The sequence below is a fragment of the Pipra filicauda genome, unplaced genomic scaffold (assembly GCF_003945595.2).
Source record: "Pipra filicauda isolate LSUMZ 115617 unplaced genomic scaffold, ASM394559v2 scaffold368_size711631_pilon, whole genome shotgun sequence".
Classification (NCBI taxonomy): domain Eukaryota; kingdom Metazoa; phylum Chordata; class Aves; order Passeriformes; family Pipridae; genus Pipra; species Pipra filicauda.
The window spans coordinates 335,296-406,681 of record NW_024104496.1 but is presented as its reverse complement, the minus strand read 5'-3'; the positions used below and the strand labels follow the sequence as shown (position 1 = coordinate 406,681).

The following is a 71,386-nucleotide window of genomic DNA, read 5'->3' as shown; positions in this document are numbered from 1 at the left end:
GCTCTTTAGCAGACATGCAAGTGTCAATACATTTTCCTTTTTCCACTTCTCAGCTTTGAGGACTGGTCAGAAAAAGGTACAGAAGTTCTGAGTTCAAATTAAGGCCAGAAAACAAGGGGAAGCAGCACCACGTTTTTAACTTAGATGGCACAGACCAGGCACACTCCTCAGAATGCAATGCTTCACTGAACTGCCTGCAATCACCAAGGACTCCAGTCATTCTCCCCACAGTTCATTCATTTTCACCACCATCCATCAGGTAACATTTACTGAGGGTTTGGGAATAGAGGGACTGGAGCTGGGATCTTTCTTTCCAGGCAGCTCATTCTCTCACTTAACTCCCAAGATTTAAGGTGATTTAAGCACTCAAGAATTAAAGGTGTTTTAACAGCTTATATAGATTTAAGCAATTAAAGTGGCTTAAATGCTTATGTTCCTTTCAAGCCTTTAAAGCAGCTTAACTGTCCACGGCACTTGACGAATTTACGGGTGCTCAAAAGCCTATGCTCCCTTTAAAATAATAAAAATACACCTTAATATATATAAAAAATATACCTTAAAACATCACTGCATTTTAGGAATGCCGTCCTCCTTGGTTCCTGAAAGATCGGACCAGGTCGCCCAGGCCTTTATCAGGGAGGGCGGCCAAACCGTCCTCCCATCCGCCTTTCCTGGGAGGTGGATCTCAGCGCCCTTACCTGCCGGCACCGCGCCTACGCTGAAAGGGCCGGGGCCCCACCCGCTGAGTTAAACTCTCCGGGGTGAAGAGGGGTGGAACCAGCTCGTTAGTTTCGTTCCCAATTAAGCGTGAGATAGTGGATGTTTATTGGCCCGAGCGCGTGCTGCAGGACAACCGCGCGGGCATCCGCGGGAGCGCTCCCGGGTCGTGGTGTGCACATCCCACTCCCCGGCCCGGACGTGTGCCCCGGCAGCCGAGGAGGGCAACAGCGCCCGGGACAGAGCGAAATACACCCCCGGCCCCCGCGGGCGGCCCGGCCCCGCCGCCCAGCACCAGCCCCACCCTCCCAACCCGCGCTGCAGGCGGAGCGGGGCCGGGCCAGCAGGGCGAGCATCATCCGGACCCTGGGAAGGGGGCAGGTTTTCTGGCCTCGGGAACCGGTCCCTGCAGCGGGCCCTGCGATGGCGAACGGGCCCTGCTGACCTGCAGCGACCGCGAACAGCACTGGGGTCCGCGGGCTGGGAACGCTGTGCCCGAGCTGGCAGCCTTGCGCTCCGGCGCTTTTACCTGCAAGGGATCAGAGCCAGAGAAGTAATGATTGCTCGGGTCTGTAGGCTTCGGCTGGTTTTGTTTACATGATCTCGGATCATTTCAAGTTTATAGTAAATGAGTTCACCAGGAGTGATTAAAAATGGAAATAGTAAGGTCTCAATAAAACCTCATTTAAAATCAAAGCTTAATCCAGAGGGAAAAAAGTGTGGTTTTTCTGCTTATTTCCTGTGGGCTGGAAACAAACAAGTTCTGGTGAAAAAAATGAGCAAGTTTCTGTCGGAAATGTGTCATCCTCCACCACAGAGAATGGTTATTATCTCTAGTCTAAACAGTCTGCTCAGATTTAGGTTTTTGCTTCCACATAGCCTAGCTGGCTGGATCTGTGGAAAGTAGCATATAGGGAATTTATGGAGCAGGCAAATTGTTTTCTGATCATGCTGAGATCCACCTGAAGGGATATCAATGACTCCAAAAAATTACAAGCAGTGAAAAAAGGAGAGAGAAAAACAAACTACAAACTTGTCCATTTTACAAAGACCTGGTGAACAGCCTGGCCATTCAAGGTAAGAGCAAACCTATTGGTAGATTTCATTCCACTGAAGAGAAGATTGCGGACAGAGGCTGGTGGAACCAACACTGGGAGCTGGAAGGGACATTTCCAGCAAGTAGCAAAGGCTACAGCCTCTGGCAATCCTTAGGACTTGGCAAAACAGGGGTAAAATGGTCACTGTGTCATCAGCGGGGCTGAGTACCATGGAAGGCAACTGAGGCGAAGAGATTACATATGTACTGATTACTTACATACATATGTATGACCTGAACATAGATAATAAATGGCAAGAATATGTGACTCTGTAAGAAATAGAGTACTTCTAAGCCCTTCCACAAGTGATACTAGACATTCAGGACATTTATTTTCCAGGTATCAAACAACTTTAAGAGAAAAACTGGCCTACAGGGAGATTACATTCATCACATTGGCCCACTGGAAAGGAACTTGGAATCTCTTCTGAAAGTCCTGGCACTGGCTTCAGCATGTGACAACAGCCTGCTTGGGGCAGCACTGCAGCCACTCCAGCATGGCAGCCCTGTGCCTTCCTGGTGGGAATGCTGCAGGTCTCATCTCTTTCCTATACCACAAGCAGTGACTCACATCTCTGGGAAGCCCAATCTGGAAAATGGACGCACAGGGATCCTGCAATTTACAGAAGTCATCGTGGCTAAGGCTAGCTTCCCATAAAACATCTCTATAAGAAGAAGTATTCAGTAGCTGATTAATGAATGTGGTTTACCACAAAATGATACTACACAGGCCTACTCTTTTCAATAATAATCCCATAAATAATATTACTAAAAATCCAAGAATTATCCAAAGCACACTGAAGCTGCATTGTGATCCCAGTGCCTTGCCTGTTGTCTTCCCCTTGGTGGTAAATCAACACTAACACAATTCTTTATGGGAGTTTCTAGGTGAAGACAGGAGTGAAGCAAAAGTGATGTGCCTATGCTGTGCAGAGCCAGGCCCACGCTTTTAGCTCCAGAAAAACGTGCCAGGTGACAGTATTTCGAAACGACTTGGATGCTCCCACCCAGGGAAAACTCCCATTGGCAGTCGGGGCCATCCAGGGGCTGTACCGCTGGGGTCCGCTGCAGGCCCCAGCTCCTCGCAGGGGAGAGCCAGAGGCAGGACGGGCTGGAGGGGGGCAGAAGGGCTCCGCTGGGCAGCCCCCGGGGCTAGGCGCTGTCGAGCCGGAGGGGGGTCGGGAGCGCCGGCAGTTCCCGGTTGATGCATGCGGCTCCAGCGCCGGGCCGAGACCTGCCAGCATCGCAGGGAGGGGGCGGAGGTGCCAGACACCCCCCTGGGGCTGAGGGAGCAGCCAGCCTCGCCCCCTGCCTGGAAACCGGCCCGGCCCCATCGCCCGTCCGCTGGCAGCGAGAGCACCAAACGTGGGCAGGGGGGGCATGGCAGAGCGGGGGTCCCGCCGCTCCGCAGTAGCTGGGCCAGCGCCAAAGCTCACCTCCAGCAACCCGCGGCCTGGGGGCGGCCCCGCGCCCCCTGCCCGGCCCAGAAGCTCCTCGGGCTTCTTTGTTCGCCGGGATCTTTCCCTCCTTCCCCGTGCTCGCACGGTAACGTTCCTTGCAAGGATTTCCTGCCAAAAGACAATCCCCCTGAGCAAAAGCAGACCGAGAAAGTAGTGACCAATCCTTTCTGGATGGCTGTCACCAGGCTCCTCCCAGCTCCCGCTCCCCCTGCTATTTGCATACAAAAAAATCCAGAAAACTCCCGTTTGCCCCAGCACCTCGCTCAGACCCTTCGTCCCCGCCTGGCAGCAGGAGCCCGGGCTGGGGGACGCTGCCTGCGGCTGAGGGCAGCGCCGCGCCGCCCGCCCCGCCACTCCGGCCCCCGAGCCTTTCGCCAGCCCCCCTGCCACCTTCTCCGCGCCCCAAAATGCAGCGCCGCCTCTGCGCCCTACTCCTGCTGGCGTCCCACTGCATGGGCTCGGCCGCCGGGATCTTCCCCTTCGGGGAGCCCGACTTCTCCTACAAGCGCTCCAACTGCAAGCCCATCCCTGCCCCGATGCTGCTGTGCCGGGGCATCGAGTACCAGAGCATGCGGCTACCCAACCTCCTGGGGCATGAGACGGTGCAGGAGGTGCTGGAGCAGGCCTCCACCTGGATCCCGCTGGTGCAGAAGCAGTGCCACCCCGACACCAGGAAGTTCCTCTGCTCCCTCTTTGCCCCCGTCTGCATCGACGACCTGGACGAGATCATTCAGCCCTGCCACTCGCTTTGCGAGGAAGTGAAGGAGAGCTGCGCCCCAGTGATGTCCGCCTTCGGCTTCCCCTGGCCCGACATGCTGGACTGCAGCCGCTTCCCCAAGGACAACGATCTCTGCATCCCGCTGGCCAGCAGCGACCACATCCTCCCCGTCACCAGGGAAGGTAAGAGGAAGCCGCCGGGCCTCCCCCGGCTCGGCAGCATCTGTCCCCGATGAGCTGCCCCGACAGCGGGGTCCCTCCACGGCTTTCCGTAGGGGAACGAAGGCGTTTTATTTGCATTACAGCACACCCCGGTGCTCCGGGACGGGGGGACTGGGGAGGTGGACGCCGGACAGGCTCAGGGAGGTTTTCTCGAGGGGACCGGGCAAAGCGCAGGTACCGTCGGGGAAATGGCACCGGCCCGCACCCGTCTCCATCCCCAAAGAAAAGGTCTGGGACGCAGAAATGGAGCCGCGCGGCTCCCAGAGGGTCGATCTCCTTGTGCAGGGATCGTCGCTGAAGCGGGAAGCTGGGGTGCTTCTGTGTCGTGTGCTCCCCTCCCCCGTCCACCCCCCTCTCTTACTCCTTTCCCCGTTAAAACAAAAACTTCTGTTTGAGGTGTGACCTTAAAAACAGACCGAGACCCCGGTAGCGGGTCTGCAGCAAGGTAAAGGCGCCTCGAAGTACGCGGGAGCTCCGGAGCTGGGGGGAGAAGGGGTAGGATCTGGGGTGAAGGGATGGAAAACCGACATTTCCCAAAGGGTTCCCAACGCCACCTGCTGTTCCTTTCTCCCCGAGCCTGACGGGGACTGTTGCTTGCATTTCCAGCACCCAAGGTCTGTGATGCCTGCAAAAACAAAAATGAAGATGATAATGACATCGTGGAAAACCTCTGCAAAAACGACTTTGGTAAGTGGAAGCAGAGCTCCTCTCGGTTGAAACTTGAGAGTCGAGGATCAGGTACAACTCCCAGTGGAGTCAGTGAGAGATGTGCCTGAATAAAGGCAGGGTTTTGACCGTTGGGTCACGAAACACAAAATTCCACCTTGGAATAAAAGGTAGCCCTTTTTATCGTTCTTTTCTGTTTACTGTTTTGAAGTGGTGCTCTTTTATGTGGATGTGGATGTTGCTGGCAAGCCCAATAGAAAGTAAAATGAAAAAAAAAAAAGAATCTTTCATGCAGACTATTGCCTAGGGAGAAGTAGAGCAAAGCTTCATTTAGACGTTTGAGACAGAGCTGCATGACCAATCTCAGTGTGTCGTAAGAAAGACTCTCTACGCAGATTAAGAATGAAGCTCTATATATCATTTGACAGAGAAGGTAATGTAATGCACAGACAATTGGGGATATAAACTTAATGGGAAGATCTGGGGTTAGAAGAGGACAAGAAAGCTCCTTGGACACAGACAACTGAAGGACACATTATCCACACATTAGCATTTCAAGAGTGAGAAGGAATAAGGAGGGGAATCCTTTTACAATAGGTCAATGTTTATACCTGGAAACAGATTCATAGTATAAGTATCTACAGCAATTCAAAAGCCTTTCTTAAAAAAAAAAAAGCCAAACAAACCAAAAAACACAACCACCCAAACCCCGAAACCATGACTGTGGGACATAATTGCTAAAACAACCAATAGCTTTGGCCTGGCAAATTGCACTCAGATAAATCCTCCTAAAGCTAAACATGCCCCACAGAGTCTTACAGAGCCCTGCATCCCCCTCCTAGTTATTTTACCAAATCGAATGCAGCTGTTGGACCAATTTGCCCTCTATGGGATCTATTCTTTCAAAAAAACAATGCATGTGAAATATCATTTCCTTACAGGTTTTCCTAAAATCCTCTCCAGCCTAATAAATTAAGTGTAGAAGTTTTGAGCTGCAGCAGAGATCAGGTTTCTTGGTCTAGGTACTTGCCTCTCCACCTCCCCTTCAAATGCTACTTTCAGAAAGGCTGTCCTCTCCTAGAAAAAAAATAGTGCTCTGCTTAATGTAGCAAACCTGCTCTCTCCCTGTTGCAAACAGGAGAAAAGCTGGAGAAAATATTAATTTAGAAAGGAAGGGAAAAGAGGGGGAGGGGAAAGAGGAGAAAAGAAATCCAAAAACCCTCAGCCCTAAGGTTGATTCAAACTGAAATGACTTGCATGCCCTTTGTGGCTTTAGAAATGGAGCCACCTGCTGCCTCTTCTGTCAGCCCTGACAGTTTAATTAGCAATAGAGCACCTCCCTCCCCAGGTCCTCTTTATGTGCACTAATGGGAAAAAACCCTCTCAATCTCTCTCTCTCTCCCCACTTCCCCCTCCCCTCGCTCTATTAGCCTTGAAGATAAAAGTGAAGGAGATTGCCTACATCAATGGGGATACCAAGATCACCCCCGAAACAAAGAGCAAAACCATCTACAAGCTGAATGGGCTGACAGAAAGGGATCTGAGGAAGATAGTGCTCTGGCTCAAAGGTGGCCTCCAGTGTACCTGCGATGAGATGAACGACATCAACGTCCCCTACTTGGTGATGGGGCAGAAGCAAGCTGGGGAACTAGTGATCACCTCGCTGAAGCGGTGGCAGAAAGGGCAGCGGGCTTTCAAGCGGTTCTCCCGCAGCATCCGCAAACTACAGTGTTAGTGGCTTAACCTCTGGCTGTCTCCAGCAGCTGTCTCTGTCCCAAGCTCTCTGGGCCCCCCGCACCTTCCTGCTTTGGCTCCTCTGAGCCTCGAGATGCCATTGGGCACAAGGCACAGTGACCGCTCTCCGAGAGAGGAGGAACCCCTCCGTTTTTGTACATAAGTTAAAATGTAATAATAATAAAAATAATTAAAAAAAAAGACTATTTTTGGGAAGTATTACAGTCTCTTGCTTAAAGCTTGGGGTTTTTATGGTTGTTCTGAGGTTTTTCTCTCTTCATTTTGGTAATGCTGGTTCATTTATATTGCAGCTTCTCTGTATATGTGCATGTTTGTTTTGCAAAAGTAGGAGATGCAGAGAAAGACAGCCACGTGTGTGACTGGCCTGTCACGGTGGGTGCGACTCTTTCACTGAGGTGAAATCGCTTGCCGTCTATATTAACACTATAAAGGTCACATTACGACTCTTGCATGCAATACATAGGCACCTGTAAGAGTATATTAACCATTCTCACATTTTATTTTCCACAAGTCTGAGCCCTTCTTTCTCAGAAAAAAAAAGTTTTGGAGCTGGTGGATCTGAATGCAACTTTTTTATTGTTATTATTATTTTGCAAATTAAACCATCTGTAGCCTGACTGTAATATACCTAGTGGTTAACCCGAAAGAGTTGTAAAATATTGCTTTAATTAACCTTGTAAATACTCCAGATGAATGTTATATTCTTGTATATAAACTTTACATCACAGTTTACGCATTGTCTCTGTCTGTATTCACTTCAGTCCATTTCTGGAGAACTGGGAGAAAGCTGTCCAACTGGACTTTGACATAGCAAAGCAGAATTTGGCATTCCACCCGCAGTAATTGGTAGAAAAGCACAAGGAAGCCTCTAGCGCTGCAATCAGAATAAACATAGTGGACCTCATTTCCCTGAAGATGAATCATGAGACACAGGACTGAGGTTCAGTCCGCTCCTTTTAATATGTGTCTGTTGAGCTCTTTGAGAAGAGGCTTCTTTTCTGTGGCTCCTTTGTTCGACCACCTGCATTTTCATCTCATCTTCTCAGAGGACTCTGCTGATGTGGAATTGCAACAAGACCACTTTCTTAAAAATCAAATCCGTTTTTCCATTTCTTAAAAAAGACATTTTAAGGAGTGTAAAAGCAGACAGAAAAATGTTGTTTGCAACTTGCAATTCAGAATAATGGTAGAGCAAGGCTTTTTTTTTGTGTGTATGTACACTCACTATTCTTACTGAGAAAGAAAATAAAACCTACCTAATAATGGAACTAAACAAATGTTCATCAGCATTTTTCTTAAAAATATTTTCTGATGAAGAGTATTACCTGAATTTTATTGTACTTATCCTGAAAAATAATCTCGCTTCCCAGTGCTGTTACACATAGAATATTCTTCGAACTTCACTGACAGGATGAGCAGTCTCATATTCCCAAGGACAATATTTTATGTTAACTGTTCACAGACAGAATACAAAGCCAACGCTAGATTTTTGTTTAAAGTAAAAAAAATCACATTATTTTCATAAATTTAGTGTTATTTTTTTACCATCAGGATAAAAAGATAAAATTAATTGTTTGCCCTCTCACACAGTCTTTGTGCACTCACTACACCTGATACAAACAGTATAGTGGTAAGATGCTGACCAAACAAGAAAAGAACAATCCTCACAAATGTCCTCAAAAGTATAAGAATTTAAAAAAAAACAAACCATAACAAACCACCAAACAGCCCCATTTCAAACTGGCTCTTAACTACTTTGTGGAGCAGTATCTGTATTTGAAGGCCAATACCTTGCAGAAATGTCATTAAAACTTTTCTTCTGAATGAACCTGACTTACCAGGAAACTGATATGAGTCTTTTCATGCTGTGGTGTAATTACATTAATACGAGCACTATATCCATCACCTTACAGAGCCATTAGCATTCAGAAGTCTTATTGCTCCCACACATTCCGCTTATCGTATAATGCAATACCTGTACCTGGACAGCCTTGGTTTTAGAGGGAACAAGCTTGAAATGAAGAGAAGCTGGCTGAAAATGAACCCAGAGAAAAAAGTGTGTGTGCCTAGTGCAGGAAAGCACTTTGAAGAGGCAGTTGTTGCAATGCAGTCTCTGGGGACCAAAACTGAACAGCCAGGACTGCTTCACACAGCCTGCCTTACAGATACTAAGTCATCCTACAGCAACATAAAATTATCTTAATTGGGCTGTCCTAGAAGGCAGCAGTACTGATGCTGATGAGGACAGACAGGTCACAAGTTACTGACTCTGGGGTCATGTTAAGGCCAAGACTACATAACAGATTTTTACCAAATTACTTAAATGTATGAAGACATATTACCTATGACCAACATTGCCCTTTCTTAAAAACCCCCACAACTAAAGCAAAAAAAACCCCACCAAACAAACCACATTCCCCTTCCTCTATCACAAAATAAACACTGTTACACCAGTAAAATCCCGTTCCTGTCAGGACAAATTCAGGAAAAGAAGAACAAATTAGACTGGCAAACATTTAATTTTACTAATATAATCAGCATCCTGGATTAAGAGCATCCTGCCATACAGCACACCCCTGCTGATAAAACTTTCTGCATGTGGCCCTTGGCTGAATCACTGGGACTATCCACCCTCAGGGTGAATTGGCAGAGAGAGGATTACCTTCCAGATAAGCAGGATTTAGGCAAATGTGAAGAGTAACCTTTACCCAAAGTTCCATTACCTTGCTCTAACAGTATTGTATTAAAAGATGGGTCATATCCACCTCACCAAGAAGAGGAGTGTCAGTGTTTGTTATACTGTTTCTAACGGTGTAAAAGTCAGACATTGCAAACTATTCAACTGAAAATTAGGATTTTAAAGTCACAGCCTGACGAGACTTCATCTCTCAGATATTGGCAAAGAAGTAAACACATACATTTTTACTCTTATTGTTACTTGCTCAAAAAAAAAGGAAAAACTTTGACTGTGCCAGGAAAATACTGAGTCAAATGTAACAAAAATTATCAGAGACTGTTACTTCTCATAATTTTGTCACATGTACTTCAGAGTAACTTTATTACCTGGTATGGTATGGCTCACTCCTAACAAAATTTTTTGCAATTGATGAAAAAAGGCAACACACTGTTGCATTTTTCAGACACTTTTTGTCTTTTTCTAATTAAAACAACATTGTTAGGCAGCCAATTATGTAGCTCCCATTGTATTTGCTTTAATAAAAACTATAAAAGCAGCTGACTACAATGGATTAGTTTAAGAACAATAATAATGACACTTGACATTTATACAGAAGTTTCCATTTAGTTTCTCAGACTGCCTTTACAAAAATAGGCATTAATATCCTTCTTTTGCAGATCAGGAAAATGAGGCACAGTGAAGTGAAATAACTCATTCAAAACCACCCAGCAAGTTCTTTACGGTCAAGAAAAACAGTGCATTTTTTGTCTCCAAGTTTTATGCTCTAATCACTAGCCCACAGCAATCAGAATGATGTATAATTATAGCAGCACTTAGATTATAATTTGAAAGCATAACAGCAACCAAGACTCCCTCCAACTTCTTCCCACCAAGTGTGAAAAAAAAATTACTGCCCAAATTCAACTTTAAAACCCATCAGCAATAGCAGTATTCCTCACAGTCTTTTCCTTTCTTTCTTATTTTACCCTTTAGTTATTTCTTAATCCTTTGTTTTTTCCCCCACTTCTCATTCACTTCAGACACCCACAGAGAAGCCACTCTTCCTCTCTCTTGCCCCTCTCATATCGACACTTTTGCCCTCAGTATGGTGTATTAAAGAACTCATGCAGTACAACTACACACAAGCCACAAAAATCCTAATGACCAGATTAAGACATAAAAAGATCCATATAGGAAATTCAGCAAGAGACACTTAAATTTAATTAATGACTTTCTGTGAGGACAGAAGGGTGGTTAGATGCCACATGGAGCGTCACAGACACGTGCTGGTCACCTCAGGCCACTATTGCTATTCTGCAGCGGAATATAAAGATATTTAAGGAATATGTGAGCAAGAATGAAGAACGCACAGATAAAGTACACCTTCCTTTGCATGGCCAGGTCTCCCATGCATCTCAGTCCCGTTGCTACAACCCTGTCTCCAATCTGGGGCCGTCGTGCACCTCTCTCAACCCTCTTTCTGATGTCTGACCTCTCTTCAGCAAATCAAGGGCATCAACCAAGAGCAGAGCAAACAAAACTCAAGAATGGACCACCTCATTGTCTCCCAGGTGCCTGCTGAGGCATGAGTAAGCCCCATGCAGCCAGCAGGGCAGCTCCTTTTTGGTTGCTTTGGTGGCCCACTGCCATCCTCACCAAACCTGCCAGCTCTGTGAGCTTTTGCCATGTGGCCACAGTTGGCCATGCCAGAGGAAGGGCTATGGATTGAGTGCTACAAGAGCAGTGGGCAACCTTCCTTAGGTCGGGCAGCCCAAGCTTTTGTTATTTGAGCCAGAAGTTCTTATTTCTGGGCTTCAGAGACCTGCCTATGTGATTTATGTAGAAGTTACTTTCTTATCAGCAGATGCAGTTTCAGTACAGCCTGACTGTCTGGTGAAACAACCGCAGGAATGGATCTTGTTTGCCTCTGTAGAAAGAGGAGAGTGCAAGATATTCACATCACAGGAATCTGAGACCCCAAGCTGTCTTACAAACATAAATTAGCCCATACTATATCCCTTTGGGGTGAGTTTAATAGAGTAACATTTTCCAAATGCATCAACCGCTTTTAGGGTGAGCCATGGGCTCCTAAATCACCTAGATGCCTTGGAAAATATTAGCCGCTATCGCCCACTGGAGTTAAAGCCAGTTGGCCGAGGTCAACCAGCAAGCCTGTCACCCAGCCAGGAGGAACACCTCAGCAATCAGCCAGCCAGCCCATCGCTCTCACGACTGATCAAAATAACCAACCAACACAGAAAGCTGCACTATGAAGCAGCTGATGGAGCAAACTTCAAAGCCAATTACTTCACATGCTGAGAAGCTGTCCAGCCAGAAAGACCAGTTGGGAGGTATGCTCAGTGTCTTACAGGACAGACACATGAAAGAGCATATATACCTTCTAAGACCCATGATAAGGCAGTACTATTAATGCAGCTCTTTCAAAACCCAAATGCTGCAGATCATCCTTTTGGAGTCATTTTCAGGCCACAAAAGTGGTGATAAAATCATGGAGAATTTTCTGTTTGGACACAATAGGTTGCCATTAGAGGCACAGCCAAAACTAGCAGAAACTGGCAGATTTAGGACTGACCTGAAAAGGTAGTAGAAATGCTAATTTAAGAACACTTTCAGGTTTCCAGATCTTGGTTTTCAGGGCTTAACCCTGACAGCCTTCATTACACATAAAACTTCCCGTATGGAGCCACTATGGAAGGACAATTTAAGAGTTTTCCATTGATACCTACTTTATCAGGCAAAAGATAACTAATCCTTCCCTGGCAATTTCCCTGCATTGTTAGTTAATTTCAAATCCCTAACATTGTCTAATTGCCTTTTTTGTTATGTGAATCTCTACCCATGCACTATAGGGAACCCTGGCTGTTTAGACATTGAGACAGGTGCTTTAGTGGCTGCAGGGCTCACATCATTAGGCACACACAGAGCTATTAATTATTTCAGTTTACTCTGAGGCACAAACCTGAATAAAGTCAGGCCACTTTCCCAAGCAAAACAATAGCTTAATTGTAACAGGTAAGGCAAAAGTGTTTTGAGAGGTAAAGTTTCAGGAACTAGATTAAATCCCCCCAAAAAAGAATCAGGCAAGGCAAGAAAATACACTGTAATTTAAGAATTATGAGTTTTAATAATTTGTTTTCAACAAGGGAAGAAAATTAATTTGAAGATAATCTATTAGCCTCACACAGCCTGTTTCCTTCAGATGCTGAATCCTTCAATATGGCAAAAGTTCTCATTTACATTCTGTGATCTGTAGAACTGCAATCACCCCAGCGATATGAAAAGGCAGGTTGTTTGGGGGTTTTTTTCACACAGTGGGGATTTTAAATAGAGCATGGATTTTCAAAAGCATCTACAAAACTAAAGCACAAGTTCAAAGATTTCAAAAGTATTCTTAGATTTTGATTTTTCAAATGACTTACACAACAGAAGGAGAAAAAAATTGTTGGAAACAATGTAAGAAGATATATTTAAAGTCCTGTTAGATACTTACAAATGCTTATCATATATTTAAAAATCTGGCTGCAAGAGATATCATTAGAGAGTTTAATATACTTGGCAGACAGAGATTTTGGAAACAGGACCTAGACTGTTGAAAATATAAGCAAGTATAGTATCATAATCTATCTCACACATGTGAAATGATAAATTTGTCTTTACTCTTTTGTTTCATCATTTGACTAGAATATGAGACTTACTGGAAGAACTGAAATAAGACATCTTGGCTCCCTCACAGAAACAGACTTTGTAAATTCATAAGGTACCTCTGAAATTCTAAAGCTAGCTCTGCCTTCACAAGAAACCACTGCGTGGAAATCAGTCCCTCAATCCAGAACTAAGCTTTAGAAAGCTTACTAGGAAGATTAGCATCCTTCTAACGTTGTGCTGCTACATTAAGTACACGAACAAGAAAAGATTTGTATGAATTAATTCTTTCTACGACACAACACAGCTGGAAACTACATTGACTGATAAGACTTTTCTTTCAACTGCTGCAACTAACTAGTACATAGCAAGGAGTAATATAAAAGTCAGTGATATAGCCATAGTTCACAGAATCACAGAATATTCTGAGTTGGAAGGAACGCACAAGGATCATCAAGTCAACCTTGGCCCATACAAGGATGAAACCAGCAAACTTGGCATTATTAGCACCATGCTCTAACCCACCGAGCTAATCTCAAAACAGATGGGAGAGATAGTGCATTTTTTCACATATGAAACTATAAAGAATTACTGGAGACATCTAGAACATGGATTACAATATAGCACATCTATGCTAGTGGAGTGCCACAACCCAGTGGCAATTCACCCAGCAATAACTACACTTATTGTTTGTATATTGTATCTAAATGTGAGCTGCTCCATAGGGGCTCCATTTTCCACATCCCACTGCCAGCTGTGTGCTCCCACCATCTTCCCCAATCACACATGGCAGACAGTATGTCAGCTTAGCTCTTTTACTCAACCCTAAATGAGCCCTGAATGAAAACAACTAGATATAATAAGTGTTTTGTGTTGAGCTTGGCAGCTCAGCAGAAGATTTACCTGTTTCTATGGCTTCATCATCTCCCTATCTGCATGGGGACAAGATGATACAGGCAGGTCACATAAAGTGCATCCTAAAAACAGACCCCCAGCCCATACATTTGCAAAGAAACAAGTATGTTACAGCAGACTCAGTCTCAATTTGCTGCTATGACTTGCCCAGCACCAAGGTAAGTTGGTGAGGGCAATTAAAGAGTTTGTAGTATCAACTTCATCTTGGTATAGTCTGTCTCTGTAACAAATGAATGGGTCCCCCAGGGACCTACCCTTCATAGCAAGGATCAGGGGCTGGGGTGCTGTTCCAGCCCTTGAGTTCCCACAAGGCAGAAGAGCAGCGGGCTGTATCCCTTCAAGTGGCAGTCCAATGACCATCTGCAGGGCAGGGCTAAGCACACTTGAATCTCAGACACGAAAAATACACCTTTTCAGTCTCATGATAATCTTGATGAGACTGAGCACCCCAAGGCCCAGGCTTGCCTCATTGCCAGCTGGGTTTTCATCCTGCTTGTCTGTCTCCCACACTCATTCTGTCTTTGATCCTTTCGAGGAGAAAAAGGATCTTGAAGAGCTTGTGAAAAACTTTACACACAGCAGTACTCAAAAAAGAGATAAGAAGGAGGTGCTGGTGAATACTGCAATGGCATAATCTGCTTCAGTGGGAGATTCTCATCTGGCTGATGTATTTCATTTCTGACACATTACTGAAGGACAATGCAGAAACAGAGGTTAAAAAAAAAAAAAAAAGAGGGCAAAATTTGCCAGGGAATTTGGTACCAACACATATTCTAGGTAAACTTAATGAAGTGTGAAATGATGGCCTAGGGCTGGTCCCAGGGAAATAAGCAGTAAAATTCCATACCCATGAATAGAAGCAGAGGTAATCCAGTATTGACTACTTTTTGAAGAGTGTGACTATTCAACAGCAAGAGTATTTATCTTCTAATTGTCATGCTATATATAAATCAAGGACACCAAGGATTCAGAAGAGCCATTACTGCTCAAACTCCAATTAGAAGAGAAACATTTTGAGTAGATTTAGTGGAGCCCTTCTGAAGCCACTGCTCTAAAATAGCTGATAGCTAAAATACAATAAGTGACCAAGTCTGAATAAAACACGTACTTGTATATAAATGCAATAGCAAGAGTTATCTGGAAGAAAAAAAACCCCACCCTCATTGTCACTGTGTTAACATATAAAGAGGTGGACAAGTGACTATGTTCAGGACAAAGTCATTCTCATGCTATAGCATGAGGCAACTGCCTAAGTGCAAAGGTGCCTGAGGTTCAGTGAAGTCAGCCTGGTGACATGTGAAGCAGATGCTGAAAGCCTGACAGCTGGAAATATTGGAAGCACTTGTCATCAGGAGGTGGCAGGAAGCTTATGTCAGCTGGAAAAGAGCCTGGATGCTTGTTGCTAGGGCAGCAGAGAGGGGTTTGACAGGTAAAAGTGTTAGTGAGCAACAGCTAGAGATAAGAGTGCAGATCCCTGGGAAGGCAGAGGAGGGCTGGTTCTTCAAATTTATCTTTACTGATAGGGATACAAAAGGTCACAGCAAACCCCCAATTTGGGGCAAGGGCTTGCATAGTCCTCAAATCATCTGCCACTAGATTAACCCTAGAAGGGAATTGTTAGTTTGATTTGTGGTATAAATGCCACAGCTAGCAGAGGGGCTACGAATGGGGAAGAAAGCAAGGTGTGTGGGGAAGAAAATACTCATCTTTGGGAAGACTTAGATTTGTTAGACTTGACCTTGAGAACCTGAATGACCAAAGTTTGCATACACTCTAGGTCTGTTCCTGGCAAAGCACCTTCTTTTTGCATTTTACTTTCATCTGGATGCATTCAGAGTAAAGCAACAAAGACATAGCAGACATGTCCTCAAGTAAATCTTATTTGGTTCTGTAAAAATTAGAGGGGAAAAAAGACCCAAAGGATCTTTATTGGGATAGCTGAATTCTTAGTATGTTAAAGAAGGGGAAGAAAACCTGAGAACTATGAAAAAATTCAGTCTTCAGAAAGACTGAAAAATAAGACCTTGTTAATTGCTGAGTTTAGTCCAGATCCAGTAAAAAAACCTAGAAAATAACAAAAAATAGAAAGCCTTTTGCAATTTTTTTTAAACAAGCTTCCCCAAATGTACAACATTGCTCAAAGAATTTCCAGAGAAAAAAATCTCCTCAAAAAACATTATAAAAGTTACAGTATTGATGGCAGTTTCAGATAAATGGAAAACCAAAGTCTTTGTCAATTTTCACACCATGAGAAGTTCCTTTAATCAAATACAGCTGGCTGAATTTTTTTTTCATTGTATGGTTTACTGGTTTGGATGACTCAAATTATAGAAATTCACCTAGTGCTGTTTCTCTTTCATTTCCAAGGCTGACAGTGGGCCTTCCTGAAATTAAATACTCCAGTTTTGGTAACAGACTTGCACAGTCACTGTCATTAGCTGTACTCACTCTCAAATAGATATATGAGACAAGATGGCAAACACTTGTCTAGGCTGTGGGAGATCCAGGTGTAAATCTATCCTCTCCTCTCCTATGTGTTCCATGTCTTGGCTTAACCAGTAACCAAAGATTTTGATAACTACACACTTAAATGGAGAGTATGGTCCAAATTATATAAAATTACAGACTAAATCAGAGAATAAGCTTATGGCTTGATGACTATGTTACTCACTTTGCACAGCAGTGGGAGAACAGGAAATAGAAGAGTCAGAGCCCATGTCTGATCCTCAGCCTCTCTCTTGCCCCTGTAGACATGTGCCCTCATCTTATGTCAGACTCACAAACAGAGAAGATTCGGCACAAGAAACCTGACCCACGAGTTCTGATTTTGCTTGCTTGATCCACTGGGATTATTTTTTAAATCTAGACATCCTAAGAAAGAAACAGAGCTCCACCTCAGAACACTTTATTTTCAGCATTAAGACTTTCATCTGAGTGTTAGGCGAACCTTACTAAAAGCTTAAAGCAGTTTGGAGTCTTGAATTTAAGTTGTTAACATCCTAGGTAAATTGCCTTACTCACTCACCCAGCAGATAAAATGGGAGAGTTGGGACTACTTCCCTCTCATGTTTATGATCCAATCCTTTTCTTTTATTAAATGTACCTGGAAACCAAATGAAACAGTTTGCCAGGTGTTAAAAAATGTTTCTATAACCTCAAATCAATCCTTGTGCTATGCTAACAATTCTAAAGAAATGAAGTTTCCATTCAGTCCATAACATTTTTTTCAGTTCAGCTGCCAAAATACTTTAAACCCAGCAACTATTTGCACAGCCCTATAAATTAGGTTTACTAAAGGAAACAATTAACAAGCCTGTAGCTTACAGGAATTTCAATTGGTGCTGCTGCACTGCATTGTTTAAGTAATTAGAAAATTATTCCAACTATTGTAAGGATTTGCAACACAAATGTGGTGCAGATAGATGCTGTCCTATTAATAATGGGAGCTATAAAAAGATTGAAAAGCTAGTCTGCAGAGGAGGTCACATGCTTATTAGTCTAATAAGTATATGCTTTTCATTGTCACTGAATAGCAATATTAAAATAAAACAGGACCATACAGGGAAATGTGCTCCTGCACTGGTAAATTTGTGAAAAATCTTAAGGTATAGATGTGTGTCACTTACTCCATTCAAACTTAAACAGATGAGCACGTGAATATAATAATTATTGAACTTAAGGTATACCACTGGACTAGAATTCTGTATGAAATACTTAGCAGAGCTGTAAAATCGGCAAGATGTCATGAAACCAAAATGTGTTTCCAAATGAGTGTCTATTTCCAAATGGAAATAGCGTCTATCACAAATATTGATCTTGTGAAAACCAATTTAATAGCAAAACTCAGTAGTGATGCTCAAACCACAATTTAATACACTCGGCAATCTTGAAATGCAATTAATCTGCTTATGACAGTAATACTTCCAAGTAACGATTAGCAGCCTTAAAAAGTTCTGCACCTCAGATTTAGCTATTAAGCTTTAGAGATGGGCTAGCAGCCAGATGTTTATAAACTCTTTTCAGGTTACGATTTAGTTACGGTTACAGGGTTAGACAATGTACTCTCATTTAGCCCTTCAACTGACTAGCTTAACCATTATCTGCCACTACACTGGGCATATGCACCCTGCTGGCTGCGACTGTCCAATGCCAAGTCATCCATTTCCCTGCTACTGCTAGCCTGAGGCTGGTCCATTCATCCCCTAGACAGCCTCCTTTCAGGGGAGCATTACAGGCTCAACAGACCTCTTTGTTGGAGTTCTATTTACACCACCATTTTTTGTTACTCAGATAGTGAAAGGAAACAACAGGAGATGGAGAGGAGACGGACTGCTAACACAGTGGACCAGAAGTCATCAACCTCAGTTCTTTGAAGCGATATGCACAGTAAATACGGAAACTATACCAATATGTGAAATAACCTGGTGGTCTAAGTGCAGTTACCAATAGACATGTGGATCTATATCTACAAAAAGTCAGCATCATAATCAACAATAACAGGCAACCTTCCCCACTATTTAGAAAGAACTGCAGTGTAATTATTCACCCGGCTCCCATTGATTATAATGGGATTTAGCCGGATAAATCCCCATGTAACTCTTTGAAAATTTGGGTCTTTGCAGCAGTTGCTGGTCAGAGGTGTAAAACCTAAAACACATTTGGATGAAATGTGCTCCCTTCTGAACACAGCTAAAATGCAGCAGTAAGTAGTATGAGCCTTTGACTTGATTGCTGCTGTTTCAAAACCATTGTGAGATAGAAATGCACCTCCCTGCAGCAGAACAGCACAATGAAAGTGCGTCTCCCAGGCAAAGGGGTGCTGGAGCACATGCCAAACTTTGAAGACGTGTTTAATTCCCTTTGACTTCAACAAGACTAAAGCATGCACACGACTGCTTCATGGCATGGATTTCAGCATGTGACCCAGGATGTAAGGCATACAGCAGTGGTCCAGAGGCCTCACAGCAGCTTCAGTTGTCATGTTTTATCTGGGGGAGCTGCTTTGCATACGCACTAGGCTGCTCAGCAGCTGCCTCCCCAGTACACCATGGGCTGGCGTGCTCCTTGCCCATACTACAAAGGCTTTTGCAGCCACCTTGCTTCAGTCTGTTGACTTCAGCAGGAGCAACACTAAATTTCAGCAAGTGATGGCAGGACCAAGGCTTTACATGCTGACGTGACAGACACAGTATGTTGAACCACAAACTGAGCAGGCATAAAGAACTTGGATTCGGTGAACTCGGTGACATTCAGATAGATTTCCTACACCAGACAGCAGCTCCAGCATGGGTACATGTGTATTGCTCATTTCTTTGCTGCATTCTGACTGAAATACACCTGTTATCTCCCAGCCCTTCATTATTTAGTGCAGCACCCTATTGCCCAGCTTCACCTTTCTCCCTCCTACTCCTTTCTGAGCTTCCCTGAAAGGCAGCTCTGTACCACTTCAGTTGCCAGATTTTAAGTTTGCAGTTTCCTGGTCCAACTGGCCGTGCTGTCCATTGGCCTTTCCAGCACTCTCCCACTACCATCTCCCAAACCACTGATTCCTTAGACAACATAAACACCACCAGAGGCAAAGGTAATGTTGCTTCTCTATGACAATTATCTCTCATTGCTATAGTGATACAGATGCCAAATAGTACTGTCGTGGAAGATAAGTCCACATGTGCTGCCTTTAGCATGGTCAGCCACCAGTCTTTCAAAACATTTTATTGGTGTCCAAATTCTGGGGTTCTGGGATTCATTTTATAAAATGCACATTTTTAGACTTCCTTTTTCAAACAAACAAAGAAAAAAATTGAAAAAGATAAGCCCAATAGCTAAAAAATTAAAAATTACTAAGAGAGATTGTATTGTGATTTCAGAAAATTTTCTCTTCTTTAGCCAGTCACGTCACTGGGGGAACAAGGGGATTGGTTCTTGAATTTTCATTGTTTGTAGTTAAGAGATTTGTTTCACTAACTTTTGCAGATATGAGGAGAAAACACATTTTCATGTCCCACTTTATGGCAGATTAACTTACTATTTCTCCCTTGTCTGGTGTGTTTTGCTGCTTTTTAAGAGCACATGCACAAAATAAATGTTGTTTTATCTGACAATATCCAGAAGCTGGACATAAAATAGACAATGTACAGAGCACCACGTCTGCATGCATGTTTCAGTGCATAGAAATTTGCACTTCTAATTTTGGCAAATGACAACTAAAAGCAATAGCCTTTCAACTTTTGCAAGAAGAGGTCCCATTTTTTGCAGTTTATGGGATAGTTAGAAAAACAAAATTTTATTGCCAGTATAGGGGAACAATTTTCAGTAATTTGAGCTAATAGTGAAACAAGCTGATGTCCATCTTGCTTTTTCTGTACTGCTTTATTCTTTGATCATAAATGTATCCCATTAATATTTTTATGTTATTTTATATTCTTGGTAAATTGTATGCATCATGAGATAAAAAGTATACTAGTTACTGGTTTTTTTCCCAATGGGTTTTCCTTTCCAGTACAGTATTGTATTGTAGTTATCACGTCGAGAATTTGCCAAAATTATCTGACAGACCCACTGCAGAGCTTCAGCAGTTCTGACGTTCCCACAAAAGTTTCAAGAAGGAAAAAAATCCATTTTTTTTTACCTTCTAGAGTCCCAGAATCCACCCTAGTCAGACAAAAAGAGCTGTTGTCTTGTAAGGCCAAAGCAAGCCTTTGAAGCATAGCAAGTTTGTGAAAACAGAGACAAATTCAGAAAAGTGTTCTTTAGTGAAAAGCTCAAAGAATAAAATTTCAAGTGTTTGTCGTGTTCTGTCGATTGGTGGATTAAAGCTAATAACTGACAGGGCTCCTGGTCATCAAGAGATTGGGATGGAAAAACGGGGCCCCTGATGTGAATTGCACATAATTTAAATTGCTGTGATTTGGCTTATGCTATCTTACACAGCTCTTTCCTTTTGATTAGATTTCTGCCAAGTGCTCTGAACCTCTTGTTTGTTAAGTGTTACAAAGGCACCATATGCATGTACTGAACATGGGTGCTGTTCATTTATGCAGAAACATTCCTCTATCACCCAGTCTCATTTTGGCTGCTTAGTCCTATTTCTTGAAATACTAAAGAAAGAAAGGGAAAAAGTAGTTTAACAACATATATAAATTTTCCCTTGGAATTTTCTGCTTTGTCAGAGGTAAATGCTCTTTAGACTTCCAACTTTTTTTTTTTTAAGAGATTCTACTATTGCATTTTAAAGAGCAGTAAGAAATATAAACCAAAGACATTTTCAACAGAAAAACATTTAGTGATTTAAGCTTATTGTGAAGGTTTTGATGCATATTCTAGGTTAAATGCCTGATATGGAAGCTATATAATGAAATTGCATTACATCATGACATGCAACCTACTATATTAAAACATCTACATATTTTAAGAATGTATGTACTTGTAGGGAAATAATTAGAAAAGGTTCACCCCTTCACAGCAATTTGGGACTTGCATGGGTGGCCATCTCTTCAGGATCCTCAGTAACAGACTCAGAAAGGGCCAGGAGACCATGGGCCTCCTCCATTTTGGTGTCCCATGCATCATACAACAAAACTAAGTCATTGTCTGGTAACAATGAACAATAATAAAGTTCAATTTGCTGCTGCCTTGGGAGACTGAGCAACCTGCTCAAGCGATTGCTCACAGGCAGCTTCCCCACAGTCGCTCATCGGGCACATGAAGCAAACCCAGCAGGGAGAATAATAAAGACACATATGTCCTCTCTCATCTTTCGAACAGGTAGTAGATGTGGGAGAATCCAACAGTGGTGGTCTGGGCTGCACATGCAAGCATTTGGGTAGATGGAACAGGGTGCAGCCTTGTCTGTTCTCGACACCAGCTGGCCAGTGCTGCCACTGAGAGGCTGTGGGCTTGGGTGGACCCCCAACAGTGACACCTTCCTTCCTACCTACTGCTGGGGGTATGACTACTGCCGTGGCTCTGGCGTGGTCCTGGAGGCACAGCAACAGGGCTGGAGGGAAGAGGAGGGCAGAGGGTGGCTGGAGAGAGGTTGGCGATGGCAGGATGAGTGGGCTGGCTGTGGTGGCATTGTCTAGTTGCAGCTGTGTGTGTATATGTGTGCAGACAGAGAGGGTGTGTGCATGTACAGGGGCATGTAAGAGTTGGTGTTGGCCGTGTGATGAGGAGCCATATTTTCAGTGTTATTGTCCTGCAGGCTATGAGAGAGCACAGATCTTAGGGGAGGCCAGGTGCTTCCCAGCCATCCACAAGAAGAGGCAAGGACCTGCACCTCTAAACCAAAAGCCAATGCTCCTGCCCCAAAAGAGGTACTCGCATTTCTCAGCCCACCAGCTTGGCATCACCCATCTTTCCTGGCCAGCCCAGAAGGGCTGGGCACTCCTCTATGAGCCTACTCCTGCAGAGCAAGACTGTTAGGCCCTCCTCTGCCTCTATGCATTTTTCCTTCCTTCTTAGAAAATGAAACCATCAAGAGACTTTCAACCATTTCCTGACCTAATACAGCTTTCACAGAATTTTCAACAGCTGGCAAGGGCAAGACGGTAGCTCTCTGTGCAACCCTGTGCATTAATCATGATCACTCTTCATTAGGACTGTAGTAGTATCAAAAAGCCCAGGCACAATTTTTGGATGTTTAGTGGTTAAAGCATACATAAGAACATATGGGCCTTCCCTAATAACTCTGCAATCTACTTTCAAACAAGACACAACAAATACTGGAAAATTAGTACCACACTGCAAAAAATACAAGATCAGTGATAATGAGCAATGCAGGTGTGTTTGGAGAAATTAGTTTTTTTCAGATTAAAAAGCTCAAAACTCTCAGTCATCCAACTGAGAAACTTGAAGTGCACATCAGGGCATCTGCTTGTCTGTTCTGAAGTTTTCATTTCACCCCAGTGTAAATAAACAGGACTGTGTTTATTTGTCACATGGATTGTGACAAGAAAATATTCTTCCACTCATATAAAAGCCATTCTGCCCATTCTTTGAGGCAGTATTCTTTTCTTGTCCTGTTCAGTCAAGTTTTAGGTAGATAATGTCGATTTACACCTTATTAGCAAGTACTTTTTACCTGGCAGCCAGAAAAAAGGTGTTGACTGTGCAAATGGTATCTTGTTTTTATCTGTGTCTGCTGCTGACAGACACTGTGTTTAGATGAGATTTCAGCATTTTTAGCAAATACTTTTTTGCCAGGTCAGTTTGCCACTACTGAGGGGACACTGATGACGGCAAGTCATGTACATGGCCATATGTTCACTTGTCATCCATTACAACTGATGTTACAGTCTCTAACCTGGTCCAAATCCCTCAAGTGTTCTTTTCCTGGAGGCTAAATAAAATTTTCAGGTCTGTCTACTCATTAAAACAGGGGTTTGCTGTCCTCTCCCCATTGCCAGCACCCACAATATTCTCCCTTGCTCCTCTGTCACACAGCAGCCCTCAGTGTTTGCCCTTATGTACCCAGCCTTTACAACCAGGGTTCCTCAGGGTTACTGCACCCACTTCTGCACACACAGCACCATGTTGCTGTGTGGTATTTGCCTCTACACATTGTATTTCTCTGTGGCCACCATACTTCCCTGTACACACTACTTTTGTTCTTCCTTCTCTCAAACCTTGCATCATGGGCTGCAGCACCCACGTAGCAGCATCTTACAGTACTTTCCTTAACTGTAAGTTGAAAAGGAGTATACTAATACCATATGATGAAAGAATGGCAAATGATCTGCTGTCTTTGAAATAAAACTAATTTTATTCTTCTCAGTAGCCTTCCTCTTAGCTTCCTCTTAGACTAGTGGTCCCTAGCTTGCTACAGAGTCGAAATATTATTGTGTACAATGCTGGGAAAAGCAGGATCTAAACTATCCCAAGCAGTTTCCAGTTTCATTGCATAGTAACAAGAGAAATCAGATTCGATTAGCAAGATATGAATGCATTTCCAGAATCCACAAGTTTTCTATTAGTTGCCAGCTGGTAAACAAATAAATAATGTAGTGTGAATTGAAACACATCTCTGCTTTGACCTATATAATGTAATTGTTGTGATTTAATTCAGCTCTAATGAGATTATCTCATTACAGAGGTGTGATGGGTATTGTTGTAAAGTACATTACCACACATTTGAACTACAAAAGAAAGTCTCTGTTTTACCGTATTTGCTGACTTAGACTGTCAATATTTTTACTTGACGCTCCAAAAATTTAGTGAAGTGTTTTCTTTTCCCTTGTTCTCTCAATTTGATCCTTGTGACGCTCAAAGATATGAGGATCAGGAGCTACTTGTCTCATACTTTTTCTGACAGAAACAGCGAAGGGAGCTGAGGAAGTAAAATTGCAGCTGGATATCTAGATGGCTTTGAAGTTTCTGCTAGGTATAGCTGTATGTTTTGTACTAAATCCTTCAAAAAGTGTACATCTTTCCCCAAGGGAATGATGACTTGCATTCCCTGTTTCTCCCTTAGATGAATACAAAGTGCCATACACTTCTTTAAGGCAGATGGTAAAACTGTAACATATCCCTTAGTATTCAGGAGCAAAATGCAAGGGCACATCACTCATAGGGCTAAGGTGTACATGGCAAAAGCCAGTATACACCTCAAGTTGTGTTAACCATAACAACCACAATCACATGTGGACATTTAAACTGAAAAAAAAAAAAAAGCTAACATTTGTAAAAATGAGAAAGAAATTATCGCCTTGAGTTTTTGAATTTTTATGAAAAATTTAAAGACATTTACAGAATTGGAAGATTTTGGAGGAAAAACAAGACAAGTCAGTTTGGAATCAGAAATACTCCCTTCAGACTGTGAGCATTCAAAGTCCACTTTTCAGCCTTTTTGTGTGAGTTATACCACAGAGTTTATGGTATACCTGTATAGCTGCCCATTTAGAGTAGCTGAAAGATCAGACCTAGACCTTTTTGATTAAAGCTAGAAGACATTTTGTTTAAGCCACAGTTTGCTAATTTTGTTGCAGTGATTTTGTGCCCATATATTGAAGAAAAAGAGATTTTTTTGCCATAAGAGGCCCAGAGAGGCGGTGAAATACTCATCTATGAAGATATTAATAATTCAGCTGGACTCAGCCCTGAGCAACCTGATGTCCTTCGCTCTGTTTTGCACTGGAGGTTTGTCCAGATAATGACAAGGTCCCTTTTGGCTGAAGTTATCCTATAACTGTAAGACTCTAGAATACACCATCATCCTTGTTGGTCAGTCACCCTGAAGGAATTCATTAACTGCACCCCATTATATATCACTGCTGTCGAAATTGCATGACCGCTATTCTTGGTGTACCTGCAAGCTTCTAAGCAGTTTCCAGGCAAGAAGGGCAGAGGGAATTTAGCAACACATCTAGCAACTCACAGGACAGAAGGGATGGTGAGGGTGAAGAGAAGAAAACTCATTTGGCTGTTGTTCAACGTGAAGTTATAATATTTTGTTTGAATTTGTTTCAGGAAAATGATTTATTATCACCAGAGGAACAATGGAAATTAGTTAATTTATGTATTGCTTGCAAACGTTTTGTTAAATGAATTGTATGTTTATAGCAACACCAGAAGCATATAACATTTTGTTCACAGAAGTGTAGTTACTAAATTATTTTTTTTCTTGAAAAACTTTACTGCAATTTTTATCATGGCAGTTTAATCGGCTCCTCAGAAAAACAAAAATGGGGAACAGCTTTACAGTGATGATTACCGAGATTGCTGTTGTAGTACAATGTTTTCCTTTAGGTACGATAAATATAACTCTTCCTGTCCTTGCAAGTCTAACATAAAGAAACGGCCTTTAACCACCATTTTAATGCCTCCATCGCCGGGGGGCGGGTGGGGGAGGGCCAGGAGGAAAAGCTTGTTATCTCTCTGCTGCTGCCTTACCTTTTCCCAGTTGCTTAATTACCTATTATCTTAATCGCGCTATCTCCAAGTGTTGGGCTTGCCGCGCCAGCACGCCCGGTGCACTCCCCGTAAGGGGGCACCCTTGATTGCGACAAGAGGGACACCGACGGGCTGCTCCGAGATGCTTAACTCAAGCACTCTGTCGGCAGAGGTGTGGTACTCTGTGGTACCTGCATAGAGCTGGGAAAAGAGATGTTCAGCACTGGTATCGCTACGCACTTCAGCGTTGCATCTATGTTCAGCATCCATCATCTGGCCATTTCTTTCTAAATGGAAAAAAAGCGTGGCTACTGTTGCGCATTTGCTCTTCAAGAAAAAATTGGAAAGAGCCACTTGTTTAAAACCTGTATCCAGATTTCTGCAAAGTCAGAAGTTTTAAAAAGATTCAAAGTTTGGCTAACATGGGATAGCAACTAACGGCAGCAAAGAGTGGCTTCAGGCTTTTGCATAGTGCCTTGCTCAGATCTAGGTCCCAGCTGTTTAACACTGGCTGCATCTGAACAAAGTAGCTACTGCCCATCAGCCACCATGGCACAGGGTCTTGATCTGCAAATCATCCGGGGCAGGCATCGAACAGAACATCTTGCAGATCCCTTCCAGCTATGGTGTTTCTCCCCACATGGACCAGAGCATGGAAGAGGAAGGGAGACAGTGCATGTTTGCCTCTTTAGCTTCGTTTCAGGGTGCCGTTGGGGTGCACTCGGTGCATACACACATGTGTAAGCCAGGAGGTGCTGTTGAGTCCTGAAATGTAGGCCCAGAAACCTCCAGGTAAGAGGAAAATTAATATCCAGGGTGATTTGAGCCAAGCTCAGATGAAGAACAAGATTCTTACTGCAAGGAGATGTGCCTCTGATCGAACACAGAAGCTCACTCAGCTTTAGATATGATGGAGACTGATTTATAGCTCTAGGACAATCCCCTCCTTACTTAGGGGCTCAAGGAAAGTTTTATTAATTATAGAAGGAAGACAAATACCAGCTACAATTCTCATTTTCTAGGGAAGGAATCAGAAACAGGGGTTTAAGCCATCTTCTGAGTTTGCATTTACTTTGGACTAAAAGATTGTGCTGGACTCATATCTGTGATTATAAAATGTCTGCTTGAAATTCACAGGCTCTGTGTATCTGTGGCTGTATTTATGTTCAGGACTCAGTTACTAGAAAAAGGAAAAAAAAAGAAAAAAAGAAAAGGAGACAGCTCTCTTCCCATTACTTTACTCCACATTTTATTTTTCTGGATAATAGTTACAGTTATAAAGACTAAGTAGTCTCAATTAATTTCTTACCTTAAATCTTCATATATAACAACACTGACCTATTTCCTCTTAAAGTATCTTATACGTAAGGTTACTGTCACCTCGAGGTATAACAAATCATTCTAGACCTTTTTTTTTTCTTTTTTTTTGATAGTATGGGTATTTTCATTTCAGATTGCAACATTGGAAAATGCATGCAAAGCACCATGGCTGTGAAGTGATGCATATGGAAATGGTTTTTGATCTCATTGCAGCCTGGGCTGTTGCCCAGATTGTGCTTGTTCAGTGGCAGCAAAACCACTGTTGGTCCTACAATGTGAATAGCTCGTTACAAAGAGCAGTTTTGGAGTTGTAGTCATTAAGACAAGATTTGTCACAAGTTGCAGTTGGGAGTCACGACATAGTCTTCAGGGTTTACATCTAGCAAGACAACTGAGCCTCTGTGGAAAGCCACAAGCCATGACTTTTGGTCAGGTGGAAAATAGCTTTTATATATGAAGTGAAAAAAACTTGTATTTCATTTTCTGGGTATGCATAGTGATGCTGTTGTCAGCCTTCAGTAGGTTAAAGCTTTTAAGGAAAAGACTTGTAGTTTTAAAAAACTGTCTAATAATGGACTAGGTAAGAGAACAAAGGCACTACCCTTATCTAGATGAAGTATTGCTACAGAGGGCTTACTGAAAGAATTGAAGGCCCCTATCCATCAAGTTACTCAGGTACATGCCCAATTAGAGAAAAAGCTTGTTTTGTGGTTAAGGTGCTAAAACTGGGGCTTGTGGTGCTTCAGCTCACTTCCTTCTTTCTGCCACAGACTTATCTGCAAGCCTGAGAAAACTAGTGTAGTCTGTTTTCCACTGCTGACTTCCCTATTCAATAGTTTAAAAAAAAAAAAGTAGGACATCTCAGAAAGGATGTCCTTAAAAAGCAACTTTTTGGTGAATTTAAAGGAAATGTTAAACAAGTAATGGAGATTACATAGGTGTTACAAACTCACAGAATTTTAAGCACACAAGTAGCTTCTTTGTTCTTCCACTTTCATCAGCTCATGAGAGTCCTAAGCCATCTGTAGATTGAAATGCAGTTTTTGGTAACTGAACTTCCTAAAAACAGTGACATCAGTAAATTTCATCATCAATACTTTGTCTTTTGGTAGTTGCTGTTCAGATTGTGAAGCATCATACTCCCTGATTTGACAGGTCTGCTAAACTCTAAAGCATGAAACCTTGATACAATTTACAGAAACCTTTTTAGTACAGGATATAAAACTAGCCTGATCTATGACAGCTTTACTGTCAGAGGATTTTCACAGTGACATGAAATTGCAGTGCAGAGATTGTGAAACAGGCTCTTCAGCTATACTTCACAGAGTTAGGAATAGGGACGAAGCCATTAATCATGGCAACATATATACCAGTGAAATATCTAATGAAGTCACAGACAGTGCAGCTCATTGAAGATTTTAGCTTCAAATCGCTAACTGTCATTACAAACACACACTGCTAAACCTGAGAACACATTGTATAATCATACACAATGCTACTTTAGCATTATGTTCTCTTCCAGACCTGTCTGCTATGTGTTTTAATCATTTTATGTTCATGTTAGCATCTCTGTTAGGAGTTTTTCAAGTATTTTTTTCCTATCAGTTTTTGCCTTGCTGATTTTGACAGACATTTAGAATAAAGAATGCAACACTGAAGTGACTGAAGTCACTCAGGCTGTCCATATCTTTGTTTTCCATTGAAAGTATTTTGCAAAAAACTGGTATCATATCAGTGCTGGAACACATTCAACAAACAAGCAACTCACTGTCTGCCTGGGAAAGCCTATGGGATTCTAAAAAGCATGCACGCTGTGTTGCCTTGGCATTATCCTCCTTAGCAGTACTTAAAGTTAGTTAGTTTGTACCTCAGAGAATTAACCACTGTCAAAAGAAAAAAAAAGCCTCTAGCTTGTAATTCTTATAGTCCTGTTACTTGTGTAACTCAGTCTTCATCAGCTGAAGCTTCATTCCCAACAATTAGTTTACAGGAGCCAGTCAGATCAAAGAGGTGATCTAGGCAATATGGAAAAAATATACTTTTAAATGTCTTTAGTATCATTTAGGGAGGATCCAATAAAACTATAACCATCACAACACTTTAATAAGACTTTGTGATGGTTTTGGTGTTTTTGTAGTGCATTTTAAAATAAAATATCTGCACCAGAAACATGTTGGAGCCTCAGTTTTCAGTGCATAGCTGCGTGACAGCAGCAAAGGCTCCTTCTCCAACAAAAGAGGAACCAAAGCAGAACCTCTGTCAGTAAAAACAGTAGCACCAAAAGTGGAAGTTCACTTTGCACTGAGTTTTGGTGGTTCTGCTTCACGGTCTATTCAGCTGGGGGAGTAATGTCTCCTCACACTTTCTGTCTTTCTATATGTGAAGTTACTTTACAAAAGCAAACATTGCTCACAGTGTAACTATGGCAGTAGTTGGTTTATTGCAGTAGATTGTTTATTGCATTTATTCCATGTTAGTTAACTTAGGAGTGTTTGTCACCAAAACAACTTCCAAGTTTGTGTGTTAAGTAGTTACTGCTCTCGTGTTCCATATCCAGATACTCTTGTATAGTTTTCTAACACGCTGTTGACCCCCTTGCATGAGCTCGCTTTCTTCAACAGCATGCCATATAGCAATGCTAAGGTTACAAATTTCAACCAGTATAATAATTGCCAAAATCTGATCCACTGTATTTCAAAGACTAGCAAATAGGACAAGCATTAAGAAACAAAGTTGAATGATTAATGAGATAAATGAAAAACAACTAGTGTACATTTTTGCATCAGATAAGGAAACCTTCTGATTCAGGAGCAGAAAATGTAAAGATGGTTGCATTTAGGACTTAAACAACTTAGTTAATGCATACGGGAAATTGTCCATTTGAGATGAAAACAAGCAGAAAAAAAATAAAAATATACTACTCCCCTAAGTACAGGCAGGTCTAGACTTCTGCATTACAGTTCTTCCAGGTGGCAGTTATTATGCTTGCATTCATGTGCATATAATTTTTGTTTGATTTGGTAGGAAACATTTAAATAAGTCAAAATTTGAAAAACAACCACATACTCACTAAAGACAAAACAGCCTTCTACTTCTGCTTGCTTACACATGTTTTTTACTTGCCATCCAGCTTTTGACTACTTATTTTATGCCAGTATAGTTCACATACAGGTTACACACAACAGTGTCTAATACCGAAAGAGAAGAAACCAAATGCTTTCTCCTGCCTTTAACAACATCCTTGCATCATTAGGAGCAGAAGAGAAGGGAAATCAGATGAAGAGGTAGAACACACTAGTTTCGATGGGAGGAGTAAAGCTAAGGCTCCTTTTCTCTGACCAAAAACTGCTTTCTTTTTTATTTTCTGTCCCAAGAGCTCAACAAAGCAAGTAACCAGCCCTCCATATCATGGCTTGGAGGGCAGCAACTGCTGGCAAACCTTTCTGTATGATTCTTTGAGGTCATGGTGGGTCTCTGCCTGTATACACACCCCTGCTCTGGGTAGTCATGCTATTCTCAGACATAGTAAGAACCCAGAGAGAATTGCACAGTCCTGTTAGTAGAAGTAAAGCAAAGGATCTGCAATGATTGACTCCCACCCTCCCCTTCAAAGTGCTTTGCAAACATGTAAAAAAAGAATAGCTTGGTTTCTTTTTGAAAGAAAAAGGAAATGAAGGTCAAAGGGAGCATAAAATCAGCCCTAAATGGAAAGGGCATTCATTAGCTTTCTCAAAAAGAACAAAAAATAAAAAGCAGCAACTACTTACTAGATGCAAGAGAAACAGCAACAGCCTGTACCTTCCAAAAGAGCCTTATCCAGGCTTATCGAGAATGTAAAACATCTCCTGAAAAAAAAGGCATGCTGGGGAAGGCTCCTATTTCAAAGAGGCCAGAGCAAAAAAAGTTGCAGCAAAGCAACTAAGGCTCAGCTGTGGATAATTTTGGCAAGAGGGAAGGGATTGCCCTTCACCAGATGGCCACATATAAAGTAACATGGATGTGAGCCTAGCACAGAGGAGGGGGTAGAAAAAGGGGGGGGTGAGTGAGGAGGTAGCCATTCTGACAGTTTGAGCTTAACTTCCGTATGATGAGGAAGCAGATTAGAGAAAAGGATTTTTCCTCAGTTGTTATTTGAGATTATAAAAAATAAACATGGAGTCTGTGTTCTGCTAATTTGCTTTGTAAAAATCTGATTTTCAAAAGGTTTGCATCTGTGTTCAAAAAATGCTCTCATTTCTCCATTTGGGTCATAAATATTGCAGTTATTGAGGTGCAGGCAATTATATGCTTGCAACTGTATTATGTACTCTGGGATGTGGGATGGCAACAAAGAATAGTAGTCAGAGAATTACTATCCTTGAAAAAACGTTCTATCCTGTCCTAGGCTATGCTATCCATTTTTCTCAACATAAAGGCAGGAGTCTAGCATATCAAATGGTGAAGGAAGGAAAAAGCTTATTAGTATTCTGACTCTGTATTTTCCCAGAGGAAATTCTGACTGTCAGGTACTCAGCTGATTCTTATAATGCAATTTTCTAGCCATTGGAAGCTGTCCACTGGTGAAAATTAAATATGATTTATGGGAACAAAGTTGTTCTACTCTAGCTTAATAGACATCTTAAATATTTAAGATAGAAAGTTAGATCAAAAACAAAAGCCTTACTTCTGGTACCATAGATGGTTGCACATTTTACTGATTATATAACTTGTATCATGTGGCAGTCATGGAATAAGAACTTACTTGGGAATATAGTTGAAAAATGAAGTAGCATAGTTATGACAGCATTGATTTCTGTATCTAAGTAATGAGGGAAATCTTGCAAATAATGTTGGTTAATATACTTAAATTAGAAATTCCTGCCAATTTTCAATGTACTGTCAAATATAAGCTTATTAATTAAACCTTTAAAAAAACCAAACAGCCTGATTTTTTGTTTCTTCAATGCATATATTTTGGGGTGTTTGAATATGCCTACATCAGAAGAAACTAGATTTTCAGGGAGCCAGTTAGCTTGTGTTGCCAAGTTAATAAATTCTGGTATGGTCAATCTCTTACAACAAATCTAATTGTTACACAGATATTTTCTTTATGTATACAGTTTTCACTATGTGCTAAAAGATGGAAAGGATAGTGAGATAATGCTCTTCTGTTGAATTTGCTGGCGATAGGCATTCTTACTTCTTCAAACTGCAGGGAGTGTTGTGAGGGAAGCAGAGGACAGATGGATGTTTTCCAGTTGGTGCTTGTATGACCTACTTAATCTGCATAATTAAAAAATGGGAAAGCTATCTATGACGCTGATGCTGACTTCACTTCTCGATCTTTTTGAGCTCATTTGATGTAGGTAATGAGAAAAACATTTTACCTTTGGGCAGCAATCTAATTTGTCAGGAAATTCCTCTTGCTATGATGGGTGGATGAGGAAAATTCGGAATAATATGATCCAGATGTTAAAGCTCCCACTTAGCAGCAATGCAGATGTATTATTTTATGGAATTGTCTCGATGGTGATCTTCCAGTATTAATAGTAAATCAATACTGGGGTTTGCATCTGTATGACTTGATTCCTATCTTTGTTCTCATTTACATGACAAAATACTTGTGCATTTCATGTGGAGGCTAATAGTATTAAAATTAACAATCTGGAAGACATAAAAATCAATAAGGAAAGTTGAAACAACTACTGCAAATAACATATACCGACTGATCTGATAACAGCATCATACAAGAGAGGGTTGTGCTACCATTTTAAAATTAATTATCTCTTCATTTTGCAGCTAACATGGTAACAAAGTTCTGTTAAGGATATGTATTAGAAAGTGTCCATGTTACTGAATATGTGTGCCCATTCGATTTTGGCTTTCCCACTCAAATTCAGACTTTACTTTCAGTCTACTGAAAAAAAGCAACCCATAGTGCATAGGCACAGTGGAGAGGGATCATGTTGGACAGTAGGTCAAGGTGAAGTCAGGAGCCATCAGGCTCCTCGTTTAGGGATGTGTAGAGACCACTGACCTGTGCATGCCAGAAGGGCTGCATGGCATAGAAGGAGCTCTGTCACTTTTATGGTCACAGACAGCCCTAAAGTCAGGGCTGCAGGGTGGAGAAATGCACAACATTGATCTAATGATGCTGTGTCATTATCTTCTGTAGGTTAATCTTTTGTTAATTTATTTAAACTTATATTGCAAAATACCAGTTTGTTCAATAGTTGCACGCTTTCTGGGGTTTGGGGGAATTTTTTTTAAGGGTTTCTCTTTTTCTCTTAAGAGAAGAAGAACTGAGTCCTCCTTCAGCTGAAATCTGTAGCAAAACTGTGTCAAGTTTCACAGGGAGTAATGCACATTCTTCAGAATTCTACTTTTTGGATTAAGGAAAGAGATTAATCTTTCACAGAAACAGCCTTTTACTCTAGGTGAATTGTGCGTTTTGTTTGCTTTTAAAAAACCCCCCCCTGCACCAAACCAAACATAAATTTTAAAGCCATGTCCCATCACAGTTTTTTTTTATTATTATTTTTAGTAACTTTTCTGTAAAGATGTAGGAGTTAACTCTACAAATACATGCTAAGGGCAGTCTTGCATTATCTTTGTCATCATCAGGCTTCCACAATCCCAAATCCATGGTTTATGAATGTGATCACAGAGAGAACTCACATTACAGAGGTTTTGACCCTTCAGTGGGTGTCAAATATTTGTCTATTGGAAAAAAAGTAGAATCTTTAATCACTGTTGGCAACTCAAGCAAATATATGTATTGAGTTTGATATAATTTCATCTAGAAAAAAAGGGTTTAAAGGTTTAAGCTACAGTATTTTGTGCTGAAGAAAGAGTTGTTAAGAAAATCCTTTAGTAGTGTGGTTATGTACTCAAGTGGCATCCCAAAGCAGTGCAGCCAAATGTACCTTTCTGAAAGTTCATAAGAGCAGCTCTAAGGCTTAAAGAGCAAACTACCTCCACCAGTTTCAGAAAACTTGCTCCCAAAGCTTTAGCCGTGTGGTCACCACATGTAATTTGAGTCTCAAAACAAACTTTAATATTTTTTTTGGTAGCATTAATTCTATCAGTAGACAATTTAATTTTCTAAGGATAGGATGTGAGGGGTGTGATGAGTTGTATCTTGGTGTTATAACCGTTTACTACATTTGGTTTACTGATTATTTAGAGGGTGCAAGACGGACTAACATTCTAGAGTCACAGGCTCTCCTGTGTCAGATGCTGTAAAAGTAACATTTTATGTCTGAGTTTTACAGTTTGACAATCTGTTATTCAAACCTAAGCACGCAAAATGGAACCATAGGATGTTATTACTTTGAAATAACTGTCTCAGTTTTGCCAACAGTTAGTCACACTGCTGCAGGTGTGGGTTGTTTCTCTTTATCTCACCATCAACGTTTGCTGGTGGAGATCCCTGTCCCTGGGAGAAATGTTCTCAATTCTTACAATTACATCACTTTCAGAGTAGTCCACAAGCCTCTCTTGGGAAGAACACCATAGTATGCCCTTTTCTCTATTGTTTTTGCCTTGTATTAGGTTTTTTTTTTAGTTTTGTTTCCTAAAGGGAAGAAGAAGAGCAAATAAGAATTTCCCTGAAACAAATTACAAGAAAGCTGTTGAATTTGAAGAGATCTTCCAACTACAGTATGAATAAGTTCCTCTAAATATGTGTTTATTAAATATGGCATGCAAAAGGTTCCTCCTGATCTATAAACTGACTTATGCAACTGGAATTGGGGGTTATCTAGCCATAATGTTTATTATTTAATTTATTCTTTAGGTAGGTAACTTCAGGTAAAATGGGAATTGGCAACTGTTAGGATTTTCTATTTGATAGATTTTACTCTGTATGTAGCAGGCTGATCTCTTCACCACCTACCTCTACATATGAAAACCTTTTACATTGTGTAGCTGTAGGTCCTCTTACTTGTTTTTTTTTTTTATTGCTGATCTGAATTTTGATATTTAGCCATTTTACAACTTTTATTTGTGATGTGAAAAGAGAAGAGGAAAACCCTTAAACTTTGTACAGCTCATTTAATTCCATAACTTCTGAGCTAGTCTCCAGTTCTCCATTTATGCACCTGAAGGAGATGAGACATAAAAATACTTGACATAATGGTTAAAAATAAATAAGTACTTTCATATCAAAACCACATTATAATTCTTTCTGATAATCATGATTTCTCACTCTAGCAGGCTGTACTGTTGCTTGGGGGGAGTTTCTCTTTTCATTTTGACTATTGCCAAAGACTAAGATTTTTACTCCAGTGAGCTCCTGTTTCCTTCAAACTGCAGGTTTACTTTCATCTTCTTTTGCAGCAGCAAGTGTCCTCATACTTAAAGTATGAATATGGTTGACAACCAGCAGTGTTGAAAGCAGGTTATGAACTGCTTTTGGAGCCACAGCTACTCAGCTTTGCTATAGGTAGGCCAAGCTGACACATTTTCTTACAGAAAGGAACTTTGTTTAGTCTTATTATACAGAACAATTAGATTTATTGCATTGTTTTGCAGAAGCAAAAGAATCAGCCAAATCTCAAAAGGTGTAACATGCCAGTCAAAGAAATGTTAAGTTTCTGTAGCTGAAAGGGCCCCATGTCCTCCTGAATAAAATTCCTCAGAATAAAATTTTTGCTAAAATGCAGCAAGTGGTATTTAATCCCCTATCCCCAAGCCCCCTAAACCAATAAGAGTCTGCAAAAATATTAGCATCTCTTGTCAACTCTCTGAGACTGTTTGTGTTATGTGTAACAGGTCTTGGGAGACTGAAACCTGGCTACCAAATACTCATTAAACTGGAGCTTTTCAACACTAAAAAAAACTTGTCATTTCTGCTGCTAGAGGACACAAAGTGAGAACCTCTAAATTAGAGCTAACAAATTTTGTAGTTATATCTTCAAAATACTTTTGTGGGGGAATTTAGCTGGTTAAATAAAATACTTCAACAGAATAAAACTGAACAGTATTAGTAACTTGAGAATGTTACGTTTCTGCCAAGAATTTTTCATCAGAGCTATGTGCTTTTGGATTAATTGACTATACAATGTATGGGTAATAAATCTCACACTTAAAGGAACAGCTGATTTATATATCTGCAATACCTCCAAGAAGTGTTGGACTTACAGAAGATGCATTATGTGGTTGATCTACGTGCTTTTGAGGAATCCCTGGAATTTCCGGTCAGATGGCACACCAAACTGAGTCCAGTACAGTAGCTCTGAGTGGGCTGCTAGTCAGACAGAAATCCTGGACAAACATAAAGAAAATTCACATTCTACCCAGGCAAAAGTATTGGTGAAGAAAATATTCACACAAGTAATCTTTTATGGTTTTATGACAGAAAAGAGTCTGATGACTCTGTGGATTTTGCTGCAACACTGCTTTTTTACGTGTTGTACTACGGGACCGATGGGAAGAGACTTTGCAGAGATTTATTCTGACTACACGGCTTCCACCATTGCTCTAAGTGCCAGGGTACATTGCCCCAGATACCACTTGCAAGGACTGAAAGTGAGCTCTTGAATTCGTGTCCCTGGGTTGATGAGAACCCAGAGTAAGAGTACTGGATACTCTTGCAGTAAAAAACCTCTCTTTTCCTTAAGAACCACTCTTGTGCCACAGGCAAACTATTGAATTCCCTCATCAATCTTATTATTAGGAGAACACTCTTAATGCAGGAGCTATTGACATATACCAGGCCTGATCTGGTGTTTCCAACAGGCAGATCCCTATGTGCAAGAGATGGCATAATTTTCCTAATTGCCATAAGAAGGCAAGTTTCTTCCTTCCCCAAAGTCTCTGAAAGACTCTTCTTGTCTGTTGCTTTTTATGTCCTCCTATGTTCCCCTTTCAAATAAGAGAATTATGCTGACATAATCATCTTATGTCTAGTTACTTAATATCAAGCAGACAATTGCTACAGTTCTTGCATCAGCAATAAGATTCTAATTATTCCTTGGTAGCTGTGCATTCTGGCACTAGTAAACCAAGACAGCTGTAGCCATTTTCATGCTGTCCTTATCTTTGATGGCAGTTAAAATGTGTTTATGCACCCTTGACTCTAAGCAAATATTTTGCTGGGTTTGGGCTCCTTTTTTTTCCTGTAAATTTGATCTTGACAGTTTTACATCAGTGACATAACAACAAAAATTTGCCCAATGACATCTGTGCAGTCTGTTGGCAGAAAGTCTTTGTGGATATAAACAAAGAAGGAATCACTGAAAATACCTAACAGCTGTCCTGTAATCATGGATATCCTTTCCATATAATCGGAAAACTGTTGTTTTCTCCTCTTTTATGCTGCATTAAAAAATAATAACGACAATAAGTACCGAGAAAAAAGGGAACCAAAACCATGTTCAGAAACAGCACAGCACAAAGGTAAAAATAGGAACACAAACTATTTTTCAGTTCTGTGACACAAGTTGACACCATGCAGACTTTTGGCAGACAAGCTAATGCAGGAGTGGCTGTAATCTTACAGTTTTGGGCTTAAATCCACCTTTCAGGTACTTGGTGCACAGTCTTTGTGGGTGTGCCTGTCAAGATGTTAGACCAGGCATGCTGACCCATCAGTCAGGTCTGCTGATTCAGGCTCCCCTCCTCTGTAGTGCAGAGGATTTCCTCCAGCTGTGCCTGGGGCTGTGTTTGCTGAGTAGTTTTAAGGCAGATGTGAAATCCCTCTCAAACAATGGCATGTACCCTACAGCCTGACAGAAAACCCACTGACTCATACTCAGGGATAACAAAAAACTCAGCATTTTGCATTCCAGAAGCTAAAATGAAACTATCGCATAACTGCTGGAACAATGTTACTAATCACCCACTTCTGCAGTTCATAAAAGTATCCTGGCTTTTTTGAGATGGAAAATATGAAGACCAGTCTGGATGACCAGGACATTAGATTCAGCCTTAAAATAATTCTGAATAGTCTAAGTATTTTAAGAAATTTGAAACTGCTTGGTTATAAAACAAGGCAGTATCTATACTCAGCCATTAAATTGTCTGTTGATGGTTTGACTGGGTTTGCAGATGTAAGCATTGGGCCTTTTTTGCGTTTGAAAGATTCCTTAACAATACACCTGATACCAGGTTTCATGAATCCTGCATCCATAGTCGGTGCATTGTTGGCAAGAACCAAAGTCGCCCATGCTACCCTGAGAAAATTAATTTGAAGAGGATGTTAAGTAACCCATACCCTCTCTGTAACAGGTGTGCTTTTGATTTAGATTTTCTAAACCATAGCCTGATTACTTATTAATTCTTGTTTTGATCTGCAGTGGAGGGATGAGATGACCACATTAAATGAATGGAAAACCAATTATTATTAAGGAACGATTATATTTAGGGAATATAATAGCTCTGTTTGCCTTTATCTTATCTAGGACCCCAAGCAAGCTAGGAAAAAAAAGCGCATATATATTTTCCTTCTTGATTTTAAGATATCCAGAAATAATTTTTATAATGAGAGGAACACTTTAAAGAACATAAATTTCAGTTTTACGAAGACCATGCAGTGGATTTTACTCTTTAACAAAGTAACAACATTGATATAATCAATTTTCAGAACCAGTGCTTTTTTCCCTCCTCTTTTCTTTGTAGTTAGTAAGTGGCATTTTTCCTTTAGCAAATAATATAATAGTTGAAGATCTGCTGCTGTGAATGTAGAAACTTGCTCGAGTGGAAGCAAAGTTTGGCTTACTTTTTTGGAGCCTATTTTAGTCATATGTGAGGAGGATATTTAGTTTTAACCTTACATTTATAAAAAAGGGAGTAAATTATGAGAGCTGGAAAAAAAAAAGGATGTTTCAAAAATTTAACCCAATATTTTTTGTTTGATTCTGACTGAGAAAAATACCAGGATTTACCTGGTTTTGGGTTTTCTTTCTAGTTTCATTGTCGACAGATTATGTGGGAACGCATAAGTATTGTGTGGAAAACTTCTGGACTGGCTCTGCTATTTGGTGGTTTGCAATTGACTGTTATAGACATCATCCAAGGCATTAGTTATTCACTGGTTCTAAAATAGGACTCAGATAATTAGTGAGAATTTAAAGTGTTGGATATTTATCTGTCTACCATCATATGCATATTCTATACTTAATTTTAAAAGACTACAGAAAATAGCAATTAGTGGAACTCTGGTGTGCTAGAAACCCTTTTCCAGGACAGTGCCTCTTTTTGCATTACAGTAAGGCTGTACAGCATGCTATGAAAACATATTTTATTTTCTCAAAGCAAGAATTAAAAGAAGTTTATGCTTTTAAATGTAAGCTTGTGCTAGGAAAAAAATAGAGTTATTTCTTAGAATGAATGAGATACTAGCAGAAGTAGCTTTTGAACTCAAATTAAATATGGTCAGTATTTTAAGAATCTTTACATTGTTATTAGAAATCAGAGATCCACACTAGCTTAACTTACACTTTAACATACATATGAGAAAAAAGCAGAGATTGTGTGAAGCCATCTGCAGATGAAGGTAAGGTTTAGATGCTAAAAATAGGAAATGATGCAGTTAAAAAACCCAAGGTAAATGAAAGAAAGAACAAATCTTGAGTACATAGAAAGAAGGTGGCTTTGTTAGCTTAGATGAAATAACAAAGTTAATAATTCTTATTATGTGTTATGCCTGTATTCATAAATGCAAAAATGCAAGTAAATAAGCCGTTAATTTTTGTTTCACTGTTGGAGTTGCCTAACTGCAGGTGTAATAGAAGCATGTGTGTCCTCAGCCTTCCCAACCACTAGCAAAAAACAGGGGTACTTCTCCTCTCACTGACACTTTGGCTGTGCAGAGAACTTTCTAAAAGCAATAACACGACAGGTGTTATTGCTCTCACCACCTGTGAGAGGAAACTTCCAATGCACCCAACTCAGATACAAATATTGAGGTGTTTGAACAGAGTTTTTGTACCACATTAGATGCTTAAGATCAAAATACAGCAATAAAAACACTAACTTGGACGTGATCTCATCACAGATACAGCCAAGTGTTTTAGGTGTTTCCATTTGAAGGCTTTCAAGACTTGCTTCTGTACATGTCTGGAAATGTCTTACGCTGTGACTAAGCCTGAATTGATATAGAAGGTAATTGTCCCTCTGGCCTGCGAGGTTCAAGCTATTAGGGTTCATCTGAAATTTCCTGTGGCTGCAAGGCAACTATCACCAAAGACATCCCTTTCTTTTTAAATCATCTCTGAAGGTTGAGTTTGGTGCCACAGCCTCCTGTTTATTCTGCTTTTCCAGAAATTATGGTCCTTGTCCCAGTAATCTTCTCAAGAAAATGTGGCCCCAGCTGACAGCAAAAAACAATGTCCTGGGTGGGATGTTCTCTACGCCTCTAGTTTTGCAGACTACATTTACACAGAGAGCAGAAAGGTAGGAAACACACTTTTTCTGCCTGTGTTAAGGTTACTGAACAAAGAGAGGAATGTGGTGTTGGATTCAAAGACTATATATATATATATATTAATGTTTCCCACATTCTAGCTGAAAATAGCCTAAACTCCGTTTGTGCAAGTCAGAAGAGGATTTGAACCCTACTCTGAAGCATCTATTGTCGCATATGATACAATTAAACTAGATAGAAATCATCCTCCATAGATGTCTTTCACCAAGGAAGCTGTCTGCCATTGAACATATAGGCAACAAGAACTGCAGTGATAAAGTGCATTTTAACATTCAGCCTTGCAGCCACAATCCTCAGGAGATCTGGTCATTTAACTTACAGTGATTATGAAATACTGAGAATCAGTCCTTAGATCCACTGACTAGGAGAGCTAGAACAAAAATCTTTGAAGCACAAACTGAATTTTATACCATTTGATTAGAAGTGGTTTATACGCAGAATGCAGAAAAACCCTTGGCTAGGCAGGTTCTCTCCTAAAACTTTTGCAAAGATAAAGACATAAACTACATAGCTGTATATCTAAACAACCGTTCATCATTAAATATTTAAATGAAACAGCTTTTGCTAATACTGCTGATTAACATATGTAGACAACTATTGTGGTTTAACCTCAGAAGGCAGCTCAGCACCACACAGCCAACTCATTCTCCCCACAGTGGAACAGGGAAGAAAATCTGAAGGCTGAAAGTGAGAAAACTCATGGATTGAGATGAACACAGTTCAGTAGGTAAAGCAAAAGCTGTTCTCACAAGCAAAGCAGAAGAAGGAATTAATTCACTACTTCCAATCAGCAGGGAAACATTTAGCCATTGCCATGAAAGCTGGACTCCATCCCACAGAACAGTTACTTGGGAAGGCAAACACAATAACTCCACATATCCTCCCTTACTCTTTCTTTCCCACAACCTCTATTGCTGAGCATGAAGTCATAGCAAGACATTATAGTATGGGACATCCCTTTGGTCACCTGGGATCAGCTGTCCCAGCTGCATCCCCTCCCAAATTATGATGCACCCCCATCCTACTTGCTGGCAAGACGGAGTGAGAAACAGAAAAGACTTTGATTCTGCGCAAGCACTGTTGAGCAATAACTAAAATGCCCCTGTGCTATGAAGGCTATTTTGGTGACATATACAAACCACAGCACCAAAGAAGGAACTATGAAGAAAATCAATTCTATTCCAGTCCAGACCAGTAAAACAATTCAGAACCATGGCTACAAAAAGAAAATAATCTCACAGCAAGTGTTAGAATTTGCAGTAGCTCAGCTCTCTGTTCTTGAGATGCAGATAATTGATGGGACAAAAGGGCAAGGGAAGAAATTCCAGAGTATATTTACAATATATTCAATCTGTCTAGGATTTTAGAGCTATTTTCAAATTAAACCAAAACATCTGCTGCTGCTCTTCTTCAAGAGGCCACTCCAGGTAGGTCTTTGTGTTCATGATCTTCCGCAGCTTGCAGAACCTCTTGGGAATCGTTTTGCTCTGGATGGGCTCCAGGAGGACAAGAATCACCGCATCGTTGTTCTCATCAAAGAGGCGGAAATGTGAGAAGTCCAGCTCGTATTTGCACCACTCGCTCTGCACAAAGTGCTCGGACAGCACAAAGAGCGTTTTGTGGCTCTTCTCAATGGAGTCAATGATGTTGTCCACTATCCACTTCCCAGGCACAAAGTCCCGCTTATGGAGGCAGAGGCGAAAGGGAGGGCAGGCCTGCTCCAGCTCCCGCACCATTACGTTTTCCACCCAGTTGGAGTCGTTCTCACTGTAGGAGACAAAAGCGTCATAGCAGATGTCCTTTGGCGGGGCTCGCTTGGGCTTCCGCTTGGCTTGGAGCCACGCCCAGGTCATCCTCAGGTACCAGACCGCGTGGTACTTGTAGCCAACAGCTACAAGGATGAGGATGACCAGGAACACCAGGATGCAGATCGATGACACCACGAGGGACCTGTGGCACTCCATCAGGGAGAGGTGTACAGCTCCAACCTGGGCCCCTCTCACCGCCAGCGGAGAGTCACAGACGTACTTGTCTGGCCACCCCACCAGCACTTGGGATATCCCAGCCTGGTGGTGGATGAAGGAGAGGAATTCACAGGAGCAGATGAAGTTGTTGTCACTGGCATCCAGCAGCTCCATTCTCTTGAAGGACTCAAACTCTTCCTTGGAGAAACTGTTGAGCTTGTTTCTCCTGACTGACATGACCACTAAGTTTGGAATGGGTGCAGCACCAGGCAGGGTCTTCAGCTGGTTTTTTGTGAGGTACAGCTCTTTCAGAAATGGGAGCTGCAGTCCAAACTCCTTCAGGTTGTTAGCACTAACATCCAAAACTTCCAGCGTTGGGGGAATGCAGGTCGTTACTTCAGGAATTTGAGTGCTGGAGAGGTTTAAATATTTCAGGTTTTTTGGCCATTCGCATGCATCTGGAATCTCACCAAAATTGTTTTGGCTAATGTCTAAAACAATTAGGTTTCTTAGATGAGACAAACTTCTACCTGTCATTTCTAAGTCACCCAGTGAATTCTGACTTAAATTTAGAGTTTGTAGTAATGGCCAACCACCCTGACAGGCTGAATGCTCTAAACTCTGGTCTCCAAGCAAATTAGCACTAAGGTCAAGGTACTCTAATGACCGAAGATGTTGGGAAATTCTGCATGGAACCAAAAATACTTTGGTGTTTCGAACTGTGACTCTGGTAAAAAGAAATAGTAGATCTTGCACAGTCCGAAGATCTGTAAACAAGTAAAATTCTTCTATAGATAATTTCTGTATTGTGAGAACTCTAACTGTCTGTGATTGGTTTGCTTGAATCTGCATTTCCCATTGTCCAGTTCCCAAGAGTCTACAGTCTATTAGCTCCACCTCCACTAATTTTGGCATGTCTTCTAAAATGCTGACAATCTCAGGCACAGTAGCATCTGTTAATAAGGTCTGTTTAAAAGAAATTTTCTTTGCAAAAGAAGAAGACATGACTCTCAATAGTTGCATTTCAGCAGAGTTACTGAATGCTATTCTTCTCACTTCTAGCCAAGTCACAGAGTGCAGAAGGTCCCTAACAATTTCTGAGAATATATTAATATTTCTTAGGTTTATGACCATGTGATTTATCTTCTTAATCAATTTCAAACTTCCCTGCTCATACTGACTGAGATTACCACCATCAATCCACAACTTGTTGAGAAGCTCAATGCCCTCAAAGTTCCCTTGCCTTATCACAGAGAACCGTGGGTTGCCCAGGCGGAGAGAGCTCAGGTTCCTCAGACCAGAAAAGGGAGAGCTTTCTCCCAGGTCTCTGTAGAAATTGCCTTGAAGGTGGAGGTGCTGGAGCGAGAAAAGGTGCCCAAACCACACAGGGGACAAGTGAGCCAAGCTGTTATTTGATAAGTCCAAGAGCTCCAGTTTCGCCAGGGACTGAAACGAGTCTTCATCTATGGAGCTGATTTTGTTGGATTGCAGCAGCAGGGCTCTCAGGTTCACAGCCTGCTGCAGGTCCTGGGATCGGATGTGCTTTATCCTGTTGTGGGCCAGGTTTAACATTGTGATTTTGGCAGTGAGCCCTGGGGGAATGAAGTCCAAGCCCATGGAAGAGCAGTTGCAAAGCTGAGCATCACTGCATGAAGGACAAGCCTGCTTCAGCGCTTGCTGTTCAGAGAGGTTTGCAGCTAAGAGCATGTAGATGGCCCACACTTGCCAGCTGTGTTTAGTCATTATTTCACCTAAAATATGAAATACAGTCAGAGCAAATATAAGAGGGATTTGAACAAGGTACATTTTGGTTATATCTAAAATATAACTTTTACTGTTCTGTCAATACACTGTAAATATATATTTTTGTAACACAATTCAGAGATGAAATGGATCCATTAAAAAAGACATACTATTCACAAATATTTCAAAATCATTTGTTAAAAGCTATGTATATTGATTTTACTCTTTGTTTTTCCCCTGTGATTTCTAAATTTGACATGAAGACTATCAAATCAATTAACAGCTCCACAAATTTTTTGCAGATTCAGCTAAACATCTGTATCAGCACAACTACTCTCATCCTCCTCCTTTTTAGTACAGAGTCTTCATATCTCCCTGTTCTGTCCCACCTCAGGTCTTTTTTTTTCTTAGTCTGTGAATATTATTTTTACTACAGGGAGTCTCCTGTGTGTATTTCAAATCCTGATTACATCAAGAAGAGTCAGCATCTTACAGTACATAGCATCATTCACATTTGATACTAATTTCATGTCTAATGTCAATTCTGACAATGAGGAGAAGAGGAATGCCTTTGTTTCAGTCCATTCCTCGTTTTATCTGCCTTTCTCTACCTGCGGATGTGCTAGGAGCCGGGAAAAAAATACTCATAGGCCATCTTTATCATGTTGCCATCAGTCCAGTACTTGCTAATAAAACCTGAGCTTGTAAAACTGACCATTGTTGCCTACTGACTCTTAGCTCTTCCTTTTACTGCCACATCCTTCTTCTCTGCCAGTGCCTTTTCCTGTTTTGGACATCTGTGGCAGAGAGAAGATCAGGCCAAGCCACAAGGAAGAGCTGGGGTCTTTGGAGCCTCCTTCAGATCAGATCAGGTGTCTGAACTAGATAGCTTTTTCCAGCCCCACAGACTATTCCTGATCTTCTGGACTGAAATGATTCAAGAAAAGGTACACAGATGTGGATCCTGTGTCACTTTACTTTCCTCTCACAGTTGTGCCTTTTATAGTACTGATTTGGCATGGCTTTTTTTTGTTACAGAACTTGCTGCAATATCCAGCCCATCCTTACTCCCAATAAGGTGACTTTAGCTCTTCTATCCTTCTGAGGAGTTGGAAAAACAATTTTTGAAGCCTGAGAGAGCTCTTTTCCCTTTAAAACCCTTATTACATATTGAATTATAACCTTTTTTGACAAGGATCAAAGAACATTTTTAAAATATAACTTTCCCCCGTGTGTCACAAACCCCCCTACCTCAGTAGGTATCTTAGCAAGGTTGAAAAGAATGAACCAACCCCAAAGAGGCCAATGAACAGGTTCACAAAATCGTGAGCTATGTATTGGGTTAATCAGGTTAGACTGGCTCACTGAGAACTACTTTCTCCATTTGTCATCCCACCGAGATCTCCTGTACTTTGATTTAATATTCTGATTTGTTTTACAGTAGCTGACCCACACATACAAGTTCATATAGATAAGTCCTGCCCTTCCAGTTGCATTATTTTTAGCCATAGTTGCTTAAGATTATTCAAAAGTGGCAGAGTTGACTGAGATGGTTTGAGCATATGGAGAGGGGAGGAAAAGTTGTGGATAATTTTTTCAATCATTCCATCTCTTCCCACCTGGAGGACTATAAACATTTTGACCTCTTGTGTTATTTGCCTTTTATCTCTGTCTCTCTCTGATGGTCTTGAAGGACACAGTTGTCTTCCCTGTCTTTAGATGCCCACAGCTGAGCTAGTCATCCACCATGTCATCCAAAGTCAACGGAGAGAAATAACGTCTTTTAGGGGCAATTCTTATCACACGTCTTAGACACCCAGATTAAGATGTGATGAGTCTAAGAGAATTGGCCCCATTAACTTAAAATGGAGTACCATAGTTTAGATACCTAGATAATTTTCCTTGTGAATCCCACATAGAGAATTGTAATCTGTAGTTAGACTCATCTGCTGTCCATCTGAGGCTCTTTTAGAGGGCTTTTTTTGGTCTCACAAGTCTAACTGGATAACACAGTGCTGTAGGCTACAGGAGCAAAGCTACAGGTAACATGAGTTTCATCAGTAACAAATTCAAGTGGTATATTTATTGTTGCCATCAAAATGCTTACTGTTAGAAAAAGAAACAAACAGGTGACCTGATCAATCAAAAGCTATCTATAAATAGGTTATTTATAGGTGGTAAATTGCAGCACAGAAGGAAACTGGGAAGGTACTGCACAGGAAATACCAGCTGAGCCTAATGGCTCTTCACCTCACCAGCCTGAAAGTTCAGGATGCTTTTCTTTATTGTCGCTTCTGTGAGCTTCTTTTCCAGTTTTTTGCTCATCTGTTATCTGAGCAGACACTCAGAGAAATCCCATTCCCACCCTCATTCAGTTTTCAGCCAGTCTCTTTCCCTTCCCATTCATCTCTAATGATTCTGCTTAAGACTCTGACTTACAGGATCAATTCAGGCATTTCCACACCCACTCAGACATACAGTTCTATATCATTGCCCTAACAAGGAATCACTTTTTCCCCTTGTGCTGGTAACTAAAAAGCCACAGAGAAATTAAAATGCAACTAAAAATACAGAAACTTGCATAGATGCCATTATACCATAAGATGCTGTGATGAACCAGACATTCAAAACATTTCTGGGTTATGGAGAAAGGGTCCAAGCCATTAGACAGGCTCAGGACTGTCTTTGCTGGGCCATGTCAGTAGACATATTTGAGGAAATACGTGCATATTCTTAAACAAAACCATGACTGACAACAGAATGAGGTTCTATAAATGCTATCAAATGCAAAAGGTTAATGTAAGTGCAAATAATGCACAAATTGATTCTAGCTTGGGGAGCACTATCCAGGTAAATGTGGTAAATTTGAGCAGTGCTATGGACTCTGCAGTGGGATAGTCACCAGTTGGTGAAGGAGTCAAACTACAAGCAGACTGGGGAAAGTTGCTGCTCTCCACGTGGTTGTGTGTGGGTTACATGTGTGCATACACACATCCACACACATACATGGAAATGACTCTTCTTGTTTCCTACACAGAGAATGTGCAACAGGTCCGAGTTAGGTGAGGAGGTAGCTGAAGTCCTGAGGCCATTGTTCAATGAGCTCTTTCCTGGTTGAATTCCTGAAACCAAGGCAGCCCACCTTCACACCCAGCCTTCCCTGGGCAGCTGGTATCAATACACAAGTGGGACAACATACAAACAGGACAAAGTACAAACAAGGCACCCTCCCACAAGGAAATTGAGCAGAAATGACACAGTCTGACCCAATTTGTCTTTTTCATTTGCTGCTCTCCTCTCTCCCCTTTCCCAAAGGACACTGCTCCCATCAGCATGTCCCAGCTCTCCTGGCAAGTCTTCTTTGTTGCCTGCCTGCCATGCATAGCTGCCAGCTGCCTGTGACTGCACCTCCCTGCTCCACTTCTGCTGGCGACAGAAATCCCTCCCAACCCCACACTCGTTCTCAGCAGCCCTGAGCACCGTCAAACCCCCATGCAGAGATAGCCTCTTCCCAGTGCTCTCTCCTTGCTTCTTGCTCTGGCATTGCAGCTCCACTGTCTTTCCCTGCATCTCCAGCTTTCACCTACCTGAAAACTCACCTCTCTGCTGAAAAGATCCCCAGAGATGCCAGCTCCAGCTCTGGTGCCTGCATGCCAGTTAACCCATGTTGTGTTTCATCTCTCTCTTGTTGATCATTCTTTACCCAGCTTCCTCTTATGCTGCTGTTTCATTTCCACTTCACCTTTAAACCTTGGTAATGTGAGCAGGGGAATTCCCACCTAGGTGATCTGATTGGCATAAAAGCAGGAACACTATCACTCCTTTTAAAATGTGCCAACCCAAAAAAGCCTGGGTCTATAGTACGAGTGTACCATATGAAAACTAAGGTTTCTCCTACATCTCTCTGACTCTCTCTTTGTAATGACCGGCAAGACTTATTTCCCTTCTTACCTCTAGGTACACAGTCTCCTAATATGTTTTATCAATACTCATTGTTTGCTCTCAGATGATTCACTCACCACCTACCTGGAGTTCAGCCTTGACTAGCTACTGAGCTATTTTTCTCCAAGACAGTGAGCAAAAAACCCCTTTGTAGCAGATTTTAGACTGCCCCTAGAGACAATATTATAACAGGAAAGTAGAACTGAAAGTGGTGTTTGCAGGCTACACCCACAGAAACTACCACCTCATGTGTAGATATGTGTGCAGATACACACAGGAGTGTGAATATATACACATGTATAAGCACATACACATATATATGCATATGAACAAGTATACTAACAGACATGTCTGTATAAGCAAATTTTGCTATTTTTCAAATACTCGCTCAGCCCGTCTGCCAATGCTTTGGTTTATCACCACAAAATAATTGCATATCCAAAGTTTAACCAAAATTCATCTAGACTCTCCTGTACTTAAACTCCAGCAATACAAGCAAAGGGGAACATGGAAGTGCCAAGGTAGAGAAACCACACCTAACTTAATCCCCTCAGAGACAATTTCAGGTTCCCATAAGAACGTCTAAACCACAAGAAATCCAGGCACTCAGAGTGTGACCAGCTATCTTAATATAAACATCTGTATCTACCTGCTTGTCTGGACTCCCTCTGTAATTGGTGAAGAGCAATACAGTAGATCTAGGAGATGTCTCATACTGAAGTACAGAGAGGAACTACCTCTTGTCAGTGTGATTTTCTTCAACCTCTAGAAAGGAAGTTAAGTAGAGCAGTAAGGGGTTCATGGCCTAGTGATTACATAAATGTGCTCTGCGAAGCAGAAGAGCAAAACCAAGAAACGAGACAGTCTGCAACATCATCTAGCCCACACATTAGAAACACAGGTTCATATTCCACAAATAGAAGGCTTCAGCTATCTCTGGGGGTAGGTAGAAGGGAAAATGGTGGTGACTGCAAAGGGACAAACAAGCATTCACAGGAAGGGATGGACACAGGAGAGTATTGATTGAAGTCCTTGGCTTTTAATTTAAATTGTAAATTGCAGTGGCATTGTTAGAGACGAGTTGGGAATAGTGGTAAGAGCAGAAAAAAGTACAGAAATACCCTACAGTCAGCTAAATGTATTCAGAAAAGTATATATAGTCCAATATAGCTTCCAAATATTATAGTTATTGGCAGAGATTTTGAAAGACCAGAGAATCAGATTACTGGAAAGCAAAAAGTGGTCCTTTTTCAGTGAGTAACATGACAATTCTTTCTACACACAACAAAGCCAGCTGTATTTTGAGAGAAAAATAAGACAAAAAAATTCTTAGCAAGAAGAAACACTGACATAGAGCCTTTTGCAGACATACGTTGAAATGGGAGCTGCTGAGTTCTTCTATGACTTCAACACTCTTTTCAGGTTTGCCCAAAACATCTGCTGCTGCTCTTCTTCGAGAGACCACTCCAGGTAGGTCTTTGTGTTCATGATCTTCCGCAGCTTGCAGAACCTCTTGGGAATCGTTTTGCTCTGGATGGGCTCCAGGAGGACAAGAATCACCGCATCGTTGTTCTCATCAAAGAGGCGGAAATGTGAGAAGTCCAGCTCGTATTTGCACCACTCGCTCTGCACAAAGTGCTCGGACAGCACAAAGAGCGTTTTGTGGCTCTTCTCAATGGAGTCAATGATGTTGTCCACTATCCACTTCCCAGGCACAAAGTCCCGCTTATGGAGGCAGAGGCGAAAGGGAGGGCAGGCCTGCTCCAGCTCCCGCACCATTACGTTTTCCACCCAGTTGGAGTCGTTCTCACTGTAGGAGACAAAAGCGTCATAGCAGATGTCCTTTGGCGGGGCTCGCTTGGGCTTCCGCTTGGCTTGGAGCCACGCCCAGGTCATCCTCAGGTACCAGACCGCGTGGTACTTGTAGCCAACAGCTACAAGGATGAGGATGACCAGGAACACCAGGATGCAGATCGATGACACCACGAGGGACCTGTGGCACTCCATCAGGGAGAGGTGTACAGCTCCAACCTGGGCCCCTCTCACCGCCAGCGGAGAGTCACAGACGTACTTGTCTGGCCACCCCACCAGCACTTGGGATATCCCAGCCTGGTGGTGGATGAAGGAGAGGAATTCACAGGAGCAGATGAAGTTGTTGTCACTGGCATCCAGCAGCTCCATTCTCTTGAAGGACTCAAACTCTTCCTTGGAGAAACTGTTGAGCTTGTTTCTCCTGACTGACATGACCACTAAGTTTGGAATGGGTGCAGCACCAGGCAGGGTCTTCAGCTGGTTTTTTGTGAGGTACAGCTCTTTCAGAAATGGGAGCTGCAGTCCAAACTCCTTCAGGTTGTTAGCACTAACATCCAAAACTTCCAGCGTTGGGGGAATGCAGGTCGTTACTTCAGGAATTTGAGTGCTGGAGAGGTTTAAATATTTCAGGTTTTTTGGCCATTCGCATGCATCTGGAATCTCACCAAAATTATTTTGGCTAATGTCAAGATTATTCAGTTTGGGTAGACGAGATACATATTTTGCAGTCCATTTCAGAGATTTTAGAGAGTTTTGACTTAGATTTAATGTTTGCAGTGAAGGCCAGGCATCTTTACAGATTGTCTCATCTAAACGATTATTTACAAGCAAATTATCATTGAAGTCTAGATACGTAAGTGATGAAAAATGTCTTGCAAGCTTGCATGGTACCATGAAAACTTTAGAGCTTGCAATAGTGAGTCTTTTCAGTTTGTTTATTTGTGACTCCATACCTTCTAGGTCAATAAACAGATGAAAATTCGGAATCATTACATTTATTATTGATATTGTTTCAACAAAACTTTGCCCACTGCTTGTAATTCCTTTAGTGTCCCATACACCCCTCCCATCAAGCACACAATCTATTGCCTCTAACTCTCGTAAAGAGGTGATTTCCTTCAATAATACCAATAATCGGCTAATAGACTGGTCTGTGAAGAAAGCATCTTTACACGTAAGTTTTTGCATCCTAAAAGGACGTGTAGAGTTCTGCACCAAGCTTTTTATTTCAACTGCTAATTTGATTTCTCTCACTTCTAGCCAAGTCACAGAGTGCAGAAGGTCCCTAACAATTTCTGAGAATATATTAATATTTCTTAGGTTTATGACCATGTGATTTATCTTCTTAATCAATTTCAAACTTCCCTGCTCATACTGACTGAGATTACCACCATCAATCCACAACTTGTTGAGAAGCTCAATGCCCTCAAAGTTCCCTTGCCTTATCACAGAGAACCGTGGGTTGCCCAGGCGGAGAGAGCTCAGGTTCCTCAGACCAGAAAAGGGAGAGCTTTCTCCCAGGTCTCTGTAGAAATTGCCTTGAAGGTGGAGGTGCTGGAGCGAGAAAAGGTGCCCAAACCACACAGGGGACAAGTGAGCCAAGCTGTTATTTGATAAGTCCAAGAGCTCCAGTTTCGCCAGGGACTGAAACGAGTCTTCATCTATGGAGCTGATTTTGTTGGATTGCAGCAGCAGGGCTCTCAGGTTCACAGCCTGCTGCAGGTCCTGGGATCGGATGTGCTTTATCCTGTTGTGGGCCAGGTTTAACATTGTGATTTTGGCGGTGAGCCCTGGGGGAATGAAGTCCAAGCCCATGGAAGAGCAGTTGCAAAGCTGAGCATCACTGCATGAAGGACAAGCCTGCTTCAGCGCTTGCTGTTCAGAGAGGTTTGCAGCTAAGAGCATGTAGATGGCCCACACTTGCCAGCTGTGTGTAGTTCCTGATTTGTTTTTTTTTTGTTTGGACATTTTGCTGTAGGAAACAGAAAGGAGAGAAAGTAATGTCAAATTTTAGTGTTGAACAGTAACAGAAAACTATTGAAATCCTGTGCAACTTTATTAGTAACCTCAGATTAATTATTTTATTTGTAAGAGCTATCCGTGATGCAGTTTTCCTCTCCTACTTCAGCTACGAGTGTGAAGCAAACAAACTTGGTGTGCTGCTCATCTCTGGAGTACAGCCATATCACATCTCAACAGCCATAAAGGATGTTTCTTAGCCCCACCTTTTCATATGCATGCTGACTATGGCTCTTGCCTCTTTCATCTCTGTCAGCAAAGAAGCTACAACTGAATGTTTCAGCCCTAAACGGGGGAAGATGGTTAGATCACCAATGAATTGGACAAGAGGATCAAGTGCACACTTTGTCAGTTTGCAGACAACACCAAGTTGGGTGGGAGTGTTGATCTGCTGGAGGGTAAGGAAGCTCTATAGAGGGAACTGGATTAGATGGTATGAGGCTCAACAAAGTGAAGTGCCATGTGCTGTGGTTGGGTCACAACAACTCCATGTAGTGCTACAGTATGGGGGAAGAGTGGCTGGAAAGCTGTCCAACAGAAAAGGATCCAGAGGTGCTGGTTGACAGCCATCTGAACATGAGCCAGCAGTGTGCCCAGGTGAACAAGAAGGTCAATGGCATCCTGGCCTGTATCAGAAATAGTGTGGCCAGCAGGACCAAGGCAACGATTGTTCCCCTATACTCAGCACCGGTGAAGCTGCATCTTGAATCCTGTTAAGCCCCTCACTTCAAGAAAGACATTGAGGTACTGGAGCATTTCCAGAGAAGGGCAATGAGGCTGCTAAAAGTAAGTTTTTTGAGGACCAGCTGAGGGAGCTGGGGCTGTTTAGCCTGGAGAACAGGAGGCTCAGAGGGGACCTTATTACTCTCTGCAACTACCTGAAAGGAGGCAGTAGTCAGGTGGGGGGTCTCTCTCTTCTTCCAGGTAATAAGTCACAGGACAAGAGGAAATGGCCTCAAGTTGCACCAGGGGAAGTGACAATTGGATAATCTAATTGGATATTAGAAAATATTTCTTCACAGAAAGTGTGGTCAAGCACTGGCACAGGGAAGTGGTGGAGTCATCGTCCCAGAGGTATTTTAAAGACATGTAGACGTGGTGTTTACAAATGTGGTTTACTGGTGGACTTGGCAGTGTTTGCTTAATGGTTGGACTCAATGATCTTAAGGGTCTTTTTGAATCAAAGTGATTCTGTGATTCTATGGTTCCAAATGCTCACAGTCTTTACAGCGTCAACCTGCCCGTTTTGAATGGCTACCTGGCAGGCAGAAGCCTGAAGACAGCATGTTCCCCTTTCCAGCCCTTTGACTGGGGTATGGCTTCCAACACCACAAAGTTTCCTGGAAGGGATCTGGGTGTTCCCAGCACAGAGTCTCACCAGCCTCAGTGCTTCTAAAAGCAGAGCTGCATAGACTACTGCCACACCCTTCTGTACACTGTGCAAGCAATTTACATTCTTTGCTGGAAAGGTAGAACAAGCTGATATGCAGTGAAACAAGTCTATCACTCTTTTCTGTAAAACAACACCATTAATGGATGGGAATTGGATGTTACCGTCACCCTATAAACACTGGATGTAATTAGAAAAAGACTGATTTTAAAGTAAAGAAAGGCTGTGTTTCATGCCAAAGGGACGAAAGAACAGGTCACCATTGTGACGCTCACAAATTTTAACTGTAAACAGCTCCAGGACTACAGACCAACAGTATCCAGAAGCCCCGAATAAGCAGAGGTTAAGTACTTACCTTGTGTACTGCGTGCTGTACTTTATTCTCCTCATGTGCTGATCATGCACTCTGGCATCTGAATGGTCACCTCATCTCTGTAAACGCAAAGGTGGAAATGTTCGGCAGGTCAGATGAGGCGACAGTCCTGAAGCGACAAAATATTTCAGCCTGTTCTCAAACAAAACTTTATGTTCACAGTTTCCCAGCGTCCTTTAACAATTCAGTCAGTGAAGCATACCAGTTTGCACAGCTTCTCTTTAGTGGAGGCTCCTCTAAGGAAATCAGGGCTTCTGAAGATTTCAGGATTGCCCGGCATGCAAGGTGTGCCCTTCAAACTCCCATTTCAACCAATTCTATTGCTGCGGCAGACTGGGGTCACAAAAAGGAGCACAGGCTGTGGTTGCTTTCTCTTCTTTGCAAGATGAAATTCAGCTTTGCAAGCTTTTGTCAGTCAACTCCTATTACTGGAAAGGCTGATTCAATCATTTTGCGCAAGTCATTCTTTCATAATCACTTCCTCCAATATTAAGTGCAGAAATAGTTCCTAGGCAGAACTGCATGCTCTCTGTATCTCTAGTTTCAATACTTGTTGTTTGGTAGGCACTGGGACATTGCTTACTGTGCTGGGCAACAGAACATCTCAGCATAACAAAGTTATTATTGTGTAAGTTCTGTAAAATATTATCAATATATAGAGTAATACATATATTATAGTGCTATAAGTGTTGGAGTCAAAATGTTTAGCCAAGGAGAGTACTAGAGAAACACTGAGCATATTTAATTTCCTAAGACACTGCAGTCATATGTTGTCAACAAATAGAAAATGTGTAAGAATGGGAATAATATTCTGTCTGAAACACAAGATACAATTTGAAGAAAGCATCCCTCTGCAAACATTAAAAGCAATTTTGAGAGAGGAGGTTTGAACAGAAACACAGAATTGGTAAAATAGCCAAGCATGCTGTTTACATAAAGGGGGAGGGATTCTTCCTACCAGCTCTGAAAGGGAAATCAATTAAATTCAAACACCAAACATTCCTACTTTCCACTTTGTTTCCTGTGGTCAGAAATTGTCACAGTCTGCTGCCCTCTTGCACCAAGAAGTACCTGCCTGAGAGCAGACAGACAGACAGACTGATTCCTGCCATATGTCAGAGGGCCCACAGCAGCACCTCTGTGTTCAACAGCCCACAGAGAGCCCAAGTGTGCCTAGCAACCTTCAGTCCTGCACTGACATAAGCACTGCACATTAGGTTAAGAACTCGTCGCTTTTCAAAAAAAAAGAGGATAGCTGATAAGCATAACAACATTGTAAAACAGAGGCAAAGCAGCTATGAGGCACAGCCAAGAAGGGAAATGGTCGTTACGTAAAGGGATGTCATCAACTTCCCCAAAGCCACCTCTTCCCTCTAGCACCTCTCAGCTGACATGGTTCTTGTTCTTCAACAGGGAAGACTTTCAGTTTTCACCGTGTTAATTCAGGGTTCAATTAGACTATATATTTTTGTCATCAAAATTGCAACTCCTTAATAAAGTTAAATAATTTTAGTTCAATTTGTGAAGAGCTTTGGAGAAGGAGACCATCAATGAGGCCACGTACATCATTGAATGTAAAATGGACACTCTCTTCTATTTGTTACAGTTTCTTCACCACACATTCAGGGAGACTTGAGGTAACTGCCTGTTTTTTCAGAAGTAACAACTTTCTCCTAACATCCAGGCTTAGCCAGCTCTCATCATGGCTGTACACTGGGCTAGGTTTCTCTCGGAAAGAGAAGATGGATGTGACCATGTCACAACTCACAAACCAAGCAGTTAATTTCATGAAGCTGCTTAAAAAGCCAAGAAATTTGCGTGGGTCTTCTGCTTGTTTCCCTTAGTAGGAAAAAAAGTCTAAAAGCAGCACAGCTTCTGTCTATCTCTCTCTCTCTCTCATTCCAGGTCAATTTATCAGGATTTATCATGTTATTCATAGTCAGGAGGGTCCGAGGATGCTCAAGGTGGCCAGAAATGCCCTCCACAAAGCTGCCCCCCACAAAGAGGCAAGGTACCAATCACCTGCCTCCCAGAATATCAGTTTCCACATTGAACTGCAGCATGACTCAAAAAAACTTCTTTTGAAATCAAAGAGTCCGAAGTAAGAGAAAACTGTTGTCTTTTAAGGTAAGAATACCCTTCATCAGCTTTTTCTCCAGAATAACTGCATGTTCAGCATTGAACAAAGTTGTACCTTGTGGGTGCTTTCTCTCCTCCTCCAAGTTTAAGCTATGATTAACCTTCCTCTTTTAGTCTTTAAAAAAAAAATCACATGCCTTCAACTACATTACTTTTTCCCAACGGAAGTGCACAGATCTGCAACAAGTCTGAGCTTTTGTAACTGCACGTTTTCCAAGCAGAGACACCACACAAGCCTTTGCCACCAGGTAGATAGGGCTAAGATAGAGATGTGGTCATCATTTTTGAATCTTTCTCTAAATGTTTCTGTTTATCCAACAGCAGCAAAAGCAGCAGATGTTTCTCTCAGCCAGCTCTTCCCTCATCCCCAGCTACAAACTGTTCAGCATCCCTGCTTCCCACTGCTCAATGACAGGTCCCTGCATTGGCTCTGCTGGCAGAGGGACAGGCTCTTGTCACAACCCTTCTCCATCAGCAAACTGCTGCTTTGCCACAACCCTTTTCCACTAGTAAACTGCTGCTGTGAGAGAGGGCAGCAACCAGTGAGGAAGGGCTATATTAAATGAGTGTTGACCAAAATAAATGTAGAAACAAATATATATATATTTGTCTGTGTGTGTGTATATATGGGACCAAACCACATAGGGATGGACTTGTTGATCAAAAACCACAAACCAAGTGGCAACACTAGTCCTCAGTCAGTCTACCATCAGAGTTAGAAGGATTATTTCACTGCTATATCCCCACTGCCTCCTCTTTATGCGTATGTTTTTTTACTCAGGAAGCATGACTTTACGATGGGACTCCAGTTGCTAGATTTCTGCAGCCCTCTCCCCTCTGCCAGCTAGAGGTACAGACTGCTCCATCTTCTGCAGTCTGTGGGCATGTACCCTTTAAGAATCACCTCCCCAGTCTCACGAGAGGATCCTGCAGCCTGTCCTTTCCCTTCCTCTATTTCCTCCTCAGTGTCAGTATGCACACTCAGAGCTGCTTGTTGCTTTTCTGCTGAGAAAGAACAAGTGAGCAGTGCAGAAGGGCCCCAACTCAGGCAACACCCCACCTCAAAGAGAAAGCAGAAGCAGTAGAAAAGGGAATCAGCGCACTAATCCATTGACCAGTCTGTGATATGAGCAGAGGTGCATTCCAGATCTTTGTAAGTAGCACAAAACTGATTCCTGATACTTACCCCTGGTAACCAGGATGTGTCAGCGTGTCAGCTTGGTTGCAGCGGTGCCAGGCAGACTGAACCTGGGGTTCTTTTACCTTAATCCTCACCGGAAATGGATGCCAAGGAAAAGCCAAAAGTCAAATCTGTGACTCCAGTCTTTGGAGCAGGAGGTATAATATTCATGTAATTGAAAGCAGAATGGCTTGGTGTCCTTTCACAGTCCTGGAAGCAGAACCTTGACATGCACTGGTGGTGCCTGTGCTTTAATATGACTTGCAGGGCTTCGGGTATTCCTTTTCAAACTAAAATAAAAAGGAACATGATAATGAAAAATAAACAATTTTAGCTTTGTCATATTCCATATCAGGCCTACCCTGCCAGCTGCTCAATCTCCTAGTTATATCTATTTAAACTGAAAGTTTAAATTCAAAGGAGCTGATTTCGTTTGTTTTTCTTCTGGGCAATCCTTTCTTCTAGGCAATGCAGTTGTGGCAGAGCAAGATAATTCTGTGTAACTGGTTAGTCATTCAACAGCCAACCTACAGGACTGCCTCTGCCAAGGAAGCAGTTGTTGATTTATTTTTATCATATCCTTTTATTTTTATCATATCCTTTTTATCATATCCAGTCAGAAAAACATGACACTGATTTTCTGCCTTAACCAAAGTGCAGCTAGCAGGGAAGTTTGCAGGCTAAGACATCAAAGCTTATTCTAATAATATGGAAAGTTTCATTTGTCTAGAATAGTTGTCTCAGCATGACTCAACAAGAGAAAATATGTCATTTCTGCCAAAGTATTCCTGATGATTTCTTGACTCTCAAGGAAACTGCATCAACAGAAAGCAGCCTACATGCAAGGCAAAGCTGGACGATGCAGTTTCTTTCTTACTTTGCAGTTTAGGTGGAGTGAAAAAATTTATTTCTGACAGGAACATTATGATTTTACATTAATACACAGTAAATTCATATTTTCCATTACTACAAAGTAAAAAAACCCCAAGTATTGACCCCCTATTCTGAAGACCACTATGACAAACACACAAAATCCTGTTATCATCACTGCACAGATTTGTTACTCCAAAATGAGAACTCTGAGACAATTCACACAGAACAGGCCCCCACAACTATTGCAGCTCACTCCCCCAGCTGTCATGGGGCTGGACGCCAGTCAAACATGTTCATGAGTAGCTCAGCCACACACAAACGCTGGACACACACTGGGATCAATGGCACCAGTGTCTGGCATGGGGCTCCCTGGCATGCTGCAGAGTGTAAGGTAAGATACAAAGCCAATGCGAACAACTGACCATCTTCCTCAGTGCATATGTTGGAGAGGTCTGTCTGGAAATATATCTGGTTGAGTATAACTTCCTCTGAGCACCACCCAGAGCTTCCTGCATCCCTTTGGAAGGGATCCAGCTCCCAGAGAAGATACAGGGATGGGAACCACATGTGGAGGCAGGTACCCAAGACCCACGCTGCTCAGAGCAGCCTTGACCTCAGCTTTTCTTACAGACCACCTTGGCTGCACCAGCCCTTATACTTCCCATATTCACAGTCCTGGATTTCCATAGGCACTCCAGAGAAAGCCTAATCAAGCCGTGGGACTCAGAAACCTGAAACATACATGTTACAGTACTGGGATGTCAGAGGGTAACCCAAATGTACTTGGACAGATAGGCACCCAGCTTGCTGCCACTGGGGATTCATCCCCTAAAAACAGGCGTAATCTGGAAATCATATTTTCTTCTAAAATATTTTCTGCAATTTTCATGCTGTTAATTGGTTCAACATTATCAATGCACAAAGCTAGTTCTTAAGATTTTTTTTAGAGATTTTCAGGAAATACCTCTATGTAGCTTTCCCAAGTACCACTCACAGAGTATTTTAAAGGACTTTTTTTAATTTGCACTACATCTATCTCACTCTTTCGTGTTGATTACTTTGCTTTGCTGTATCCCAGACTATACGACAGCCCATCTGTTACGGGCTGCCCAGAGAAGTATTAGGAAACCTAAACCACATTTCCAGTTTAAAAAAAAAAAAAAAAAAAAAAAAAAAAAAGAGGTGCCATTCCTATTTCCAAACAAAGATTTTGCAGGTTTCTGGGCAGAGCCGCAGAAAACACTATGGCTCTGGGCTGCCTGCAGGCACCAAACCTGCCTATGCTGAGACAGCGCTGTCCCCCCAGTGCATCCCCGGCCATCGGGGCTGCTGTAGGTACCCCAGGGTTGGAGTCCTCAAGTACTTTACAAGGCACAGGCTACAGGGGGAGGGGGTCAGTTTCTGCTTCATTTCAGCTCACCGGGAGAGAAAATACCCTGTCATGGCCCATCGGGTGCAAGCCATCACTGGCAGGGTGTTGTGAGGAAGTTAGGGTTTAGCATCCTGGCACTGGAATTTCCCATCAGGAGGAAAAAAGTTTCACTCAGCTCCAAGTAAAAGCTCCTTCAAAGGAGGCTGGGCAAAGGGACATGCATGTGTCATTTCAGTGCATTTCAGGGTGGGAAAGGTTCAGCAAACCTTGTCTGGCCTCATTCAGAGGAATGCATGGATACGTTTCTTGCTTATGCCTATCTAGTGCTAATATGCTGGGAAACTTGCTTTCATTTTCCACTGTTTTTGGTGTTGTGGGTTTTTTTCTTTTCTTTTTTTTTTTTTTTTTTAAGGGAAGGGAAACATTGCTGGGAATGGGACCAAGTCATTGCAGAAATAGCTAGAGTTTGTTTCCTGTACAGAGGTGGAAAACACTTTGCTGGGATGCAGAGATATATATTTAACTGCTTGTTATATATAAAAAAATCATGTTTAACAGTTGGGCAAGAATCTGAGCAGGAAATGAAGCAGATCATTATCATGTACCATTAAAATATCAAGATTTTGTATTCATTCCAGAAAAGACAATCTCAGGATGTATTTTGCACAGGTAGTTTAGGCTTTGCATTCAGCTACTGCCTCCCTCTGTATCTGATGTCACGAAATATTTCAGACATGATAATGGATTTCAGAAAAAGAAAACAAGTAAATTTTAAATCTTTTTTTCCAGTTATTCAAGATCTCAGAAGGTCTTTCTTCAGTGTAGCTACTCTTCTGGATTTATAGCCTATCAAGGCCCCATATTTTTTTAAAAAAGGAAAAAAATCTAATGCACTATTTCCTAGATTTTTTCCAGTGGAAAAAATACATGTTTTGTGAGTTTCCTGCAGAGATTATTTCTATTGTCTTCTTTTGCAATTGTATAATTTTTTAAACAAACTTTGACTATAACAGAGTTGTAAACACCCATGAAAACATAATTTTTACTAAAAATGAAAAGCCTAAGTATAAAAAGATGTCAGTAAGTATTTGAAAAGCGCATGTGCTCCCTGGTAGGCCACTAAACCATCTTCAAATAATAAGATATTTCCAATATCTGACCATTCTCTAACTTTCTGAATTTGAACATGATTGGAAACAGACATTCCAAGCTGATTTACAAGCACACACTCAGCTATTTTAATCATTCCTCCTAAATTATCCTCAGATTGCATTCCTTGCTCTTCTGTAGGTTTTCTTGAGTATAACAGTACCAGCTTAGTAATGACAGATTCAGAAAAGGCCATGTAATTTGTGCCTGGGCTGCAAGACGGTTTTTTGTCTTTAGCACAGTACCTACAGAAAGAAACACACCATACCAGGGGATCAACCTCAAAACCGAGGTGGTTTTCAACTTTGAGTTTAATTCCTCTCTAACATCCCAAGTGAGTTACCTGGATGTGCCACGAAGAGCATGGCTGTGCTGCGGCAATGCAGGTACGGCCGGGATGGCCAGGAGATGGCTGTGGCAAACCCCATCGCAGCTGAGCATGCTGTCCCACGCTGACCCACAGGGGTGGATTTAGTCGACAGCTGTGATGGGAAATGCTTTGCTTTGCTTTCTTCAGGTTTTGTTTCAGCCCAGCGGTTTCTGGCTGGTCATGGTGTACGATTGAGGAAAGAGACCACAGGCTGGGCAGCAAGGCACGGACTTGAGAGGGAACAGTCCTTTTCTAGAAATCTCCCATTACTTCAACAGTGATGGGCCAGAAACACTGCTGATGTTGTAAGCCTTTTAGCAGGACTTAGGAACTCCAGCAGAGACTAAACCCCTGGTGCAATAGGTAATTACAAGTGCAGGGCAACAGAAAAACCAAAAAAATCCTGCTCTTCACTTGAGACCAAGCAAGAAACTTACATGAAGATTCAGAGGGTTGTAGTAATACTAAAAAGACTTTTGTAGATCTCTAATAAGTGTAGGATGCATGGTAACTCATGCTTTCAAGTAATTTGCTCTGCAGTTCATAGCTTTTGGACAGAAAAGTTGTCAAAGGAAGAGGAATCAAAGAAAATATAGGTAAAAAACCAGTAAAAATAATGAACTTCCATCTCCATAGCTGCAACTACAGGACAAGAATAAGTTGGTTCAGAGATAACCATAGGGTAATAGAATTTGTCTACCTTACATCTGCTCTACTATGAGAAAGAGCAACAGATTAGATGCACCCTCTTACCTTTGATCAGTTCAGGCCATATTCCTTCAACACTTAACACCATGAAGTTTGCACCTGTGAACACAAGAAGATCTTTGTTTCTTTGGGTCTTATTATCCAGTGTTTAAGAACTTTTACCCAACAGGCTGGCCACCTGGTTTGTTTTCATCTTATAACTTACACAAGTGTCAGCATAAATATTCTTTTCTATTTATAGAAATTATGTTACATTTGCACTTCTTTCATGTGCTATTTTTATGACATCATTTGACATTAATTTCCTGTATGTTCCATGATTAATAGTTTCAACAAATTTCCCTTAAAATCAGCCTTCAGAGTACTTTATTTCTCTGTGTTTGAATCCTTGAACTCTTTGTTCCCAGCTAACATCCAGCACCAAAAGCCCAAGCAAAGCATACTGAGATGCATAATCCGCTGTTGAGAGGAATCTTTCTTGGTCATCTCTCCGGTGTCTCCATGCTTCCATCTGACAGTGTCCTCTCTGATATTTGCAAAGCCTTCCAGCTGAATAGAGTCTTTCGAGAGTCACTAACAAAAATGCAATGAATAATGGGAGAAGGGATGGATGAAGTGAAGGCTGGCCGGACTCTCCTCCCCTACTGTTCAGAGGTCTAAACTTTTCTGTAAAATAAGTATTTCTCACATTTGTCATGATGAAACACAGCCTGTGAATGAGTTTGGCTTGTTCTCTGTTTCTGCAGGTGGAGAAATCCTGTATCCAGGCTGGGCAGCCCTTTCCTTTTCAGGGGGGAACTCAGCAAGGAGCCGACAAGCTGGTTTGCTGGACAAGAAACCTGTGAGCTCATAACTTCTCACCAAGTAACAGGACAACATTGATACCAGTAACTCAGTCTGGGTGAGTCAGGTCTGCAACTGGATTAAGGAGCCAGGGAACATTTCCATCTGTTTTGGCTCCTTGTGTCTAAACAGCCTGCCGTCCATGAAGGCATCGCTTTGTGCTCTGCTCTGCTTTTTACTCCTTGTAGGAAGGCCCCCAGCCCCATGGTCCCCCCCAGCCCCCAGGAACGCCACCAGTCATAAAATAATCCCTCTCCAATTGCTCTCCCTAACTGCTGGCACAACGACGACTACATACACTGCCAAAGTTAACAAGCAGGCACATTAATCCCTCCTCTTGTTAGAGAGTCTTTCCAGACCTGCCTCAGCTTTCTGCTGGTGGCTGCCTATAGAGGCATGTTTGTCCCAAGGTGATTCCTTATAAGCCTACCTGCAGGAGAACACCAAATGAGCACCTAATCCGAAAGGACTGAAGCACTCGGAGGCAAGGGATCAACTGTGCCGTGCGGCTGGCTCTTTCATTTGCAATTTTTCATTCCTGTGGTTTACTTTGGCTGCTCGTCCTTGGTAAATATTGTACAACACTGAAACCAGGAAATACCCAAAATAAATAAAGAAATGGGCAATGACTATTAGATCTTCCTTTGTCTTCTGAAGGACAGCGTTAGTCAGATCAGATTCTTGCCATCTAAAGAAGAGTAAAACCTCCCTGGGAAGTGAAGGACACCTCCAGCAGGGAAGGCAGGGATGGGGGAGTTGCTGGCCTGGTGCAACCATGCTACACTTGGTTGCACAATCCTTTGGAATTCGAAGGTGGAGCAAAAGGCGTAGCCCAGCTGCCCTGAAGGCATGAGGAAATGAGAGGCTCACTACCATGCCTCAGAGCTGTCTCTGTCCTGTTTTGTCCTTAAAGGCTTGCACTTCCCACTCCAGAGTTCAGTCAGAGGTTTTCCTTCCCCTCCCACACTTGCTTTTCCCTATAACTTCTGGTGTGCAAGAAAACAACTTTGTAGATAAAGCTGTGCCTTTAGTGGTGTATTTACTCTGCAATTAGATGAACCTCTAGTGCATTTTAAAGGGGAAATCAGATAGCCAAGGTTTCAGGGCCATCTGTCTGCAGTAGGGTTTGCACCCTCCTTGTTCTATTTCCTCTCCTCCAGAGCAGAAAGCCAGAAAATGGGGCAGATGAGAGGCAACAAGATCACCTAGATCCCCGTCCCCACCAGTGGGAAAGGAGCTGAGAGCTGGATCCCTACAGTCACATGCATCTAATCTACCCTGCACATTTGGTGGGCAGCACGAGTCTGCTCCTCCATACAGAGACACTGGCTTTGCCTGGCTCCAGAGAGCCGTAACCTTCTGTCCGAGAGGGCTGTGACAGAGGGAAATCACCAAGACAAGCTGTCGCCATTGCTCCTTTTCCTACAATAAGCAGGACACATACAGAATTTTGAGGCAGATACACCATGACTGCTCCACTTTCATAGCAGAGGGGATTTTTTTTTTTAACCCAAGGGCTCCCTAAACCTCTGTAAATGCTCCTACAGCTGAGATAGAAACCAAAATGAGATGCTGCTTCTGGACAAGCTTTCTGCAGGAGCCAGGTGATTAGGAACTGGATTAAGCTGTGTAGAAAAGGTGGGCAGAGAAGATATGAACAAGAGCTTAACCACAGGACACTGTCAGAGATGGCTGGTATCAGCTGTGCTGAGACATCCTGAGCATACTCAGAAGCAGACATAGAGGTGCAACAGGAATTGTGGTATCCAAACCCTAGGGTATCCAGATATCAGTGTCAGTTGTATACGGAACACCCAAAAACTAAATGCTAAACACTCACATGTCTGAAGGGGCAGCAGGATCCCAAATTTTGCCCAAGTCTCTGTCTTGGTTGTGACTGCAGTAGGACTGTGTTGTCTAAATCTTAAAGCACATTATGAATGTCACTGCTGTTGCTGATGTCACTGATGTCTACCATACCATACATCTACCTACCAAAAGAAAGTTGACATTCTTTCCTTCTCTCTTTGTTGTGGGAGATACATTAAGGTCTAATGGGTAAGATGAAATTCAAGGAAAATATCCCTGCCACAGATTTTTTGCACAATTTTTGGTGGTGACATTGTCATTCAGCTTCATACACAGGGCTCCTAGAAACTCAGCTCTAGCCTGTTTTGGTGGGGAATGCAGAGGAAGGGTATCATTACTGGATCCAGAGATTTCCTAACTGTGCTTACATTTCCCTCTCCACTGCCAAAAATATGCTTTTCAATAAAGCTAAGTAAAAGGTTAGACTTCCTAAAAACAACCATTCACGTAACACACAAACCAGGAAACAAAAGAGAAGCCCATATCCTGGGAAGCCAAGTTTCAGTAAGGTAAAAGGGGCCAAGAGTCATGGCACACACAGCAGCATTCCCCTCCATTAGCATTGGATTTGACTTACAGAGCAGAGCAGCAAGGCAGTGAAGAGATACAGACTGTAAACCAGTGTTTAGTGCTTGTGGAAAGCAGAAGCAGCTGTTGTGCAGGCAAACTCAGCAAAGTCAGCAACTTGCATAGGAGCAAGCCTTAACTCAACTGTAACTCTAAAACAGTGTGGACTTTGAAAGGTTTATTCCAGTTTGTGAGAATAAATTGTACAACTGGAAAACAGTTTTCGGAATAAATTGTACAACTGAGGCTAGTTTTTGGAGTGTGCACTAGCTGGCACACAACATTTCCACCTGCTGCTAGGCAGCATTGTGGTTCCCGTGGGCTCAGTCATCTCAGACATCATAAATACAACCTGTCCGAGAGACCACGTTGTAGCGCAGAGTCCGCTTGTGCAAATCTATGTCAGGCATGCTATGGTTTGTCTTCTCCCTGTATTTTTCTGGAAATTAAAACAGACACTCATGAGTAAGCAGACTGATCTAAACAGTGGTGGACACTGACATAGACACTTGAGGAGACCTGGGCAGCTCCAGAGACTTCCTACTCTTTCCTCTCATGAAATAGTTCCTTACCAGACTCTCTCTTAGAGACTTGCAGACTTCTCTTAATATCTGCACTATGTTTGAGGCAACACTAGATCCACAGTAGTAGTAATAAAATTAAAAAAACCCACAACCAGAGCATTCATTAGGCATTATTCACTGCAGGAATACAGGGGGAAATTTGAAATCAGCAAGTCAGTTCCATTACTGTAAGGATACATTACATCTGTCATCTATTAAAACACATGGCTGTATGCGCCTGGCAAGTCCTTCAAAGTTGTTCTTTTGATCTTTGCAAAGATAAAACTGTAATGTTTTTCTAGGTATATGAGAACATTAGTTACTGTACTAGTTAAAAAGCAGTTAACCACTTGAAACTGGAGTCATCTGTTTTCTATTTATAGAGCTCAATATCAGTTTCTTGAGGACTTCTCTAACAAACTCTTTCTATGTGAAATATCAGTGAGGCTTTGGTCAAGATAGCTGAACTTCTGCTTAACAGGTTCACTGATGGGGCTGGTCAACTGACAAAGGGCTACCTTGACAAGAGGAAGCAGGAGAAGGGACAGAATGAAGGTTCTGTAGAGCCTTCAGCTCATCCCTCAAATCAGCTCTTCAGAAAGAATAATACTGTCTTAATTAGATTTCAGGTTTCTCTGTCTTGGGAACAGCACATGAGGTTGTGCGACCAAAAACCAAACCTGCAGCTTACTGAGCTTCAGTCATGTAAGTGTTCTGGACGATGTTCCCAGACTTACATTTTACTAAGGAAATGAATAAAAAAGAGTTAACAAATCCTTTATATTTCACTTGAGGATTTTGAAGCATTTGCATAAGCCATTATTTGGTCCTCAACTAATTGCCTAACTAATTATAATTTATCAGTCCTTAAACTGATAAATTATTAAAAACCTTTCAATGAACAAAAAGGTTCCTTTCTTAAGAAAAACAACAACAAACAAACCCTCCACCAGCCAGTGAATGTGCAGGTCATCTCTAAAATGCACAAAGATACCTCTCCTTAATGATTTTTTGAGTTGAGGGCTTCCAAAAGTTGCACATTGCTGTAGGGTATCAAACTGGGTCATGAAGCTCAGCTATTGCAAGAGAAACTCATAATCTTGCCTGTGAATCTCACTCAGAAGGCAGAAATACTTATAGACAGGAAAAGCTTGTGTCACTGTGAGCTCAGCCCCCACAGGATGTCCACTGTGCAAGTTTCGAGCTGGCTTCCCGCCAAGTCCCCGAAACTCGACAACAAGGACCTGCTTCCCAGAGAGGGAAGAGAAAAAAAAACGACTTAAGCAGCCAAAGCTATAGCAAATATATATATATATATTTTACATATGAGACAGATATATACAATGAGAATACTATACACCACAACTCCAGAAATCCCAAACAGCTCCCCAAAAAGGGAAGAGGCGGGAGGGAGAAGGGAAAAGGACAAAAAGGGATAAAGACCAAACAAGTCAACCAGCCAACTGAAGGTAAATTAGCAAAATCTCACCACTTCCCTTTGAACAAGCAGGATGGCCAGACACGGCCCAGTGCTCTCCCCTCACGCGTGGCAGATAACAGCAGTCACTGCAGGCCTCAGCTCCAGATAAGCCAGACCGAGACAGGGACCCACCGTTCTCGAACCTCGCCGGAAAGGAAGGGCGTGAGGTCCCTCCTGCTGGCTTTATTTATACCTCAAATTACATAAAGGAATAGCATGGAATACTTCCGTGATCACTTTCCTAGTTCCTTCCTGGTTACAAGCTGGTCTTCAGGAAGGCCTAGAGTGAAACCATCACATCCACCCATGGGCATTTCCATCAGGTCTTTGTACCCCAGGTTTCTGCTTGCTATCAGGAGTGTCCCACCCTGTAAGCCACAGGGGGCTCAGGCCAAGCCACACCCAGCCATGATCTTAAAGGCTATAACTGAAAGCATAGGAAAACCCTGCAAGCCAGGAGAGAGGGGGACAGCCGCATCTGTGCTCACCAGTGACTGTGTGGGAAAATTGGACAGCTGAGTCATGAGTAAGCAGAAGGTACCTATGGTCTGATTTCTTGAAGCCCTGGAAAGTGCAGTATATGCCAAGGACATGCAGATGGGAAAAACTGAAACTTGGTACTCAGAGTCATTTGGCAAATGCATGAACTGAACACAGTGTTAACAGTGGGAACCCAAAGGCACACTACACGCCTCATGTCCTTAACCGACAGGAGGGAGTGGAAGGTACCTAACTGAAATAATAGGTAACCAAAGGAGGAACACGAGCTGTGATTAAACAGAGGCTTCTACCAACAGAAGTAGGGCTGGCATCTCCTCTGGTTAACAGCTGCTTGCTTGTCCACAGAGGGACTGATCAACCTGCAGGCAGCTCTGGAAAGAGCGGATCAATACGAAACTGCCACTGAGCTCCACAAACCATTTATGCCACAAACTGTGAGTTGTGTGGCTGAAAAGCACAGGGAAGAGTTGAGGAGGAGCAAGGGCTTCCCACATTGGTTTGGTAACAGGGCAGCAATGAGATAATTTTCCATTCCCTTGCATGTACCATTCACCCCTTCCTGCACCGTTGGTGTACCATCACAAGATGAGCTGGAGGCAGAATGAGCCAGCCTGCTTGTAAGCAGCTGGAGGAACACCACTGAGATGCCACCTTTCTCATATGAACACAGCAAATACCAGAGCAAGAAGTTCCACCATATCACAGGCCTGAGGAGAGTGGTGGGAAGGGTACAGCATTTTCTGATGTTTCTGCAAGGGTCCCTTATAATCTTCAACATCTGGTTTGCACTCTTCAGCATTTCCTACACCACACCGCAAATCACCTTTCATTTAACAAGGCTGTGTTGAGAGAATGAAGTGAACCATTTTTCTCCCTAAATCAGAACCAGCAATCATAGCAGGTTCTTGTAAGGTGCACTACTGCAGCACCTCAGCATGGCATGAGAAGGTTATTTCTAGTTCTGAGACAGCCCTGTACTACAGCACCTGCTGACGCCCAGCCCATGAAGGCAGTCCACCTTCCATGTCACTGTCTCGGAGAGCTGGAACAGGTCCAGGCATAGGCTTCCCCCACATCCATGCTAACGAAGACGTGTGAAAGCATTAGCTTCCCTTCACAAATTGTACATCCAGTCAAAATTAAAACCAAATGGCAAATGGAGTATTTTGCCAGTGTTGTTGGAGAAGAGGTCTGGCATGTCTGCCAACCCACAGGTACAGTAGCCATAACCCCGAGTGTGGCAGGGATGGTCAGGGGTATGGTCTGTCACCTTCTCAAAATCACTGCACAGGAGCTAAGTTTACTGAAGAGGATGGGGGTTTTTTGGTCAGTCATGGAGATGAAGCTATCCTTCCAAAAGATGCGTACATTTGTGCTCAGTTGCAAGCCAAGCCTGGCTGCTGTTAGTTTAGCTGACAGTGATTAAATAACTAGTTTATGCTAGATGAGAAGCTAGTCCACAACAGCTAGAGAAGCTCATCTGGCACTGGTTAATACACTGGGGAGGCCGCACATTCCAGGCCAGCATGGTCCCTGCTCGTGCAGGTTGCTGGCAGCCTCCAAGCAATAAAAACTGCAGAGAAATGCATGGGGCCCATGTGGAAACACCAAAACTCCATCGCCTCTGAACAAGGCTGCTAAAACCCCAAACAGCTCAGGGAGCAGGTCCCACACACAACCAGTGGAAAATCCCTTCAGAGTAACACCAGGGGTAGAAAAGGTTTGAGGGGTTGTGCTGCTGTTGTTGCTGAAGAAAGTAGCAAGAAATGAAATCAGCAGAGGTCATGAAAAAAGTGAGCTGCAGAGTGTGTGACCTACAGCGACAAAGGAAGCGTTTTTGTCAAGCAGGCACAGACAGACGGATTTTGCAGGAAAATCTGCTCTACAGACAAGGGGCAGCAGCAATATTCAGCTTTCAGCACAGGGGGAGTGCCTATGTCCCCGCATTAGTGATGAGCTGCAGAGATGGGTGTGAGCTCTGAGGACCTCCATTCCAACACCACCTTGTAGGGCTGGGATTACAAATCCTCCCCTTGCTTTACTCTGTCACTTGCCCATGATGGGGTAGAGCAGAGCTCACCCACTGTCTCCCGCTCCTCCATGTTCCTCAGCTTGCAGAGATGGGGAACATCACTGGGGCTTGCCCAGCAGAGCCTTCGCCAGTGCAGGACAGAGCAACTGCTCCAACCAACACCAGGGACTTCCTTCTCCAGCTGGGACACCGACCTCTACCAGCCTCCTGCCTGTCGGAAAGGCAGGGTGATTGTTGCATTGTGACTGGGACAGAGTAAGGCTGCAGCAGCACAGCAGTCCTGGAGAGACAGTGAGCCTTCAGCCCACCCACGGGTATTGCAGAAGAGGATGTGATTTTCCCCATAAAACCATTTTCCTCACAGAAGTGATCAGACATTAAACAACAGGACAAGGCAATCAAAGGTAGAAGTAAAACACGCCCATGGTGACAGGGCGGTGCCTCTGTGCACCTTTTCCACAAACAGCTGTAAGTGAGGCAAGTATGTGGAAAGGGCAAAAGCAGACACAGGTGACTCACTGAGAAAAATAAATAATGGGTGTTACCTGAGAGCGAAAAGGGAAGAAAACAAATGCTGGAAAGCAATGCCCAACCTACCACTGTAAAGATCAGTCAGAAGCTTACCTGGCAGGATGGCAGTGACAGCTCTGCAGGAATTTGGGGTGTTGTGAAGGCCATGACTTCCCAGGTGTCACCGAAGCTTTTCCAGAGGCAGAGAGAAGTTGGATGATGGAGTTGCTGGCACTGCCAACCCCACTGCAGGTTGTGAAAACCTCCCTTGCCTCCTCCCCTTCCGCTCTCTTCAGATTAAGATGGTTAACGGCTCTCTTCAGTGAACTTATTTGCCCCCTGGCAATCAGATCTCTCAGCTGCCCCAAGAGCTTTCAAGCTCATTTCTGCCAGTGCAAGCTGCTTGCTGGTCACTGCTCCTTTAAGTGGCTGAAACAATCCTACAAGCCCAGGTCTAGCTGCATGAGCTGTAGGACAGGTCCACCAATTGCCACTGTGCTCATAACAAACAGCAAGCAACAACGGTGTTCCCCATCTGAGCCTGCCTCTGGGGACACATAGGATCCCCCACATGCTTTGAACCTCAAAGGTGGAATTTACAGCTCAGTCTAGCCAGCCTGTCACTCTCAAGGAGTTCAAACCAGGCTCCCAGCCCAGACTGGTAGCACCCAGGCAGTCCAAATCTCTCCCTGCAGAAGCAAGCTCAACATCGTACCAGCCCCACTTACCAAGAAACAGGGTCCCAGCAGAGCACTGCTCTCTCCTACAGGAAAGCTGTGTTGGATGCTCCCCTTCCCATAGCTCTACAGTGCACGCTGGGAGGGGCTTGCTGCAGCCGTAGATGCTGCTTTGTCCAAATGCCATCTCTCGTAGTACCTATAAACCTTCACAAAATATGCCAGGAATATCTTCTGGCTCCATAATGGAAATACCAGACCAACGAGGCAGGCTTTTGGCCTATACACCCTGTGAAAATCAAGGAAACTGATAATGTGGTATCCCCAGATCCCAGTACACATATAAGAAGCCACAAACCCACTGGGAGCGAGAAGCAAGGGTGGCTGACACTTCTTCCCAGTTCTCTTCTTGGGAAAACAGTCAATGTCCTGAGACTACGTAACGTTCACACTGTGATGGAAATCAACACTGAACACTGAAAATTGCACCTGGTTTCCCCCCCCCCCATCAGCCCTACTAGTGAACTGTGCAAGCTATTCCTCGTTTATACTGGTATTTTTGGTCTTCCCTCTGCAATTTTAAGCATTTCATTGGTTAACCAAGAACAACTTTTGCTGATGTCGCTCAAAAAAAATGGTATCAGTTTCAGAGAGATCAGTGAAGCTCCCAATGCTGCTATAAAGAACACTAGCACAAGGCAAGAAATTAGAAATCACTTTGCTCATGACAATGAGACGGTCTTTAGAGCAACCTCTCCAGTTTCACTGCAGTAGAATTATAACCATTTTGGTACAAAGACATTTGGAG

The 71,386-nt window shown here is 42.4% G+C and overlaps 3 protein-coding genes across 8 annotated transcripts; 1 reads left to right on the top strand and 2 right to left on the bottom strand.

The window, feature by feature from the left end:
- Window positions 1-3,536: 3,536 nt before the first annotated feature.
- SFRP2 (secreted frizzled related protein 2) lies at window positions 3,537-7,365 on the top strand. Its single transcript, XM_027747365.2, has 3 exons — window positions 3,537-4,173; window positions 4,819-4,899; window positions 6,309-7,365. Exons 1-3 carry the CDS (start codon window positions 3,681-3,683, stop codon window positions 6,611-6,613), a joined length of 879 nt encoding a protein of 292 aa, XP_027603166.1. The 5' UTR covers window positions 3,537-3,680; the 3' UTR covers window positions 6,614-7,365.
- A 34,323-nt stretch (window positions 7,366-41,688) lies between these two features.
- On the bottom strand, window positions 41,689-47,881 carry TLR2 (toll like receptor 2). 2 transcript variants are annotated; one of them, XM_027747363.2, is made up of 2 exons: window positions 47,809-47,881; window positions 41,689-44,217 (listed from the first exon to the last, which is right to left on the bottom strand). In XM_027747363.2, the coding sequence occupies exon 2, from the start codon at window positions 44,207-44,209 to the stop codon at window positions 41,858-41,860; it is 2,352 nt and encodes a 783-aa protein (XP_027603164.1). In that variant the 5' UTR covers window positions 44,210-44,217; window positions 47,809-47,881; the 3' UTR covers window positions 41,689-41,857. The 2 variants fall into 2 exon arrangements, with proteins under 2 accessions (XP_027603164.1, XP_039240585.1); XM_039384651.1 differs by having other exon boundaries at window positions 47,797-47,855.
- A 1,289-nt stretch (window positions 47,882-49,170) lies between these two features.
- LOC114001832 (toll-like receptor 2 type-1) lies at window positions 49,171-70,586 on the bottom strand. 5 transcript variants are annotated; one of them, XM_039384649.1, is made up of 5 exons: window positions 67,347-70,586; window positions 61,582-61,635; window positions 57,071-57,354; window positions 53,728-53,854; window positions 49,171-51,935 (listed from the first exon to the last, which is right to left on the bottom strand). In XM_039384649.1, the coding sequence occupies exons 4-5, from the start codon at window positions 53,760-53,762 to the stop codon at window positions 49,550-49,552; spliced, it is 2,421 nt and encodes an 806-aa protein (XP_039240583.1). In that variant the 5' UTR covers window positions 53,763-53,854; window positions 57,071-57,354; window positions 61,582-61,635; window positions 67,347-70,586; the 3' UTR covers window positions 49,171-49,549. The 5 variants fall into 5 exon arrangements, with proteins under 5 accessions (XP_039240583.1, XP_027603159.1, XP_039240584.1 ...); XM_027747358.2 differs by lacking the exon at window positions 67,347-70,586 and adding an exon at window positions 65,168-66,167; XM_039384650.1 differs by lacking the exon at window positions 67,347-70,586 and adding an exon at window positions 65,168-66,167 and having other exon boundaries at window positions 53,728-53,804.
- Window positions 70,587-71,386: the final 800 nt, after the last annotated feature.

Bases quoted from the DNA above. Each gene is read 5' to 3' on its own strand.
- SFRP2 (XM_027747365.2), top strand. From the start codon at position 3,681: ATGCAGCGCCGCCTCTGCGCCCTACTCCTGCTGGCGTCCCACTGCATG. The intron at 4,174-4,818 runs GTAAGAGGAAGC...TTGCATTTCCAG, and splicing joins CCTCCCCGTCACCAGGGAAG to CACCCAAGGTCTGTGATGCC. The intron at 4,900-6,308 runs GTAAGTGGAAGC...TCGCTCTATTAG, and splicing joins CCTCTGCAAAAACGACTTTG to CCTTGAAGATAAAAGTGAAG.
- TLR2 (XM_027747363.2), bottom strand. From the start codon at position 44,209: ATGACTAAACACAGCTGGCAAGTGTGGGCCATCTACATGCTCTTAGCT.
- LOC114001832 (XM_039384649.1), bottom strand. From the start codon at position 53,762: ATGAGGAGAATAAAGTACAGCACGCAGTACACAAG. The intron at 51,936-53,727 runs GTAAGTACTTAA...TGTTTCCTACAG, and splicing joins TACAGCACGCAGTACACAAG to CAAAATGTCCAAACAAAAAA.